Source organism: Tyto alba, unplaced genomic scaffold (assembly GCF_018691265.1).
Source record: "Tyto alba isolate M040663 unplaced genomic scaffold, T.alba_DEE_v4.0 Super-Scaffold_6, whole genome shotgun sequence".
In the NCBI taxonomy this organism is placed as follows: Eukaryota; Metazoa; Chordata; class Aves; order Strigiformes; family Tytonidae; genus Tyto; species Tyto alba.
In genome coordinates this window covers 31,904,406-31,976,494 of record NW_024881327.1, presented here as the reverse complement: position 1 = coordinate 31,976,494, position 72,089 = coordinate 31,904,406, and positions in this window count along the sequence as shown.

Genomic DNA, 72,089 nt, shown 5'->3' with positions numbered 1-72,089 from the left:
TCACTGAAAACAGTTGTCATTACATGAGCTACATAATGAAAAACTCTTGACAATTTTCTTCTTATTAAAGATAATAGACACAATGATTCTGGCTGCATGTGCAGACTTTTAGAGACAGACTTTGTAGATAGTATGTAGACAGCTTAAAAAAGGATTGGAGTCTATCACAATATCCTCTGAGCTTGCCAGTAATGTTAAGTGCATATATTGATGGCAGTACAAAGAACAACAGGTCCCCTGTTGCACAGCATATTGTGGAATGATCATGCCTTTGCTGTTAAACATGTGTTGCATATTGTTGTAACTAGATAGTTTAAAGGTGTGAGAAACTTGAAATGTCATGTTAGGTAAGTGTTGGGAGCTTTGCTGGTTCTTATTCTGGTCTATAAATTTTCTTGTGTCCCCCCAGATTTACCCATAACAGTTTGTCTAATAAATTACATTACCTATATAAATGCACATATAATCATAAAAGCCTCAGGTGAACTTCAGGATAGACATTCTCAGAGAGGTGAGCTCCTTGATGGCCATCTGAGAATATTTTCTATTGGTCATGCCACAACTTTATCAAGATGGGAGAACATTCCTAGTAGAAGATCAGATAATCAGGTAATTGAATTGTTGGGACCTGGAGGATGTGAATTTGATCCCATGGGTCTAAGAAGGGAAATAATTTGTAAATGTTTCAAGCCATTATACAAGTCTTTTCATGGCAGAGCAATTTCTGAAACTTCTATAGACTGGAACCTGTTCTGTGTTTTTATAGAAGAGCTGTACATACTAATGTTCAGAACACAGATTCTAAAAATTGGAACCCAAGTAAGTGAAGCTATTTCCTAACACAGATGCCTAAATAATCAACAGTAATTCTTATTCATACAGTGTTTCTTTTTGACTAAGTCATGTTTACCTGCTGCTTGTTCTGAAAACCTTTGTGGGACTTATATTTCTAGATACCTAAAAGAAGGATGTTTTATCACCTCTTTTAAAGGAGTACAAGTTCTTTACAACACACATGTTTTGTATTGTAATCAAATAATGAACAATTGAGAGCCCTGACATACAGCTATCTACCTTATTCATATAGTTGCATAGCTTTTATCAGGATTTTTCCTACAGTCCTTTCTGAAGCTAAACTATACTGGTTTGAAATACAGTTTTCCCCCAGGTTGGACAGAAAATTTGACAATGTAAATGTAATTACATGACCAAAAGCATTATCACACAGTATAAGGATACAGTGGTCATTAGTGACAGTTACCATCATTCAGTAAGTATTCATTTCTATGCTAGTGAACAACTTCAATCTCTTGAGCATTTTTGTACAGTAACTTAATAAGTGCTGATTTTCTAATGGTTCACATTGTGCTACTCATCACAATGAGTAGCATTCAAGCGAGATCCTTAGTATTCAATCACATTAATTCCTGCTCCCTCACTATTTTTATGTTAAGCTGATATAGAGTTGATATCCTCCCTGTATGTTAATACATCTCCTTCTCCTTGAAATCTTTTCACTTTTTTAATGCCTTCCCCCACTGTTTGAAGATAATTCATTAATTTGTGACTTTAAAAATCTAAGAAATGGAACAAGTTTATAGACTTTACCTTTGAGCTCTGATTTATTTCCTTTTTTATCCTTCTTTTTTTTTTTTTTTTTTTTTTTTTTTTAATGGACTTTTCAATATTTTGGTAATCTCCAGATGGATATTTTGGCTTTATAATTCTTTTTGTACACACATTCTTTTTGTAACTAGTGGACTACTTCAGGTAGAATATTTTTATTATTATTATTAAATTGTAGAATCAAAGTATTAAAATCCTTGCTATCTAAATTTATCTTCATCAAAACACATACACTTAACCTGGTCAAGAAGTCTTTTGGACTGCCTATGTTTTTATATTTACCAATTGCATAATTTATTGTCCTTCAATTACATCTCCCTCTGCCTGTTTTCATTAGTAGGGAAAGTATGAGCAGTTATAATTCAGTACAGCCCAAACCTTTAGGAACATGATGTCACATTTTACTTTGGACATGGGATTAGGGGTAGCAATCCCTAATCTGATATGCATTTTATATGTATTCCTGTTTTTACAGTTCTACCCACTATCCCTCCCACATTTGGAACAGAAATAGGACATGCAGAGGATTGTGTAACAAGTACACCAGAGGACTGTTTGAAACATTTTTCACCTAACACAGAGGCAAAAGGAAAGTCTCAATGACCTTCTGAAAATAGAAGATTATAATTTTTAGAACTGTTGTCTGTAACCATGCTGTTTATAAAATTCAGATTCAATATCTACTAACAGTTGCTACTGTTCAGCTTGTTTCTCACAAGTCTCATTATTACAAAATGTCTCAAGTTTATTTAATTATTCATTGAAAAATAAGGGTAATGTTTTTTATCAGAGCATGCCCTACAGTTCTTTGGAAGCAAGACAAAAGAGAAACATAATTCTGGGAGTATTTCTAAGAGTTATTCCCAATAAGGAACTTTATATCTCATCTGTTTACATATTTATTTTCTAAGTATCTTAATCTTATTAGTTACTACTTGAAAACATTATTTTCTGTATCAGACCACTTTTGAAAAATTACTTCAATACACATAGTCACATTATATTTTGTCACTAACCATGACTTTTGACAAATAGTTTAACTAACAAAAAAAAAAATCACATATTTTTCACAAATAAGCAAGATAGTGTCCTGTGTTTGAGTGAGTAGTGGGGTTTTTGGTAGCAGGGGAGGGGGCTACAGAAGTGGCCCCCTGTGAGAAGCTTCTCAAAGCTCGCCTGGATCCAAGTTGGGCCCACCTCTGCACCAAGGCCAATCCAATTAGCTGTGACTCTACAATAATGTATTTAAGGGACCTGGAAGGAAAAGTTGGACTTGTGAGGATGAGTTACAACATCTGTGTGAACACTGATGTCAGTGGAAGTATAGAGGAGAAAAGGAGGCAGAGGGATGTGCACCAGAGCAGAGGCACCTCTGTATCCTGTGGTGAGACACCAGGGCTGCACCCTCTTCCACTCATGGACGTCTATAGTGGAGCAGATGCCGACATGCAGTGTGTGGGGGGTCCCTTGCAAAAGCAGGTAATTGTGCCTGAAGGAGGCTGTGATCCTGTGGGAAGAAGCAGCCCCCCCTGTTGTAGTTTGGCATTGGGAGGATTGCAGCATGTGGGGATGTCCCACGCTGGAGCAGCTTGGGAAGTGCTGCAGCCTGTGGGAGGGACTCAAGTTGGAGAAAAGTTGTGGAGGACTGTCTCTTGTGAGAGGGGGACCATGATGGAGCAGGGGGAAGAAGTTCCAAAATTTCTTCCCCCCCTCCCCACCCTAAAGATGGAAGTGTCAGCATTGACTGTGCCCCCCATTCCCTGCCCCTCATGCTGATGAGGGAAGGAGGTAGAGATATCAGGAACAATGCTGAGCTTTTGTTTTCTTTCCCTAACATTCTTTTTTTCTTCCCCTAATGAGTCTGTCTTTTGCCCATTACTGTAATGGGTGAGACATCCCTCCCTGTCCTTATCTCAAATCCTGAGTATTTGATTATTTTCTTCTCCCCAGCGCAGGGGAGGAAGAGGGGAGTGAGCAGCTGCGTGGTGCTCAGTTACCCTCTGAGTTCAAACCACAACAGATAGCTATAAACATTTGGGATAATAATTCTGTATAGACAGGTGATTTTCTAGTATTATCCCCACCCCCACTAGTATTTCACTAGTATCAACCCCACCGTGACAGACACAGACTGATATGACTTAATAGATAAACTGGCTTTTAATTCCTTACCTAGATTCAGCTCCCAAAGTTCACAAGACGTTTGTTTCAGAAAAGGACAGAGTATCAGGGGAATATATGTGCACACTTTTTCTCATAGCGGTAAGATGAACTAACATATGTTGTGACTCATTCAGATTTTATTCTTCTGTTCTGTTTTGCACATTTCTCTTTATTTACTCTAAAGATCTCTGGAAAACTTGCCCTGAAAACAGTTATTTTTCTTGGCAAAGGTCACCATAGAAAGCAGCTCCCAAAGACAAGATCTAGGCTCTATGGATCGGTAATATCCTCTGAGCTCATTAGTCTATTACACAAATGGGAAAGATAATAGGTTGTAGTCTCTCTTTGTAGTCAGCTTTTCTGAGAGGAAGCAGAATAAGCTCTCACTTTTCATTGCTAGCCAATAACAACAAGTATTTTCACATGGACTCTACATTAGAAGTATAATTCAGCACATTAATTATATCACAACATATAAAATTAGCTTACAGCCAGAGTGCCTAAAATACCCAGAGTTCATATTATAATAAATAGCCCCTTTTTTATACTGTTACTGCTCTTTTCTGTAGCATGAGTTAATGTGCCACGAGTCAACAGTCATTGTGATATTTAAGGGAAGAAAATATGTTTATATTCATTCTGTCTTTCTCTCCAACCTATTTATTACACATCTGACCCTGAAGATATTTTTAATTAGTTGATAAGAATGGCAAATAATAAACTTCATGAACATTTTATTACAGTGTGTGTGAGTATTAATTGTTGCCAATTCATCAACCCTAAAGCATATTAGTTCTGGAAAGATTTATTTTATCTGTTCTATATTTATGAGTACAATCTCAACTTCAAAATATTAGTAAACAAAAATATCGTTTGAATATGAATTTTAGCACTGGTATTCTATCTCAAGCTGGCTTTGAATCCTATCCTAGGAGATATTTTGTTCATTAGTAATTGAGTTAAACTTATATGCACGTGATTTAGCTTGCTCTTGGCCTTCTTAATTACTATACTGGTAATTCCTTGGACTCTTATCTATATTTCACCTGAGATTCCATCAGTTAACATTTTCTTCCTTACCTGGTCCATTTACCAGTGCTATAGACACTAGCTTGTGTCCAGTTTCTGATGAAAATCTAGACATCTGCACCAGCCTGAAAAGTAAGTCTCAGTGACATTTACAGAAGGAATTAGAAATAGGTGTAAACGCACAGCAGGACTTAAACAATGTCTAGAACAGATTAATAAATATGTTAATTCAAAAGAAATAGATTGCTACAGTAAGGGACAATGCTGAAGGAAGCATTTTCTTTCCACTTGAATCTTTCAGTATACAAGGAAGTTTTATATATAGCAGAAACAATTTATAAAGTATAGTCCATTTTCCCTTGTGTTATGCCCCAAGCTGCAGATATCAGTATTATATCCCTCTTGACAGCACAGCACAGAGGACAAGTTCAACAGAGACAATAAAGTTCTCCAACTCTCGTTCATGTCATGCCAAGATAAAGGAGAGACTGCTTGCAGTCTTTATACATACACAGGATGTTACAAGGGAATTTTCCAGAAAATAAGTCAGTCTTCTCATTTTTTAGAGTTCTTAATTCTTCTATGGTGTATATTCTCGTGCAGCATATACAGAGTGCCAAGGTCAATTATTATCTATAATGATGACTTCTAGAAACTCTCCTTAGATAATAAAGCAAGACACTCAATTATATGCTAGTAGAAGTTGCAGGTACTATGCAATTTGCAATAATATTGCAAAGTAGGTAACAACAAACAAGGTAAAAGGTAAAACCAACCAAAAAAAAAAATAAAAAAAGGTAAGAAGTTCTATTAAAATAAGGAGTCTAAGCTGAACTTTCCTGGATGCACTGGCCCTTTAGTTTCACCCAGTTACCTCTCTAGTGAACCAAATAACTACTGTGACTGAGAAAACTTCTCTTTGTTCTGTTTTTGTTTTCCTGGAAATTAACATTTCTCAGCATTTTGGCTGTCATAAGCTTCTGACAGGACATCTACTGTCAAACAGGAACACAGTACTTCTCAGCAGTAGATTAGAAAGCAAGTGAATTTGCAACCTGGCATGTAAAATAGCATTTAACCCCTTTCTACAAAGCTATGAGAAAAACACTAGTCCTGCAAGTGCAATAAGATTGAAGTATCAAGGGCACAGATATCAACAAGCTAACTCTGACTGAACAAAATTTGAAGATCTTTTTTTAAAAGAGAAAGAAGTTGTCTGCTTTACAGAATGAAGAATGATATTCCAAAATACAGAAAAGTATAAGGGAAAAACAAAGTCCTTACAAATGGTGATTTTAAAACATAGAACAAGTTGAAAGGGTAAGGGATATTTTCTACAGGTCTAATAAGGCGAAACCTAGAACACATCAGTCACCCCAAATGCTCTACTTCCCAATGTAATCTATGTGGACCGCACAGAAGCCATGCTCTATTTTGTTTGTGTTCTGGATGGGGACTATGATTTTGTAGAATGTGCTTATCCCTATCTATAATTCTAGATACAACCAGAAATATTTGCTCTGGATAGAGCCAAGCCTCACAGAACAATGAGATGGCACTTGAAAAAAGCAGGCTGTACAAAGCAAGCTACACACCTGGAGAGGCAAGGAGTGAGAAGATTGCTATAGATCTGTGTATTCTTGAAATCTATGCATAGCAGTAATTAAACATGTCAGAAGTTTTCCTATTATTTTAATTTACTTTTTTCTAAAATATTCAAATAAGTTGTTGCTTGTACAATTACTTATGGGAATTTTCAGAACAATGGTGTTTGGGGCATTTTGGGCCTTGAGGCTTTACAGAAAAGAGAGAACATGGAAACCAACTCACAACATGATTTTATTTTCACTCTAGAGGATGTTGAATAACAGTCCCTAAAAAAAACAGACTGAATTTTTATTCTGCATGAACATTTAGGTGTACTTATACAAAACTCAGCTCTAAAGTATAGTTTTATTTTTCCTTGTAGTGTTTTCAAACCCTCCACACTGTGCACAGGCAGAACTCCAGAACAGATGCTTAGTCACCCCAGCCTAGATTATGCTGTGTTCTTCCCAGATGGTTTCTCAGCTCCGTTTTTATAATGACAAAGGCTTCTGACTTCTAACTAGATCTTTACAGTGCTTCTTCAAGCAGCAGGAAAAATTAACAACACAAATATTTGCTGTCCTGTTGTATGAAGAACATCACAGTATTTTTCCATAAGGCAGTTATCCTTCCACAATAAGGTAATTGTCTTCAAGTTTAGTCTCCAAGGAGCTGGGTTACTACCTGACAAAGCAATACTGTTTTATTGAATAAGCATGGTGTTTCCAAAATAACTTTCAGACATTCCCTGAAATAGCTTCATTAGAAATATAACCAATCCCTTTTTGATAGCCTTGCTGTTTTAACTGCTTATACAGCTGCTATTAATGCTTACATCTACCTTTGAAATACCTTTCTAATGTAATGCTATTTTTAAACATTTGCAGTCTCATGATCTTCCTTGAGTGAATGGTATTTACAAACCCATTTTATGCTTTAGTCCTTTTTGAAAGTCATGTGTTTTCCAGTTGCATCAGTGCAAGTGGCTGGGAGCAGAAAGGTCTGATGGCTCCTCAAGGCCCTTCTTTACTTTAGCCAGTGCAAGTAGAAACTCTGTGGAAGCTATTCTCCCTGTTGTGCTGTGACACAACTAAGCTACAAAGAGTAATAAAAGGTTATCATGGGTCCTTCCTTCTCTAATCTCATTCAAATGCCACTATAAGGGCAGGTTATGGTCTTTCCATTTACACCTTATACACAGTTCTGGAGAACACCTGACCATAATTTGTCACATCTGAAAGTACTGTTTCATACCAAAACCACTGAGGCTGTTCATAGGCTTCTCTATCACTACATATCAGTCCTAGAACTGGCTTTTGTTGCAGTTAGCAATTCCCCTGGTGAGGTATACTAAAAAATATTCTTCTACTTTCTTCTGAGTAATTCTAAGTAATATACAAAATGTCTAGTAACTAATGTTACAAACACATAGCAAGTATCTTTGCACATAGCTGTTTGGATTAAAAGATATTTCAAAGTCATCAGCAGTAGTGCCCAGTAAATGCTCTTTTATATTTGAATTAAAAAAATAGAACAATTAATGGTTAAGACAGCCATGATCCTTCTAACTTGTGCACAGGCCATTTAATGACTCCCATGTGTCTTCCTTTGTGCTAATAGCATATGAGTTCAATTATACCAACATATAAATATGTTTTTCACCAAAGTTTATAAACAGTTCTTATAATTAAAATCCATCACAAATCACAAGAGAGTGAACAATGTCTCAACGTGCACTACCTCATCTGCATAACTGTAGATAAGTTGCATATTAACAAGGCTATTTAAGGCTGGGATAATGATTTTTCATACTAAACAGCAATGCGTTAAGTACACTACTACCCCATTCTCATTAGTTATGTCATGAACTAGCTAAGTGTACTCTAAGGTAGGTGGAGTTTCTATAGCTTAAAAGACTTACCATCGAGAAAAGAAAAATAAATAAAATCTCTAGTTTGACTAATTCTTTTGCATCAAGGTCATCATACCACTGAGTACAGAAGCTCACAAAATCCCTTAGCCTCAGTACAATAAAAAGTACAAGTGAGATACGAATTCCTCCACACAAAGAGACTAGTAATCGCCTACAAATCTGTTTGGTTAATAAGCAGTCAGAATTTTGATTTTTAGGCAGACATAATATAATTTGTTGGACCAGTTGGTACAATTGGAAAAAAGGAAGGAACTCTTGGCACAGGTCTGAAATGCCCTCAAACAATTCCTACCGAAGTATATTGGAACAAACACTTTCAATTGTATTTGGATAAGTAACCAGACAATTTTAGAAAATAGGATAGTTGTTGGAGAAGAATAGTATCAAGAGAAGAGGTGATAAAAAGCTTGGCCTTGTGAGAAAGAGGCAGAAACAGGCATTTATTCACTCTGAGATCAAGCATTGTGTGGCTTTTTTCCCACAAAAAATCTATTTCCCCATCATTCTATTAAAGATATTATCTCCCTCTGGAAACTTATTTCACTTATATCCCTAGACTATTACAGCTTCAACAACACTACACTTCTGATTGATGGGTTAGTGCATGGAAGACACATCTGTCATTTGCTCTTTCGCAGATATTAAAAACTGATAAAGCTATAGAAATATCCTTCTGAAGATGGGCACCAGATAAAACCTAATATAAATCAGACCTCAGAACCTGAGATATCTCCAAGCATTGTGATCTCCTACTGGAATAATCCTACTCTTCTTCAGCTTCAGGGGAAATAAAACATGTCCAGATATAAAACATGGTCTTAGTATTATCTCAGAACAAAATACATTAAGTAACAGTTATAGCATACATTGTATGAGTATATGAAATTAGGTCCTAAAGAATTGAGCCAGTGAAGGAATTCATTACCCAAATTGGTGCTAGAGTAGAAAATAGATACATAAATCCAAAACTGAGATCTCAAATCCCTTCGCTTATGTTGTTTAACCCTGGAAGTCCTTCTTTTCCAATCACTTTATTAGTCAGGTTTTTTATCAAGAAAGCAGGGCTTGCTGGTTTTGAAACCCCTTTGGCTAGAATGGTAGCTGAACCTGGATTTTCTATTTCTAGGTGAGTGTTCCAGTCACTAGGACATTGCATAAAATAGAGTACCACTATTGTAGGCTTTATATCTCTACCTTCAGGATAAGTTCCCTACCGGTCATTGTCTCTGAATGTAATCTCCTACTAAAGGAAGAAGACAGCATTTTAGACACATCCCTGTACTTGATGCTTCTATATGCTTTGATCTAAAACACTGCTAATTAGTGCTATGAAATCTTGCCCTCTTACTGCCCCCTTATAAATTGACTTTCATTAGTACAATTTTCTGTTTGTCTGAAGACCTACAGAGAATTACCATTCTATAAAAAGTAGCATGCTTTATTCTTTCAGTACATATTTTTAAATGGAGCTTCTGTAATAAAGGTTAAATGTTTTTTTTTTAAGCCTTTAGAGATATTCATTGAAGACTTGATGCTTTGCTCATTCAAATCAGCAAGTTCCTATTGATTTTGGTACAGCCCAGGAACAATATGCTAACTTACTATCTACATTATGCTAACTCACTATCTACATCTTCAGTATTGGTATAGTTTTTGAATTTAATGTTAGCAGCGGAGAAGAAAGAACAATTCACTAATGTGAGAGGTTTAGGTTACTTCCCTATTAATTAGGCTTCCACTTGTCCCGTTGAAGACCACACCAAAAATCTATGCATGGGCTCAGGGGACTTAATTGTAAATTATGGCCACTTTTATTCACAGCCTTTGGACAGCGTGGAAACACAGAAGGACTCAGAGTTAGAACTATATAAATAAAATAAGGATTTAAGTAAACATCACAAATAAGTAAGCAGAAATACAACTATGATAATACATTTCAGGATCAGTTGAGATATTACATTATTTTGCTAGATGCAATTTTACAAGCCATATAAATCTCTCCAGTTTACCCCTGTAATGTGCCAAAAGCTTAAAAGATGTCTAGATTTGACTTACTGAGAATCTCCCCATCTCTTAATTCTTGGTTCTAAACGTAATTCATATTTCCCAGAAGAAAGCAAGCAAACAAGAACAGAAACAATAAAAACACATTAAAGGTTTAGGATTTTAATTTAATCTTAACATACCTATATACCCTCTCTCTACTTAAACTTTCAAAAGTTTCAGATTTTCAGTCATGAATCAGCTGAGCTCTATAGAAACCAAATGAATATTGGAATTCCTTTCAGCTGGTGTTGATTCTGTAGATTATTCCAAACTAGTGATATCTGATACAGGCAATCAGTCAAGCTGTTTGAGCAACATGCTCCACTCCGTCAGTGCCATATTTTGTCTATTCCACTGTCATCTCTGAAGACATTTGTCTTCTCAGTGCAGACCAAAATTATAATTACTATCATGATTCATTTTAAAAATACTCACCATATTTTTCACAGTTTGGGTACATATGTCAGTCCTGATTATTTAATAATGTGATAGACATCATATAATTGAAGGGTTTATGATAAGCTATAAGTGAGCTTTTCTTCTGCCACTGTCCATGCAGATCCATACAACAGACTTCAAACTATACACAAACATATATGGAAATTTGTAAATGAAAAACATTTAGTAAACTCAACAAAAAAGTCTGTTTGCTTAATTCCCTATATTCCTAGACATTTCTATACTGTGGTCAAATTCAGGATGAGAGATACATTAAGTTGTCTTCATCTATACAACATACACTGCAGAGAGGAATATAATCTTTCTTACATCCTGCCCCTATGATGGTACTCAGCTTTTTATTATAAATTCAGTGAAGGAATAGTTAGGAAATGAAGATTGGAAATCTGGTGAGTAACCTAGTTCAATAAGAAACTTTTTACGCTGAAGAAGTAAGAGCAGTTGAATCAAGCTTTTCATGTCAAAACATTATGTTCCCCAAATACTTTGACTTATGTGTCATAAAAAAATTATCCTCAAATAACCCAGGCAATCTGATAACATTGAAGAGCAGGTGACAGTGCATAGTTAAGTTCATATTCTTGTGACTGATTTCATGTAGCTTAAGGAATAAAATCAATGAGAATGCAGAAACCTTTCCAAAAAATAGTGAATTCAAAAAATATCTTCTATCTATACAACCATCACAGAAAAGTTGTGTAGTGTGAATAACAATGCTTTTTTTTTTTCTTGTCACTGGTATGATTAGAATTGATCATAATAAAGATCCAAAGCATAAGTAAAAAAAAAAAAAAAAAACCAGAGAATTTTCCTTTCCAATTACTCCATATAAGTAACTACTTTAAGTAAGTTCAATCTCAGTTCATATATTAAGAATTAAAATATTAAAATATAATACAAAGCATTCAGTTATTGAATGTTTTTTTGTTCAATAATTATTAGACCTACCTTATTAATAATTAATAAACAGAGTAAGATTTAAACCAATCTTTTAAATGTGTTACTGAATAGACTGAATGCTTTTCTAAAATAAGGTCTTACAGCTGTTGATAGGAGAAAATTTACTTGTTAATTCAATTTTTCATAAATCTGACATCAATTCTATCTGATACATTCCAGCATTATTAGCTTCAGATTTGCTGATTAGGAATTGCTATCTACTATTTCCATAAATTACACATCATTAACAGTGACAGGCAGGCACAAGGAGCTGCTCTGTTAAAGCACAGGTCTCACATAGGTCTTGTGCTATAAGCCAGTAAAGAATTTACTTTGTAAGAAGCTGTATGCCCTTCGATCCCTCTGACATCAAGAGTCCAAATAAATGATAATTCCTAATTGCCACATCCAAATTTACAGAAGGGGTGCTAAGGTGAGGATAATTTACAGATGCACTACACTTTTTTTTATAAAAAGACTTTTTGTAATAAATATATTCCTAAAAACTTCCTCATTTCACCCACCCAAGAAATCCTATCAATGACCTTGTATCCAGTGAGTATAACACAATCAAGTTCTATATTTTGCATCAAATAAACGATTTGTATTTATTTTAAAATGAAGCAGCCCAAGTAAGTAAAGAAGATGTGTCATAGCACATTAGAATTATCCACTTGTTCAGTATACCTTATCATCTATTACATGCTATAGACTTACAGTCCAAACTACCCAATTACAGCTCATCTTAAGTAAGCATAATAAAACCTCATATATATGAACCATCTCATATCTACCCCTTTCCCTAACATGTGTCACTCATGACAGAACTGGGCATAAGCACAGTCTGGAGTATCCTGCAAGTTTGCTCTACTGTCTAAAAGATTCCTCTGAAAGGAGGTGTGATGTCCTCCTACAGCTCTTTTTCTGAAACAGGAAGAAGATGTTGGTCTCTCGATCTTCTGTAACGCTCAGTTTTGTTATGGATATTGTGTGTTATTCTCACTCCTACCAAATCAAACTCATTAGAGAATTTCTATGAAAAGCACTTAGTTTAATGCAACTTATAATACATATCAAAGCCAAAATGGCTCTTGAGCTGAAACAGATCTTTGGTATCTGAAAGACTCATGGAATTAAAACAAAGTTTTAAATTACTTAGAAGTTCTTAGAAGAATAGATAGAAGTTATGGGAATTGCATTCTTGGATACTGCTGCCTAAATGAAGACTGTCACTTTGAGAATTCAGTCTTCTGTTTGGATTTTGTAACATTTTATGTTTATTTTCTACTCACTGTTGTAAAGGGGCAAATAACAATTCCCCTTGGACCATTTCACCAGTGTAATTTACTGCTCTTGTATTTTAATTAAAAATAAAATATAATTCCTTTCTATTTCTAACTAATTTTGCAAGAATGCCTCTACAATGATAAAATTAAGATTTGAAGGTCGTGTTCTTTTCTATGGTTCCAAATTATATCATCTTAATTTTAGAATTGTATTTTTGAACTGTATGTTCAAATAAATAAGCAAATCTGGAACCTGGAAGGATACTTCTGTACTTATAACGTTAAAGCTATGAGCTTTATCAATTATTTGTAGAGGTAAACAATCTAGTATGAACATAGTCTCTTACTGCTTCCAGTTTGGAACGGTCTGATAGTTTTCAACCTTAATTTATCAATTTATCCATGTAATAAACAGATAAATATATACTTAATTTTCTTACTTTCCATTTTACAAAATGAAAATATAAGAATAATATATAAAAAATATTTTAAAACACTACAATTTTAATTAATTGTGAGAGCTTAATAGAATAATAGTGGTTTATGGTCCTGAAAAGGTAAAGTATGTATGAGAACTAGCTGAATTGAAACTTATAATACAGATATACCTACTTAATAATATATTTATTTTTTGTATTCAATTCAGAAACAGCGTAGAAATTTGGGGAGTTTAATGTGGGAGGAAATAAAACTGCTTTCCCCATCAAAACACATTCAATGGCTTTATACCTCAGACTAAAATTTAGTTCATAAAGAAAAATTTGCATTTATTGAAACATTTTCTGTCTGGACTTCAATATTAAATGTAGTGGTTTGTTTTTTTCCTTTGTTGATTTGTCTCTAAGTTACACAAAAATGTCCTGAAAAAATTTGTATAATGCTTATATGTTGCATGCTCTTTCTGACCTTTGGCTAAAGCATGAATAGAATGTTACAGCATTCTACACCATCAGCCAATTTTCTGTATTACAAGTATTTTTTAAATTGAGTTATGGTTGTTGAGGGCCCAAGTACATTGTAATAAATGTTGAAAGGTGTTTCTTGTCAAGAAATTAATGTGTGTGGTCATTAGTCTCTCTGGGCTTTACTTCTTAATAGAAAGCAACTCACTTAAATTACTTGTCTGGCTACTTTTGTTAATATTGCAAAATTACAAGCAAGTAAAGGGAAAGTTTTTAACTCTGTTTTGCATAAAGTAGTATTAAATTTGTTCATTTATGATCTAGGGTAACTGATTGACCCATGTAAAATCTAACCAGACTAACTAACACAAAGGAGAGTTCACCAATTACAGTTTTGCACATTCTTCAAAGTTCTCATCTAAAACGTAAAGGGAGCTATATGTGATAACGAATCATTACAATACCATAGCAAATTAGATACAGATGATATATTATTATGCCCTGCCCTAGCAAAGAGATATCACTCTAACAATCACCATTTCCACATAGACATTACTTTATGAAAAAAGTTGTTCTCAAACAGGAACCAGATTTAATTTAAACATAATTCTCACTTCTCAAAGAACAGTGAAAGAATTTTATGGATTTGTGTGAAGGATTTTATCAGTGACTAAACATCCTGCAAATAGGTCTGTCCGAATCAATAATAATTCAAAGCTAGTCAGAATAACATGATGGTGTTTTTCATGTAAACAACTTTTACTTTGTTCTCTTCAAAACAAAGCACTCAGTTTTACTGTAAAAATAACTTTGTATTTTAAGATTTAAGCTGATTATATCTTAACAGTCAAATGTAAATAACTAAAACTGAAATAAAACTTTTAAGCAATATCTGAAGAAACACCTCAATGACTGGGGTTTTTTTTTAACTCTTAAATGACTTCTCATATAGACTTCACATGAGAAAAGTTTTCCTTAGCTTGAAAAATTTTGCCAGTTAGAAATAGTGTTTCCACCCTGACCATCTACTCTTTGCTCCATGCAATTATTCCATGCCAAGGTGACTGTCACAATCAGGAATAACACTCATGTATTCTACATACACTGTAAGAATACCGTTCTTCTAGAAAACTTCAATAGCACCCTAAATTAGAAAAAAGTAGTTTCACAATGTTTTATTCCAATGTAGCAATACAATGAAAGATTAGGTTTATTACAGATTTCTATATATATGTTCCCTGCAAGAGTTAGGATAAAAATAGATCTTCTTCCTTTATAATTAAAAAGTCTGCACAAAGACATCTCAGTCATAAGAAGCTCTACAGCTGAATACAGGAAAACCAGCAATGTGGGTAAGAAAATATTTTTCTTATAGCTTGTGTAAATACACTGTTATTGTTTAGAAGTATTCTGACTGGAAATATTATGTCATGAAAAACATTTGCCATTTTTCTAAGAGTTCAGTACATAAAGAAAGAAAAAATTCAGAAAGTTAAGATCATGATGCAACTGGATTTCTCTGAAGACACCACAAAAACATTTCCTATGACATGGTCAAATGTTGGGACATCATTATCCAGAAAAGGCCACAGGCAATTTTTCTGACTTCTAAAACATGAAAATACTCTGATGTCTGCAGAATACAATTTTCCTGCTGTAATTTTTGAATACTGGCTGTTAAAACCTATTTGGTTTGCAAACCACAATGTCTGCTTTCAATGCAGTACCACAAAACTGATCTTAACTATATAAGCTAGCATGAACACTGAAAATTTAGGTGTTTACTTGACTCTGGAGAGTGATAAACTAACAATTAAATGTTACTTTTCTCGTATCATACTGTGTGTGATCAAAATAATGCATATAGTGCACTAAATACGTTTTGTACAACTCTGTCTAGATCTGACCTTAACTTGTAATGAAATACTGATTAATATACAGCACTACAAGTATACCTGTGCAACAGAATATTCATCCATAATCTATTCAAATAACCTTTGAATTTCTTAATAGATCTTCTGAATGTGGAATCTTTCCAACTAAAAGACCTATTAACTTAGAGAATTGAAACAAGTGCTGTTAAAATAAGAATTTGGACATCCATGATTAATGGCATGGTCATGAAATGCAAGTCAGAAGAGATATATTAGTTAAACAATTATAGCCATTTTTTGTAACAAAGCTATACCTGTGAATGAATCAACAACGTAGCCTAATTTTCAATTACTTTGACTATTTATGCCTGCCACTGAAGACCCTTTTTATCTCTTTAGATGGATAGCAAAGGTACAAGTTAATTTTTATATGCTTGCACACCATTTTAAACCTCTGAACACTTTCTGCATAACTGCACCATGTTATCCTCAGTGGTGAGGAATCACCTCATAGAAGGTGAAATTAAGCAGATTCTGTAACACTGATGTAAAGCTCACTGAAATCAGTAAGTTCTTCCCATTAATGACAATGAGCTTAATCAGTTTCTATGACTCTCATTCTTTAACACCAGGCACTTTCTGTAGCTTTTAGTTTGCACTTGTCCAAAACTTGTACAAAGAAGAATGGTAGCTTTTCCTCTTTGGTTAGATAGTTTAAGGTCGAAGGAAATGTAGATCATTGATGCCCCAGTGCTTCTGATATATTATGATTCTCGTAGTCACAATAGAATTGTGTTCAGTTTTATCAAATTTCTTAATTTCCATCAAAAACATAGCCTATATATATATACTTTTAGTAAGAAATAATCAAGATAGAACATTTAGGCAGAACAATTAAGACAACATATGTGCGATTAGTTCCACAGTTCCAGTCAAGGACTAGTTGCTAGTACTCAGAAAACTTTATGTTAACCATTTTCTTGAAAAAGGGCCAGCATACCTAATGTTGAAAACATCTCTGTAACAAATATGTTAATAATACTAAAAATACTGAAACTAAAAATTTAATTTGTCTGTGAGGAATTTCAAAATTCCTACTGTTTTCTACCTGAGCCTTCAAAGATATATGTGCACATTCCTGACCTTTTACTTGACTGAGCACACGTATTTCAATTGTTTAATTAAGTTGTTCTACTTAATCTGATCAAAACTCCTGTGCAAAACTCCTATGTTACTTGTGTCTGGAGCAATTTAAGACATTCAGAGCAGTTCAAGAAGTTTTCAGATAGATTTTTGGTCTCCAACTAGAGTTTACCAGCTGTCAGATGACTGTAGACAGTGTGTGCATCCTCCTAGTTTCTTTTAATGTGAAGTAGAATAGGTTCCTTTAGAGTTGTCATGACTTAAAGAATGCTACTTCATCCATCATAAGACTGAAAAATAACATTATTAGGAAAACACACCTTAGCACAGGATCCAGAAATCTCCCACTAAAAGAGTTGACTTAGTCAAATCAAATACAATGAAAAATAACCATTTGAAAACATCCTTCTTCAATTTACCACAATATAATATACACATATTCCTAATGCATGTAACTGAATAAAAATACACATTCTCCAAGCTATATTGTTCAGCTGTTCGTTTGTTTGTTTGTTTTTTCTTTTCCTCCTCCGTTAATGAAATTTGTTTACAGGTAACACCCAAAGAGAAGTTAGACCATGGGGATACCAAATGCCCCCTTTCTCTGCTGTCAAGACACACTATATTTCATATGATCTAAAGGATTATGGCTAAAAAGTATAGCCCATCATAGTAGTGCTATCGTTTGAGCTCAGAGGGCTCCTGAGCACCATGCAGCTGATCACTTGCCCCCTTCCCCCGTCAGGACTGGGATGGAGAAAATAAAGCAAAAGGCTCAGTAATCAAGATAAGGACAGGGAGGGATGACTCACTCATTACAGTCACCAGCAAGATACAGACTCCTTAGGGGAAGAATAAAGAACATATATTTAATTCAGATGCTGACAACTACACGTAACAGACAGAGTAGGACAGTGAGAAGCATTACCACATCTTAAAACACCTTCCCTCTGCCTCTCCCTTCTTCTTGGGCTCAGCTTTGCTCCCAATATCTCTACCTCCTCCTCCCCAGCAGTGCAGGGGGCAGGCAATGGGGGGTGCAGTCAGTGCTGTCACTTCTTCCATCTTTGGGGAGCAAAGGGGGGAACTTCTTCGTATTCTTCCTCTGCTCCAGTGTGGTCTCCCTGTCATGGGAAACAGTCCTCCACGAACTTTCTCCGCCATGAATCCTTCCCATAGGCTGCAGTTCTCTCCAAGCTGCTCCAGTGTGGGACGCTCCGCATGTTGTGATCCTCCCAGTGCCAAACTACAACAGCAGGGGCTGCTTCTTCCTACAGGATCCCGGCCTTCTTTGGGTACAGTCACCTGTTCCAATGTGGGATCCTCCACAAGCTTCAGGTCAGCATCTGCTCTACCATGGACCTCCCTGGGTGTCAGGGAGGCGGCTCTGCCATCTCACTGTGGGCTGCAGGGGGTCTCTGCACCAGTGCACATCCCCACCTTCTCCACCTTTCTTCCACTGACCTTGGTGGCTGCATAGGTGTCCTTTTCGCAACTCCTTCTCCCAGGTTCCTCTTCTTAAATACATTATCACAGAGGCTCAGCCACCACCACTAATTGACTCAGCCTTGGTGCAGAGGTAGGTCCAACTTGAAGCCAGAAGAGCTTCAAGAAACTTCTCACAGGGGGCCACTGCTGTAGTCCCCTCTCCTGCTATAAAAAACCCTGCTATAAAAATCCACTCACACAAACCTGACACAAATAGTCATAAATAAAGCAAGATTTTTCTCAGTGTTTTTGTTTCATCACCTTCTTAATAGTCCAACATTTTCTCCTGATTTGAAGAAAAAAAAAAAATAGTCATGTAGAAATTCTAATTTCTACTCAGCTGCACTAAATTAACTTTGTTCCAGGTGATTGAAAGATTTTTTTTTTTTCTTGCAGATGTTCAATTCATCAGAATAGACTTAGATGAACTATCTTAAATATAACCATTTTGTTTATTCTGGGTTTCGGAAAAGAGTGAACAAAGGAGCTTTAAAGTAATGCTTACTATGCCTTGGGGAACAAGCGAGTTTCCTGTTTCAAGAAATGTATCTGCTTTACATATATTTCTTTTTCTTCTTTTTTGTTTTTTTTTTCTGCAAAGTTTCTGGTTTCTGTATTCTCAAAGAATTGTTTGTGAATTCATCCATACAGCTATGACTCAAATTGGGAGAAGATTTATTTAAAGCCTGAACAATGTTTTGCCAAGTTAAAGGTATGAATTTTGAGAAGATTCTCTTTAAAATACACTTTCAGGCAGAAATGTTTATTACTTTAGCTGATGGCAGTGAAACTCAGAATTACAGATGAGATAAAAACTAACTACAGGCTGTTTTTTGAAGACAAAATACAAAAAAAATTTTTTCTTATTCAAAGAAATACAGATTATCTGGAAAGAAGTTGTGCAGTACATGAATATTACATGCATATAAAATACACACTTTTCCTATCCTACTGTGATGGTTTTGGCTGGGATAGAGTAAATTTTCTTCATAGTAGCTAGGATGGGGCTATTTCTGGATTTGTGTTGAAAACAGTGTTGATAACAGTTTTAGTCATTGCTGAGCAGTGCTTACACAGCCAAGGCCTTTTCTGTTTCTCAACCCACACCACCAGTGAGCAGGCTGGGGGGGTACAGAAGGAGGAGGAGACACAGCTGGGACATCTGACCCCAACTGACTAAAGGGACATTCCATACTATATGACATCATGCTTAGCATGTAAAACTGGGGGAAGAAGGAGGAAGTGAGGGACGTTTGGAGTGATGGTGTTTGTCTTCCCAAGTAACTGCTGCGTGTGATGTAACCTGGCTTTCCTGGAGATGGCTGAGCACCTTCCTGCCCATGGGAGGTGGTGAACCAATTCCTTGATTTGCTTTGCTTGTGCACATGGCCTTTGTTTTATTTATTCAACTGTCTTTATCTCAACCCATGAATTTTCTCATTTTTACTCTTCCAATTCTCTCCCCCATCCCACCAAAGGGCAGGGTCAAACCACAACACCTACTCAGTGTCATTGCTGACACGTATTTTTCTAGTAATGCTGATTCCTTTGAAACTGATGAAGCCTACTGTTCTTATTTTTATGTATCACTTGGCGCAGTAATCACTGTGTTTCAGAGGGGGAATAATCTAATATGAAACTAGAAAACTCTCTTAGGAAATTCTTTATTTTGCTATAGTAATGAGATCCTTCATGCTGCTTCATTGGGCATACCTATGATAGAAAGTTAAATGTAAAGACTTTTTTTTCCCAACATTTCTCAATATAGGCTTTTTTTCTATGTATTCTGCATTCATGAAGTCTGATGACAAGTATTTATATAGGGAAAGCATTTTTAAAGTAGATTTCTTCTACATACTATATATATCCCAGAACTATTCTCAATTTAATTTAGATTATTAAAGATATAAAGTGTAAATATGACCCATGAGCTAATATGTTTTCTGAAGGAGCCTTAATAGTAAGAGATATGAAGGGGTCAGTAGCGATCTTGGAGAGAAAATGTAAGCATGGTTCCCATCCTTCCTAGCACAAAGATTGCAGGGAAAGATTGCATTTCCAAAAGCATTTTACATATTTTGCCTTGCAGCAGTGTTGATTAACCATATACATTTTCCACTGGTTATGCTAGACACCCTAGCTTTAACAATCAGATGGCTGATTTCATGGGGCTGGGGCCTTGCAGGAAAGATATTTGATTTAGAAATACCATGCCTACCACCTTTAATGCAAGTGCTCTGTGTAGAAGCTGTTTTCTCCATCCTGTGTGCATAGTACAGAAAGAGCACAAAGGATTCCAGGGCCAGGCAAAATTCAAGACGCTTTCTGCCTATAACTTTTCTCTGGAAGTTATTGAAATTGGCTTATTGCTTGGAGTGTTAACATTTAATATTCCCTAAGCACTGTGTTGTCAATGAATTCAGGGGTTATAGATTCTGCTTTATTCAGCTTTTATTGATTGACACTGAAACACTTTGCTTTTGATTGCAACATGAATTACAATGCTTAATTTATCCTAAGAATAGCCTTGTGATCTAAGCAGAGAAGTGTTACTTTCTTTTTTACAAATGGGAACTGAATTCGAGCTCTCCAAACATACTTGGGGGAAGTCATGCACTACATAGGTACTGAAGATCAGCCTGGGCTGCCACTTTAAGCCATAGGCATACTGGTCTCATGCAGCATTGAAAGTTTTGCTATTTGATATTTGCAGAAATCACTGGATAGCAAGCCACAAGCAATGGTACAGAAGTCTGACAGGATGTCTCCTGTATGGCAGTTGACAAAGAAATATTGAAAGTTCCTTCTCCAAATCAAGCAGAGATTGGCTTTGAAGGTAAATCCCATATATCATAGCCATTATAGTTGTTCAGGGAATAGCACACCTGCTCTGGCTTCACACATGGAAGAGATGAGTACCGACTCAGAAAACCAGGATGGTGCACAGATGGAAGATCCTGACTGGCTATAAGCAGATGCTTTCCTCTCTCCAGTCAGTCTCTTAAATCTGCCTGATTCTTTTATTTTTAATGAATGTGTAGCTAACTTACACCATTTCCTATCAGCCTGAAGGGTACACTTCCCTCTGGTGGCACATTAACTGTGAATTACATGGAACCTAGGCATTCAACTCAGGAAGGAGAATTCCAGTAGTTGGTTTTCCTTTCCCTTCTGCCATCACTCTCCCTTTAGTTCTCAGCAATAAAAACAGCAACAAATGCTTCCTGGATCTGAATCTTTTCTACTTTAGATACAAAGACCATCTCTATTTTTTACCACACAAAATGATAAGAAGTGAGAAAGAGAGGTAAAGGGAAATAATGGTCTTGTGCATGTATATTTTCTTCAAAAGTTTGTAAAATATTATTTAGGCTGTGAATTGTCAGAGATACTGGGATTTCTGTATGCATTTATAAAGATATCTAATAGCCAAAATGGGTACAAATAGAATTTTTTAATAAACAGTCCTCATTCTGATCCAAAAATCCTGATCTAATCATGGCATTCTCACTAATTTCAGAATCAGCTAGTCTATGTAAAATATATACTGAGACACATATAATACACGTTAGCAGGTTATAGAAAGTCTGGTTAGTTCTCTGTGATTTTAATATCTGTGTTTCCAGAGAAGCCCAAAAGGGAGATGCCAAAGCCCTTGTAAAATTTTTTGACCTTCTAAATAGCAAAAGTCCTGTAAAGCATACAAGACAAATTGATGTTACAAAACGACCAGAACCAAACTATTAGGTTAACTTAATGCAAATGCTTTAGAATTCACCAGTTAGATTCTGAATTTAGCCAAACAACAGTTCACAAAATAATATCTTTCCTGTCTCTTTTAATTTCAGGTATTGTTGTGGTGAATATAGTGAGTACAGTAACTGCAGTAAGCAGAACTTAAGATTTTCTGATCAGTTTTCTGTTAGTAATGTTTTAAAAACATAAAACTATTAACTCTACTTGATTTGAATTTAATATGGCACTCGAGAAAAAAACAACATGGTAACAAAGTAACTTATCTGAGGAACTGTACATTCAGACATAAAATTTAGTATTTTAACTGGTATGATTTAAAAGCAAAACAGTTTGTATGCATAATAGCGTAAATAGAACTTACTTGCTTCAAACAACATATTGACATCTTAGAATTTGTAGTTTAGTTCTAAAAGTAATACTGTTTCTAACACTTTCTCCAACACATTATTTCTGCAGTGAAAGCAATTTTCATAGTTTATTGTGCCTCTTAGATATATTCCATGAGCTTATTTGATCTAGAAGAAGCTATATTAATTTACATCTTGCAATCAGCACTGTGAAGTCCTGACTTTGAATGACATTTTCTTCAGCTCCTTTCAGAGATGACAAACACGGGCACTATTAGATGAAGCCTTAGTGTGTTGCCTAAGAGAAAGTCTTAGGTCCACAGGTCATTCAGCAATTCTGCTGTTGCAAATTATGATATCTCTTGTATTAGACAAATTCCTTGCTTGTCAGAAATTATTCTTGTCACTGGGCTAAGATGCAGTTTGGAATGAAAGTGATAGTGTAACATATGGCCTTTGCTGTAGGATGGCAGACACATATTCATTCACTCAGAGGCTATTAATCAGCTCTTGATGCAGTGCCCTTAACTTGCTAACCTCACTTCTGTATTTTGCAGTAGAAAAACCACTCAACCAAAGTCTTTAAAGAAATCTGAGCTTTGTATTTTACATTTCAGGGAAGCACACTATCCGACAGTTTCTAATTTCAGCTTCTTTTTGGGGACTAACCATCATCTGGTGATCACAACGATATATTACTACAGCAGAAGTTATGATATGGGTGGATAATTTGGTAATAATAACTGATTTTGTATAATAAACTTTAATAAAAACAATTTTGGTAGATATATTCTGCATAAGGAAAAGGAAACAACAATACACAGAACATATTTTTCCTTCCATCTCATTATTTTTCTTTTCAGTTATTTGTTCAGTATAGTTTATTAAAGGTCTTAGCAGGGCATTTCAGCAGATGGAGATATTACTTGGACACAGATATTCTATGTAGGCATACCAAAAAATGTATATTGCAAAAGTATTAAAATAAATATAAATTATTCCAAGCCAATATTTTTACTTCATTTGTCTAAGAAATAAATTCAGAGGTTGTTTAAATTATCAGGTAAAAAAAGAACTAGAGCTAACAATGAGATTTACAGTGTCCACAACAAAACAATAAAAACACACCGTCCAATTAGTACACAAATAAATTATGCCCACCTTTTTACAGCTTGATTAAAAGTTTAACCAAATCAAACTGAATCCTATGGAAGTATATACATTCAGAAAATCACAACATGATAGCCAGAGTTATGTAAGTTCATTACCTTACAAAACAACCTCAACTAACAACAGTCACCTTACAAAACTGGTCTGCTTACAGGAATGTACAAAATTCTTTATCCTCAGTCAGAGATTTTTGCTGAAGTTTTATAGTGTGTGCAAATGCTGGCTTTGATTCGGTACAGCACTGAAGTGTGTGTAGTAGTTGTACAATAAGTAAAATATGTAAGAGTAACAGCAAAGCATGTGCTCATATTCAGTTTCATTTTGGGCAGGTAGTAAACCTATGTGTATGCTGACATCTGGATAATTGACTGGCATGCAGAATTATAGTCTTGTTTTCTATTGGATAAGGTTCTTCAAGAATAAGAAGTACCCAGACTTTCTAATTTATTTGTTTGAGGAGATGTTTTAATTTTCATAGAAAAGCCAGTAGACTTATTTTTATGCTTCTGGTAAGAATACTCTTACCTGAAGATAATCATGCACATAATTCTTTACAAGACTGACACCTATGTAAAAAAAGATAATTTATGATTGCATGTGAGAAACCTAACTGCATTGTCCTACATCCATGTTCCTTATGGAATTCTCTCACAGTATTTTACACTATTCTACAGAAGATACTTGTAGTAACTTTGAGGACTACCCTGCGTAACATTTACTCATTTCCAAATAATTTTCCAGAAGCCAACCTCAACCTGGAAACATAAATTTATCTATGAAGTAATAATTATTTATTATTATTTCCAAGTAGTGATATAGTCCCTACATCACAGATTTATTATCGTTAGTGCTGAGAGACGATAGTTTGATATAAAGAAAATCTACCATAGAACTGGTTGAGGAAAATATTGGGGTTTTGGGATGTGCAACATGACCCAGGAAACCCCTGCTAAATTGTCTGTGATTTAGATAAAACTGTTGGCATCCCCTAAGGTTTAGTGAGAGCTAGTAACAGAGGCTGCAAGTCTGCAAGCGAAGTCTGTTGCGTCCAATGATATGTTGTGGTCTGTGAAGGCAGAGCAGGAAGGCTCCTGTACTGGCAGGCTCACTGAGGAGTGGCAGAAGTATAAAGGGAACTAACTGTTAGAGTGAAACGCAGCAGTGAAGGTTCAAATGTGGAAAAGTGGAATGGAGATCGTACACAGAGCAGGAGCAATGTATACCAGAAATCAGTGACTACACCTAGTTATTTTTTACTGGAGGTTCTAGAAAGAACTCCACACCATCCAGCAACCATGGGGTCCTTTTGTTTTGATTGTCCAGAAAGTGGATATTCTATAGCACTTTGCCTGCAAGCAGTTAATGTTTGCTTGAAGTCCTGTTAGCAGGATCCATAAGTGCACATCAGATGGCTGGATTCTTGGTATAATACATGGAATAAAGTCATGGCTTAATGAAATGGCCATGGGAGAAGGAAGGATTTACCTGTTGTTGAATTTATGCATAGCTGGGAACTGCCTAAATGATGCAGCTGGATACACTGAGGGGAGGATACCATTTAACATTCATCTCACAGAAATATGCTTAACTGTTATGAAGTAGTGGTCTGGAAGTAGCTGATGGTCTGAAACAGGCACCAGCAGAGTGATACCAAGATGCTTGCTTCTTCTGTCTGGGTATAAATGTGCTAGTAAGGGGCAGCAGTGCCCCACCACTTCCACCCCAGTTCTCCTGACCAAAAAAAGTAGGCTCAGCTTTTATGGTCTATTGACCTGTTCTAGCTGCAATAAATAAGCACAAGGTTGTTTGACTAATACTTCATGACAACCCTGCCCACAAGATTTCCGTCATCTGGCTGTCCTTCACATCCTTGTACCTTCCTTTCTTGGCCCCGGTATTCTCCCAAGTAAATAACCTATCTCTAATTACTTTTCCCCTATTGGTTCCAGATTTATGACATATATACTCACATATGGCATTATGATGTAATATCAGCCATATATGGGATAACTGCTATGGCTACATAGGTGTTGTTGGCCTTATAAGACTGTGCTCCCCTAAAGTTTCCCAGTACTCCCCTCTAACAGCCTGTGGAGTTTAGCTATTTCTCACATAACTCCTTCACTGTTTTTGAGATCCAGCCAGCCTTCCTCGAGTTATCTATAACTTTTTTCAGCAATTTCTCATGTCACATCTAGTAATTTTCCACAGTTAGTTTAACCTCAAGCCAGGGTAGAGTTAGTGGCCCACTCATTTGCCTGTGGCTCTAACATTAACCCTAGAGATCAGAAAGGTACTTTTCCCAGTGAGGATTCACTATCAAGATCTTTTTCTCATATGAGGTGCAATAGACAGCCCTTTTCCTTAAAAGAGTGCAATAGGTAAAGAAGAGGCAGCAGCACCCCAGTAACATAGTGATTGCTGTATCTTCGAAGTATACAGATGTTTCACCTGAAGATGCTTAATCATGCAAGATCCATCTTCCCCAATCATGCTTTCACTACAAAACTCTACAGAATTCTGCTGTCCTTAATCTTTTCTGTTGTGTCACATGACTTCTTAGAAATGGTACTTAAATTTTCATTGGAGCAATTACTGGAGCCCAAGTTTCCCTAGTGGATAAATGAGTTAACACTGGAGGTTTTTTCCTCTTTCTTTTCATGGTAAAATATAACTTGTGAAACTTCATGGGGTTTGTGATGTACAAAGCACCTCACCAGTCATTTTTTTCAGGTTTTTTAATGGACCTTCTAACAGAGCCTGTGATGCACTGATATAAGTACATTTAAGAACTATGACATGGTAGATACAGTATTTTAACAGCAAAAAAAATATTTTTCAATAAGAGTAAGCTATACTTCTCATTTTTGCATGGTTATATAGTTAAAAGATGCAGCACATAAAGGGTTTATGCTGAATTAAAGATGAAAAAAACATGTTGTTGAAGATATTCAGATATTTTCTAATTCAAACTTTTTTCACTCTTCCTCTTTCATATTTCACTTTAAGATCCTAAATTGACAGTAATTAGGCTTCTCAGGTTAATTAATCTCAGAAACTTCAGTAGTATAATCCAGATGACCATAGGAGTTGACCTAAACTTAATCAACTCCATTGTCAAGTTGCTCTAGCACAACACAAAATGAACTGTAAACACTACTTTCATTTTATGAATTATGATTTGATTCACAATTTACATGTATTAATATGTAAATCACATCTATGAACAGCATTTTATCTTTTTAATGGTATTATATTATGGAAGGGAGGTTTAGTATGCAGTAATCATTTGCACACCTTTTTGAAGAAAAGCACTACTAATGATTCTTACAGAAAACTTTAAAAATCAGTCTATTACATATTTCTTTTGTGTTTCTTTTTCCTTATTTTTTATTTCTAAACCAGTTATTCTTTGGTTCCTACACTGTTCATAGCTTTTGGAAATCTCAATTCTTTACTACTCTATTCTGCCCACAAGATACCACTTATGATGAAATAATAAACAGTTTCTCTTAAAATTAAATTAAATATTGACATTAATGAAATCATACATCACTGACGAATCCAGCTACTAGGGATAAAGGACCAGGCAATATTCCTTAAATAACTTGATTGATTCCTCATCACCTCTGCTACTTCATTTCTGGCTGTATGTATTTGTATATATTTTACTATATAAACATAAATATCTATATATATCCAGTATGCTTCACAAGATGAGAATTCCCTTCTCATCCTGAAGATAAAAGATGAACATTGGTCTAGAGAAGATGAGAGTTGACTGTATTAGCTCACCAGCATTGCAAGGAAAAACAATTGCAGGTACAGACTTATGAACAAAATGTATCAAAATGGAAGAAAATAAGATCCTGATTTCAAAAGCATCTATAGTGATAAAGACTAGGCAAAGAGAAATACAGGTATGTTGTATAGCAGCTCACATGATGTTTTAGTTGTTATACAACAGCCCAAACTTCTGTAGTAAAAAAGTCTGAAGACTATATATTAGAAAGCCCTTAATTTTGCTAGGTGCATGACACAAAAGTAAATTTCAAGTTTTTCCTTGGATGTCACTATTTTTTTAGCTATCTGTACTTGAATAACTGAAACAAGACAGAGAATATAACTTAATGATAGGGATGGTCTACATTTATTATAGATTTCTAAAGTCCATACCAGAAAGTAAAGAGCATGGTATGATAAAAGGTTTAGATAACCACTAAGAGTTAGATGAAAATACCTGGCTGAATTCACACACAATTAACTGAGGTTAATATTGTCTCGCTTTTCATGACAGATGTTCCTCCTGAATATTCAAATACCGGAGAGGCAACAGAAAATAAATAATGAGCTCGAGATGAGTGAAGAGATAAAAATCTTTCCATGTCACTGACCTTTGTTTCTGGAAAAAATTATACTGAACACAGTCCTTTGCACTAGTTCTCCCACTTAGTTTGTCACCAGCTGAAAAAGAAATTGAAATAATTTCTGTTCAAATGCATCTTGAGCTTCTTCCTGCAAGAAAAAAAAAAAAAAAAATTCTAAGCCATTATAAACTTATGCTAACCTGAAGTTTACGAACAAGTAAAATAAAAAAAATTAAGTGAGAATAATGTGACTGTGTTATTCACCAAGTTCAATTAATTCATTGAAAAATTCTATTGAGTAGTTGGCTGAAAAACAATTAATGATTTAGATTCTTGAAGTGCAAAGCATGCAGGTGATCTTATATTTTGGTTTCTATGGAAATCTGATAATTTCTATAGACCACTATTACACACATTCTCTAATACATGTCATATGAGAAATGTGTTATCCAATTTAAAAACAACTGTGCACATGTTTACAAAGGGAACATAAAAATTAAAATAGATTATTCGAAAATAATAATTCTGATTTTAGTAATGAGGGCCATTTTTGCAAATTTTCAGCAGTGCCAATATGAAGCATTAATCAAAACTAATCTTATTATATTTTAGTGTCTTGCATATATCAAGATTGTATAAAAAAAGGGTACAGTAGCCTTACTGATTGAAAGAAGCCTTCTTCACAGTTCATGATCGTGTTTAGGCTTCTGAACTGCATTGAGCTATGGCACTTTGAAGACTATAAATTTATTTGAAATAATTTAATGCACTTCAGTAGTCACTCTCATAAATTCCATGGAGGAGAAAAGCTACAAAAGGCAGATCGCAGAACTGGCATAAATAGTTGAATAATGATACAAATAATGTCACACCTTAGTGATCTATTTTGCTTAGATGTAGAGGCAATCTGTGGTTCAACAGAGCTGTTTTAAAGATTGGCTTACTAAGAATGAACAGTTACAAGACTAATTTGAAAGAATCAGTAAACTGTGATGTAAAGGTTAAGGAGTAAGTTGATTCGGTTTTGTTCAAATGAGGAAAGACAACTTTAAAAGTCAGTCCCACTAAATTCACACATTTCAGAAGATGCAAACGAGATGCTGAATCAAGACTGAGAACCTCAGACTGCATACAAGGATTGTCTGTTACAGCTAGTGCTCACTATGTGAGAAAACAACTAATACACTGACGTATTAATGCCTTTTGTGTGGTTAGGCTACACAGAGCCGTAACCTAAAATCCCAGAGGAGAAGTGTGCCATGGACTGCCTGTAGTGCAAGAACACCTCCCACCAGCAGGCCGCGGCCCAGCCAGGCTCCAAACAAAGGCTACTTTGGAAAAACTTGCCCTTACCATTGTCCTGGTTCAGGCTGGAATGGTGTTCTTGTTGGTTTTAGTAGCTGGAGGAGTGCTGCAGCACCCTGAGACCCCAGGGGCTCCCCAGGTCCCAGTGCCCTCACCTGTGTGTGGGGGCGGGGGGAGCACAGCTGGAGGGCTGGGCCCCGATTGGCCGATAGTCCGTGTCATGTGACATTTGCTCACTATATAAAGGCAGGAGTGGGCAGGGAGGGGCTGCCACTTCTGGGGGTGTTGCTGTGGTGCCTTTGTGTTTGGGATCACCAGCTGGGAGCAGGTGGGTGTGGGTGGTGAGCAGCTGTATTGTACATTACCTGCTGATACTGCTGTCAGCGTGTTGTTCTGTTACTGTTATTAAACTGCTTTTATCTCAACCCGTGAGTCTCCCTTTGCCCCTCAGATTCCTTCCCCATTCCCAAGTGGGGGGAGGGTGGGTGAGCGACTGCGGGGTGTTTAGCTGCTGAGTAGGCTCAAACCACAACAACCATGTTTATGGCTGAGCAGATATCCTACGTCACAGAATACCCCTTTGATCAGTCTGGGTCAGCTGTCCCGCCTCTGTCCCCTGACAGCCTCTTGCCCACTCCCACCCATGCCAGTCTCTTGCCCCCTCCCAGCTACTCGCTGAGGGGGCAGCGGGATTAGCAGAAGCAGCTCTGACTCTGTGTAAGCACTGCTCAGCAGCAGCTACACCACCGGTGTGCTACCGACAGTTCTCTGTCAAGGATATAAAACATTGCACCATACAGGCTGCTACAGAGAAAAATAACATCCCAGCTAGACCTAGTACACCGGGATATGTTCTGTTATATGGGTGTAGTGGAACCTGCTGCTGCTTTTGTGTGCTATGGTGATCAGTGGTAAGATAAAATCAAAAGATTAATGTTCGATTACAGATTGCTAAGTTCAGTAACTGTGGTAGGCAAAATAATGTCAATGTTTCAAAAAATAAAAAAACAAAATCATTTTACATTGCAGGAGAACAATTTTATGCCTATATTATTCAATGATAAAAACTAAGATTTTTTTTTTCTTCCAGTATATTGCGTGAAAATTAAATATTTCTGAAGTGAAGCAATTTTATATAGAAACTATGGTGTCTGATGTATGTTCAAGTAATAAAAAAAAATTTACAGGAACATCTGAGCTGCTGTAAAAATAAAAAAATGCATTTTCAATGTTCTAATGAGTTGGAGCTTGTATTTCAGGTGCTCAAAACCACAGCTCTTTTGCATCTGCTGTGCTTTCCTTGTAAAGTTATACTTCTATCTGATGAACTTGCTCTGTATTTTGGATGCCTGTTATGTATCACCTTTTCTTGGTTGATTTTAAAAGCAAATCTATATCTCTGACAAAATCAGAACATTCATCATATATATATATAAACAATGCTTTATTTCAGTAATGATAAAAAATTTCAATGAACAATTTCAATAAAATATTTCAACAATGTTACACAATTTGCTATGTTTTATTTTTAAATACAAAATAATAATCCTATGCTATATCGCAAGAGTTTGGTTTGGGGTTTCTTTGGTCTCATAAAAATCAGATACTGTCTCTTTAAAGGATAATGAAAAATCTGAGTGTTTGACTTTCCAAGGTACATAATGATGAAAACAAGTGTGCATCTGAAGAGAGAGCTAAAATACAGTTGATATTTTTTGGTCTTATTTGTACAGTAAAGTTTAACTCCTGACTAACCTATGAGGAAAAAAAACCTTCACAATACCAGTACAGATGAAAAGAAACGATTTATCTTCCAACTTATATTTATACAGTAAAGGTATTTTTACAGAAGGTTGTATGAAAAAGACGGCACCTCAGGAAAATCAATCACATTACTACAAGAAATATGATTTCTCAAATATTTGCAATAAAACCTCATTGTGAGACACTTCTTTCACATTACAAACTTTCAGTTCTAGGTAGTGATTGATACTAAAGTGATCAATTGCAGTTGAGAAGATGACATTTTCTGTTGTAGACTGAAATTAGAAATAGTGAAATGAATTCACTGTTATGTGTGCTAATTTGTAAAAAAAAAAAAAATAAATAAAATAAATAAATGCATTCCCCTGTGATGCCCGAAATTAGAAAAAAAAAATCTCTTCAATGAAAAATGTGAAGGTAGATTGGCCATTTTGAATATGAATTTACTGAATTTGTTGTGGTTTAAACCCAACCAGCAGCCAAATATCATGCAGCTGCTTTCTCATCCTCCCTTTACCTGGAGGGTGGGGGGCAGAAATTGGAGGGGTAAAGGTAAGGAGACTCATAGGTTGAGATAAAACCAATTTAATAATGACAATAAAATAAAATAAAGTTTAAATGATGATGATAGAATAATAATAATGATGATAATGATGATAATAACAATAGTAATAATAGTAATAATAATAACTACAATAAACCACAAATGAGTTATGAATAATGCAATTGCTCACCACCTGTTAACTGATGCCCAGCCCATTGCACACTAGTGATCCCAGAGAAAAGAAAATCCCGAAACTGCAATCCCAGAAGAGACAGAGCTTCCCGGCCAACCCTCATGTATATACTGAGCATGTTGTTTCATGAGATGGAATATTCTATTGGTCAATTTGGATCTATTGCTCTGGCTGTGCTCCCTCCCAGCTTCTTGTGCACAAAGGTGGGACATGGGAAGTTGAAAAGTCCTTGATTTCTTAGCAACAACTAAAAACATTGGTCTATTATCAACATTCTTCTCATACCAAATCCCATACTGAATCCAAAACACAGCACTATTCCAGCTACTAAGACAAAAGACTAGCTCTACTCCAGCTGAAACCAGGACAAAATTGAAAAATTAAATTCTGGTTAGAAGTATTCGCATTCCTGTACATGTGTATGATGTTTAAATACACATGTGCATGCGAAGTACACACAGAGCTCAGCTAGTAGAGAATAGAAGATTGGAATACAGCTGGATTTGAATGTCATTCACAGAAGAGAGATGGACATTCTGAAATGCTGCATAACATTGACTCTATTGTCTTTTGATCTTGCTGGGGTGCATAAGAGACAGTATTTCCTTTCTCTGTAACACCCTGTCAAAGTTAGAAAAGACAAGATAAAAGATGAAATTCAGAAAAACAACAGTAACAAATTACTTACATGGATGGTACACAAATGATTCCGTAACTCTGCACAAGAGTAGTTATCATTAGCTTACTGCCAACAGTAAGGGATATTTTGAGATATGTCTTCAGAAATATTTCCAGAGTCTACTTCTAATCAGTATTTTCATTAGTGACCTGGGTGATAAAACAGGCTAATTTGATTTGTGCATAACAAAATGATAAACAGGCATGCCAGAACACTAAAGGAAAAGAATTCAAAAGTTTTCTTTTCTGTTAGCTTGAAGAAATGGTCTGAAAAAATAACGATGTTGAATTTCAAAACAGAGTAACTACTATGCATAAGTGGAAATAATCATTTTTGCAACAGAGGATAAAAAAGCTGAACTGGTTACAGTTTTTAGAAAAGGACAGGGAGATTAGACTGTTCCAGTGTTTGTCAATCCACATAGTAAGTAAGTTTTTCTTATGTTCAGACAGAATTTCCTGTATTCAACTTGACTGAGCATGAAGTTTGTGTAGTTGAAACCCCCCTGTTCAAGCAGTCATCTACAGTGGGTTGACCAGGGCCATGCCAAGTTGGGTTTTGAACATCTCCAAGGACAAAGACAACACAGCCTCTCTGGGCAACTTGTGCCAGTGTTCAAACACTGTTATAATAAATAAGTTTTTCTTACATTCAGATGGAACTTCCTGTATTTCAACTTGTACCAAATTCCTCATATACCACTGAGCACCACTGAGGAGAGCCTAGCTCCATCCATCTTCTTTGTACCTTCTCAGCAGGCATTTATGCACATTATAAGATCGCCCCTGATCATTCTCTTCTCCAGTCTGAACAGTCTCACTTTTCTCAGCCTCTCCTCCTATAAAAAATAATCCAGTTCCTTGATCATCTTTGTGTTTCTTCACTGGACTTGTTCCACTATGTCCATGTTTCTCTTGTACTGGGGAGCCCAGAAGTAGACACAGAACTCCAGGTGTGTCCCACCATGGCTGAGTAGAGGCAAAGGATCACCTCCTTTGATGTGCTGGCAACATTCCTCCTAATGCAGCTCAGGAGCCTGTTGGCCTTCTTTGTGATAATGGCATTTTGCTGACCTATGTTTAACTTGCTGTTTGCCAGAACCTCAGGTCCTTTTCTGCCAAGCTGCTTTCCATCCAGTCGGCCCCCAGCATGGGTTTATTCCTCTGCAAGTGTAGGACTTGGCATTTCCCTTTTTTCAACTTCATGATTTTCATGTCAGATCATTTTTCCAGCCAGAATAGCATCAAAACCATCTGATGCATCAAACACTTCTCCCAATTTTGTATCATCAGCAAATTTGCTGAGGGTGCACTTATTCCCTTAACCCAGGTCATTAATGAAGAGGTTAAACAGTAGCGGACCCAGTGTCCACCCTTGGGGTATACCACTGGTGACTGGCCTCCAGGTGGACCTTGTCCTGTTGATCACAGCATTTGAGTCTGGCAATTCTTTCAGTATTTGATCCACCTAACCATCCACTAGCCCATTTTTAATCTGCTTGTCTAGGAGGAAGTTATGGGAGACATCATCAAAAGCTGTAGTCAGGATAAGCAGCATCTACTGCTTTCCCCTCATTCACCAAGCCAATCGTCTCATCAGAGAAGGTTGTATCCTTGTATTCCAATCTTTTTTATTCATTTATGATAAACATCTAGGGGATAAAAGCAGTAATAAATCTAATAAATGGTAGCAGACTTAGCCTAAAAACATGACTACCAAATCATGCAACATCTGGTATTTTTTTCATCTCTTCCCTGAATCTCGTATTCTGAGTCTTCAGGTTTCAGAGACAAATCATAACATCCTGAGTTAAAACAAATCAAATAAACCAGAGTTATTGTTGGGTCATGCTGTCTTGGATACATGAAAATGAGATGAGCTCACCATCTAAATAGGTGACTCTTTGTGTACTTCTGACCACTCAGCAGACCCACAGACAAATAACAGAAATGGGAGTTATTGCCTCAGTCCTGTTCTTATAGTACCAGGTGCTCTAACAAGAGATAATACTTTACTACACGAAAATCTAGATCATTAATAATTATTTTCAAATTTGTAATATTAAGATGCTGAGTTTAACACATACTTTGATAATTGCTTCCTCCTTTACACATTTGGAAACAGATATGCAAATAATTTTTGTTTGTTTTCTTTGGGAAAAAATACAGCATGTCAAATTGAAATGCTATTTCATAGTTATTTATCTTTAAGAAAGGAGATACATTTTTTAAATTACTAAACTAAGAATAGGACTTACCTGCCATTGATAAAATAGAAATTTCTCTGTATATCTTAGAGTTTAATGATTATGCACTTTGCTGGGCTACAGGAACCTCAGATTTAAATTTTACTATTATCTTGTTCAGAACTGTGACTGAGCTGGAGACTTTTAGCTTCATAAAGAGTAGTCTAATCAGTAGCTGTTACACCTATCCTAAACTAGGGCTCTTCCTTTCTTGTAAGGCCTACATCCCAGGTGTGTTTCTCAAAAGCCATACCACCAACCCACCTAAGGTTATTCTTACATACTATGTAAGCCAATGAGTAGTCACTTACAGAAAAATGGAACAGCTACACTGGGAGAGACAGTTTTCCCTTAAATTTAGAAGCCACAGCATGACTGCAGAGCCAAATGCATTTGGATGATGGGAGGTATTTTCATGGAAGGTGATGGAATGCGGATGGGAATACCTTTCGGAAAGAAAAGGGACACATTTTAAGATATCCATCTTTTCTCCCGTTATCTCCAGCACCCAGCATTCAGTTACAAGATGCTAACCTGGTTTATATTATGCCAGTATTTAGCTTCTACTTAGCTGCAAGCGGCTCATATGATCTGAAGTTTCTTTTAACGTAGACTGTTCTGTGGCAGGAACAGAGGCCTGTGACACCTATATGGTTAACACTGGCTGGGCTCTAACCCGAGTACCAGCGTGCTAGATCGTGTGTGCCCTCTGCAGCAGGACGATGGCCAAGCCAGCCGCGGTTCTGCAGGAGCGTGGGGGCAACGTGGGGGCCGAGGGGCGCGGTGGGGCGGGGGGCGGCTGCCCGCGGTGGGGGCGAGGGGCACGGCCGCAGGGGGGGCGGCACCGCACCGGGGCCCGGGCAGCGGGCAGGGGGGCGGGGGGCGGCAGGGGGACAAGCCGGTGGTGGCGGGAGCAGGGGAGGGGGCAACATCCTAGAAAGATCGGGCATAAGCGAGGAAGTTCGGAAGTTGTCAGTCTGCTAAACACTCCTGTCATGTCAACCCCTAATTACCTGATACGCATATGCGTGTGTGTGTGTATATTTATGCACATACACATTCCCCTCCAACAATTTTAAAAAGTTTCAGATTCATTCACCCTGCTGTATTTGGTTTCCCCCTGCTTTATAAAAAAATTTTCATCCCTCCCATTCCTCGTAAAATACATGATAATCCAAGTATACACTTGATATATTGTGTGTGAGATTATATCCTAGACAAAGAAGACAATTTTCTATTAAAAATGTTAGCATTTTGGAGCTACACTCAGCAAATATCCAGAATGAGCATAAACTTTAATATTCTTTAACTTCTTCCTTTTATAATATCTCCTTTGAAGAGTCACTGTAAAATCAATACAAATGAGGAATGTGAATTGAGTATCTTACATACCATTATGAAATTGTTCACATTGATCTCTCTGTTAAAAATGAAACTAGTGCCATCATCAAAACAGCAAACTTTAATATGTTAAAATATAATTGTCAGCTTGGAGTAACTGCAGTTTTATACTGTGTTGCTATATAATGAATTTGTTCCCTCTAGGTAGGGTATACCCAAGAGCATTTTCCATTGCAATAACTGAAGAACATCCCTTCTATCTTGGTGTGAAGAAAACTGGGAATATTGAATCACTAGCTAATGAAAAATTACAGATCCATGCCAGCAACATAATGTATCAGTAGTTAGAAAGCTATGCTGCAAATTGTGCCAACAGAAGCTTTATAGAAGAAAATTAAGTTCACAGAATCCATCTGAGGACTTTTAAAGTTGCAAATATTGATTGATATGCTTTAGATTGTCTCCAAGGTCCTGATTTTTCTTCCAGTGTACACCAGGAGAACACAAATTTAGTTACAGTGAATTAAATCTGAGTGCTAGGAAGTGATATTCGAGTGCAGAATATCTGAAGAATTGCTGTCAGACTACTTTTTTTCCCCTGCTATATTGTTCATTTTCATTTCATTTTTCCCTTTACCATCTGTATAGGCCTAATTTCAAATAAAAAATCAGACAAACAAAAAAGTGTTCACGGTTCTATCAGGAAAAAAGCGAATAAAAAATAATTGAATGACTGTGACACAAAGAATAAATGCAGTGTAGCATGCAGTCTTTGACTGCAATTTTGTGGAGAAGCTTTTCAAAGTGCAAATTATATGGTTACAATGGTGTCAGTGAGTGTGGGTGTTAGCTTGTGTAACTCCATATCTAGAGTGCACAAAGACAATTCAGTATCAGGAAAAGCAATCTATAAAAAGGTGGCATTATCCAGACAGTGTCTTTTGCCAGGGCTGAACTCAACCATTAATATCCGATATTGCTGTGTAATCCACCTTCTTCAGCCTTCTGTGTTTAGAGTTCATCTGCTAATTCAAAGGAATAAGTCTGGATGAAAGGAATCTGCTTTTCCTTAGATTTCATAGCTTTTCTCAGTCATTTTGAGTTTTAAAGGTGTAGATAGCAAGTGCTTAGTTTCCAAGGCTGTATTTGTCATTAGTAATTGTTACAATGCCAGCATACAGCAGTCAGAACCTGTCTGCGAAAGTTTCACTATTTATATAAAAACACACACTTATATCATGGACATATATTTTCAAACAGTAGAGCATCACAAGACACCAGTAAGTTAATGGCAGGTAAAAGCAAGGATTTTGATGATACTGAGTATCTGTACACAAAACTCTGTAAAAGGACTGTTAAAAAAAAAAATAATCTTATTCTGTCATCTTTATCCTCCTGTTTGTTCTTAGAGAATTTATTTCTTCCAAATAGATAATAAGGCTCCTGCACTGAATTTATCCAATGTTTGATGTAATTTGTGGGATTTTTATGGCAGCTGAACCTAGCTTAGGGGTTTATCTTCATGCCTTGGAATCCAGCGTAATGTTTTTTTGCACTTCTAAAGAGGTCCCCTCACCCCCAATATTTTGCTACTTGCTGAAATTTGATATTAACAATGTATATTGGCTTGACCCACACTCCTCTGTGAATGAAAAGTTATCTATAACCTGCAACGGATGTTACTACCACAAGACTCACAACTGTGATATTTTGGAAAAGCCTAAATTGTTGAAAAGTAATTCAGTATGGTCTCTTTAAAGACATACACGTGTCCTGAGAGAGATCTTGCAGAATTCTTTTTCTCTAGAAGTTATCTTCTGCACAGGTGTTAAAATGTACCAACCTAGGTGTTCTATTTACACTTATTAAATTGATGAATATTGAGATTTTATGATGTAATTTTTTCCCACGTACCATTCTGAGTTGTTTTTCTGTGGAAGGTTTACTAGATTTCTTATTTTTTTCTCTACCCAGTCTCATGGCTCAGAAACCTAGTCTGCCATTTAACCTAACCAGGAAGTGGGAGGTTCAGGTATTGGACTGAATCACAGAGTAGAAAATACTTCAATGTATTAGCCTTTCTGAATTTCTTCCTTCATGCCTTTAGTTAGGTAACTGGCTAAAGGCTTTTTACATACAGTATACAGGTTCATTGAACTGGTTGATCCCATTAAAATGTGTTAAGCACAGATGGCTCAGTGATCTTTAGTTACCTATAACCCTGTAAAATATTGGTAAACCCCAACTTGCTACATGAGTCATAAAAACATCTGTTGTTCAAATAGGTGGACCCAGCTGGAAGTCTATGCTTTTAAAATACAACTTGTTTTCTACAAAGCAACACAGTCAAAACACCTTTCTCATCTGATACGTCAAACTCCTCTGTGCCCACTCAGCAGTACAGACCTCTCTGGATGGACTGACACCTTGGGCAGCTTCACCATTATACTTTTATGACTTACCAAGCCAAGCATAGGTTTCCAGCAGCCCACACAGTTACAGGTAACTTATGCTCACTGAACCAGTTCATTCTATCTATGCTTAAAAAAGGTCAAACCAAGAAGAGCAATCCGTGTCAAATTCATTTAAACACCTAAGAATCATGATGATACCATCTGCAGCAGTGTCAGGGATGACCTCCCACACTTTGAAAGGACAGTGAAATTCTATGGCAGTGCAGCATTCAAACTCTGTTTGTTGCTATTATGTCTGATGGAAACAATAATCTTCTGTTATTAAAGGTCAGCTCATAATATGATGCCAAATAGTATTATCATGCTGTACCTGGAAAATGCAAGTGGAGTGTAGGATGTAAAAATTCAAATCTAAAGAAATTATCAACATAGTACAAGACAAGAAGAAGTTATATTTATGCTGGTACCTTGGTTACTTCCTTTGGGAATTTGTATGAAAGGAATCCCTGGCAAGGATTGTGCTAGGTAGAAGCTGGATCCTGATAAATTCTCTGCTGCATTCTTTTAGTTGTACTCCACAGAACATGTCAGATGTGTACAGGAAGACATAATAAGCCTGTCCCTTCGGGGTCAGTAAATCAGCATCTATATTCAGGAAGGCAGGGAATAATAAGAAATTGCAAGGAAAAAAAAATATTTTCTGTTATCTACATTTTCTCTCAAGCTAGGCCCAATCTGACCTCCAGCAGAAATATTACCCTAAAACATATAGGAACACAAAGAAATCATACAAATTTATGCATACATGAGCTGACATTTCTTGAATCAACTTTAACTAAACTTTAATTATTTTAATCATAATTTTATTTTCCATATTTTAAACACTTCTGTATGTTTTTATCTGTCTATCAATCTTTGTAATTTCTTGGAAATATTTCTGAATCTTCCCCTGCTGCAAATGTCCATTCTTACAGCTTTTTGTTGCATAGTATGCGACCGTCTATTTCACATAAATAGAATGACAGAATGATGTACTGAATCAGCATGCAAGTGTGTTATGAAGCAATTATGTTTGATGGTGCAGATGTGTTCAAATTAACGTTCTTCCCTGACTTCAGAAAATCTGCATCAGAGACTTAAGGGAGCATTTCTTGTATTATTAAAAATAAATTACTAGGAAAACAGGGCAGAGATTGATCCCACTCTAATGGTTTAGAGCAGTGAAAGGGAAAACAAGCCTACTTGGCACAGTTAACAATTTATTACACCCTAGTTTTGGCCCTGGATTGCATTTCATAAGCAGAAGTATTTTAAAGTAATACATGTCAGTCCCTTAAAGGTTCACTATTTTGAGAAATAATTAGATGAGACTTTTTTTTTTTGCCTCCCAAATGTCTGTAATGATTAGTTTGAAAACCTTGAGCCATGTTCAATAAGGCATCATGTGCTGAAGTGATCATCTTAAAAAAGAATGTTGACTGATAAGTACTGGCAAAAAATTGTCATGACTGCTTTTTTAAAAAGACTAGTATTAAAACCTGCTCTAAAGAAGAAAAGAAACATTAAAGATAGTTTGACTCTTAGAATACATCCATATAGTCTTTGATAATCCTTTAACAGGACCAATAGTCTTGCTAGACCTGCAATTATTTATTTTTGCTGTGACAGCAATCAGAGTAAATTTAGCTCTTCAATATATTTCCCTTCAAACAGAATAAGTGGTATAAAGACCTTTTGCATAGTTTGTTGAAGCAGACTCAAACCAATACATGTAAGGTCATAAGCAGAGTCACCTCAATCCAAACGGCTTAGTCTTCAAACATACATAGAAATAATAACTCCCCATTTGAGTTTGGAATATATTCCCTCTGAGATGTACTGATCACAATGCACCTAAGTTTACTTCCAATGAAATCAATGAGAAATCTTCCGCACTCACTGCAATCAGAAATGCTACATTTTCTTTGGGTAATTTTTTTTTTTTTTTAAAGTTTGAGTTGGCTGTTAGGTCACTTGATTTTGGTGCCTAAAGCAAAAGTTTTCATAAGTGAATGGAGATTAATTTTGTAAGTAAGATCCTTAAGGAAGGATAATTCAAATATATTAAATTCACCGCTTACCTGAAAGTAAGTACCCTACATTAACTTCCTGAAGGATATATATGTGCATGCCATCAAAGACAAGTTGTCAACACAAGATCAAGTGCTGCTTAAGTTCACTTAAAAGTCAACTTTCATTCCAAGGTGGTGTGCTTCTTCAAGGTGAAGTGTGGAACTACATACATCCTTGTTGCAGTTCTGATTTTGCTTGTTAGTAAATGTCATGAATGTTCTTATAATTTGCTAAGGCTAGCTAGACTTCACAGACCGAAAGTACATCTTAAAGGAAGCCTTGAGGATCGTATATTCTTCAAGGGTTAATTAGGTATGGTCACATATAAAACAGACAAACAAACAAGTGTGTAAAACAAATCATTAAGTCTTGTGTGAGAATAATAACAGTGCTCTAGGTGAAAATACATCATTATCACCATAGTGCTCTTATCTTTTAAATCTTTATATTAAATATATTCTCTATATTCAGACAAAATCTTGGATGTATAGACAATTAAAAGTGATGCTATGAAAAAAGTCAAGGAGAGAATCAGATACATCATTAAACGTACTTAAAAGATAGATTCTCTTTATCAGCATCACTTTTTTGAAGCAGCATATTCTGTGGATAGTGCCAGTGAAATTAGTGGAACATTTATATTCAATTAATGTAAATACTTGTTTTCCAGAATCTGTGTCATAATGGAATCATACTTTTGAAGTGAGAAATGTGCCATTTTTTAATGAGGAAAAAAAAAAAAAAAAAAAAAAAAAAAAAAGGAGTAGTTTTTAACAAGAAGTTTATGTTTGAATTCTGGAACTGAGATTTTTTTGTATGCCTTCATGTGATGGCAGATCTTGTTCCAGAGAGCATTTATTGTGAATATAAGTCTTTGGCTGGGTAATGAATAATTTATATTCCCTTATTCTTCCTTTTCTTACATATATTTGTTACATGTGATTAGCCCATGATTACCTGTAGATAATTTTGTCAGTAAATTGTGTATCTGCTTCAATGTACTTATCACTTGCTTTGTACAGTCTGTTTTTCATATAATCACTGGGAAATACTGGGAAATATTGAAACCAACACAGTCAAGATGAGTTTTGACTTCTTTTTGCTCTTTTTTTATATGTCAGTTTGGTAATGCAGAATTGCATATATTTCTGATAGGATGCCTGAAATTTAATCTTTAAAGTTTAAAAGATCTCATATATTTATTCTCAAACTTCTGCAATTAATTTTCAGTTAGAATTTTGTGGACTCATGCATGTTTTCACAAATATCCGTTACATGCAAGGACATCTATGAACAATGAGCTATTTAGTTCTTTATGAATGAAAGCAGTCATGCATTTGTCACAATTTTGGACAGTGGCTGGTTTTCAAACTATGTAAACTGGACTGATGTCCTCCTGCGGGTATTTAAGCATGGCGTCAACTTTACCTACACAAACTTAAGCAAAGTCTTAATCCTTAGTTACATAGGGATCTGTTTTCTTACAGTCTATTTTCTCTCCTCCCCCTACAGATTACATCATTTTACAGTGTTACTATACTCCACATCTTTCTTGTTGAGGGTATTTTAAGGGCATTCTTAACTTGGTGGCCAAAATGTTGCTCTTTTTTTTATTATTATTTATTTTACTTTTCATATATTAAAGCCTATATGTGTTTGCCAGTGCCATTAGAATTGTATTCATCACTCTTCTAAAAACTGTGAAACAAGTATCAGTATACTGAAGTTCTACGTTCCCTTTAAAAGGGGATATGTCAGGCATTTGCTCAGTGTCTGACTTGAAACCCAGTGCTATCCATATTAAAGAAAAACAATTATGCAATGGTATGATTACCTTCCCTCTTCAGCACCTCATGTATAATCATGCTAATAAGTCTGACACCAGCTAGTACATTTTCTAAGTGATAAATGGGGATTTAGCCATGCAGTTGCAATGACATTACTGGAGGCAGGATAGCCAAATCCTAGGACTTTTTTTTGAAAACCCTCACCCTGTTGCAGGTTTAATGAATTTCATTTGGTTACTTACCTAGTTATGATGAATGGGAAGAGAAAGACAGATTTTTAGACAATAGCAATATAACAGTAGTGTCATCTGTGAAAACAGTAATTTGCACCTAATGCAATTTACACTAGTGAGGCACTTTTACTAAAATAGCAGCATCTCGGTCTCATTAACAGCTGCAGCATAATTTATTTTAAACTCTAAATAAAAGTGGTACCTGTGCTCAATTCATATGCTCCTGAAAATAATATCTGTTGCTTACTCTGTATCCTTCATTTAACCTGCAGTTAAGACTATGAAAAATTGGTCTGCAGTTCCCTTTTTTCAACTGCAGGGGACAAAGCAGGGGAAACTGCATTATAGATTTGTTTTGTTTTACTATTCACTATTGCTTCTCTTGCTGGACTGTATGGCTAGTGCTAGTCTGTGACTTGCCCCTTCTCCACCACTGAAGAAGAATCAAACTGACTCACCAAAAGAACTACATTTCACAACAACAACAAAAAAAATTACCTTGAGGGAGAAGAAACTGAAGTATGTATTTAATAGAAGAAGGAAAATGCAGCAGGGAAATGCTATGTGAAAATAAATGAGAAAAAGACAAAAAAAGGAAGTCAGTCTAACCCAAAAAAAAATATGGTCAGAGGTGATAGAGAGCCAGTCACAATACTTCCATTCTCAATTTGATGAGGCAACATCAGAGTACTATGAATGCTGCACTTAAAGTCAAAAGCAGTTGAGAATAGAATGTAGTCACCTCCCATTGCATCCCTCACCACCTGCTATATCTTGACATATATCACAGAATGAAGCGTAAACTGCAAGGTTGAGAGACAAGATATTTCTCTCATCAGGGAACTCCAGATAGAAAGTCTTCATTGATCAGTAACAGCTACCTAACAGCACCTCTGCAACTCTGTAATTGGTGCTGAATGATTTTATGCTTTTATAACATTAAGATTGCAATGCTATCTGGCACGGCAAGGACATGCAAACGGTATAGGGGCTGATTTAATATCAGAAGGCAAGGTACAGATCAAGAAAAGGAGTTAGGTGATACCTCAGCATGATTTAATCTTTAACCTGGAAGATGAGATGGCTGGGCAGGTAGAAAATGGTATCAGTTATGAGATTGATAATAAGGAAGCGAATGTGTTGAAAAATAATTTGCTTCATAAAAACGGCTTTTCAAATCACGGCGATTATACCAAACACAAATTGCTTCCTTGGGTGTCATACTTGCAGACAGAATTAATGAGTGACTTAATAACTCCTGTATTAACATAATAGGCTAGTTAGACTAATTCACTGGAAAAGTAGAAGTATCATTATATGTTTTAACATAGCATTGTTATTGATGAAGGTATTTTATTAAGTAAAAGGGAAATGAGTTAAATCACAGGTAAAAAGGATAAATCATGTAATCCACCTCTAGAGAAGTGGATTTAGCCGGTATCAATACAAAGGGATATGAATGATTAATAACTAAATATGGATCTTCCATCACAAAATCATGCAATTTAGCAAATATAATGACACATTTTGCCTTAAGTGTATATACCAATTTGCAATGAAGCATAAAGTTTTATAACAGCAGCAGCAGTCACTCCACCATCATTAAGATTCTCTCCTTATTTTTATAAAGGGATTTATTACTTGGCCATTTCACCTTAAAGTAAGATTTACCATGCATGTTCTTAGTGACTAATCCAAATTGGTGCTGAGCACCAGCTTCTATTGAATTCTTCAGTGAAAGTTACAGGTGCTATCACCAGCCCAGAAGTTAATTTTATTGTCTCTCACTGAGTCTTTGAAATCATTTCCACTGTGCTTTTTGGAACACAATAGACCAAACAAGAAAACATAGAATTAAAATGCTCCCTAAACTCCAAGTAAATGAATATTAATTTACACATTTAAATTCTTTTAGTCTGCTGAAAATAAGGTCTACTTGAAAAGAAACATAGGTTTTTCAAAAATGCAGAAAGTAGTACACACATTAGATATACATTAGTACACATTAGATATGTCAGCGAAGATTTCCATGTCAAAATAGGTTCGTTTTTCATCTCCTTGTAGTCACTGGTTCTGAATGGAGTGTGTTATTTGTTGCTTCTATCACAGATGGTACCTTTAGGCCCAGGTGAGGATAAAATCCTATCACCACAAGATAGTTCTTGCTATCAAAAGTTAACAGTCTAAATAAAAAAGATCACTAAAAATATTGCAAAGATGAGTCAAAATTGTTACTTTTGTGCAAATTGCATCCCATTTAGGAGTGGGACCCAAATGGCTTGTGTACTTGTATAGGGATTTTGCAGATAAGATTGTGTATTCATACCTATAATGGAAGGACAAAGCAAATGTGTACTGAAGTCTACTGTAAACTGCTGCTTTTCTCAAATGTCTCCAATGATTAATAGCTCAAGGTTGATATTACTACATTTATGTCTTCTGTCAGATTGAACAAGACATTTTTTCCTGTATTTCAATCTTTTTTTCTTTAACTGCATGAGAATAATACAGGTCCTGCCTCACAGCATCATAATTCTTTCTAACGACTTAGGCACAAGTCATTGGATTGCTCAATTATGATGGACTTAGTGAAATCTAGATTTACTTCAGTGGGTGCAAAAAAGAATTTCTCCCTTACCATGGCAATATGAAAGGGATATAACCTGATCTGAAACAGAAGTCTAAAATTATAAAGGATCTGGTTCAATCTTGGGTTATAGCCCAGAGGATAATGCTGTGACCTGTGGAAAGTCCATCTGAGGATGAAGCTGGAGCACATGTTGTAGGACTGTATGTAAAATGTGTTAAAAAATTCTTCCCCGAAGATAAACAAATTCAAAGATACATGCAGTTACAACTGAAACCTTCATTTACGATGCTTTTCATAGCGAAGGAGAATTGTGACATTGTAGCAAGTTAAGGTGATCTTTTCTCATCCCACAAAAAACCAAACAGATCTGATTTCTTTTGCCAAAAAAAATGTAACTACTATTTGCAGTTGTCCTGTCCCTGCATTCTGCATTTCTCATGAGAACAAAAAACTGGGATAACACATTTATGAAGGGGGAAAAAAACCTGCGCAACAGCAACTGCAGCCAGAGAGAGGAGTGAGAATATGTGAAAGACACAACTCTGCAGACACCAAGACCAGTGAAGAAGAAGGGGGACGATGCACTCCAGGAACTGGTGCAGAGATTCCCCTGCAGCCCACGGTGAAGACCATGGTGAGGCAAGCTGTCCCCTGCAGCCCAGGGAGGTCCACGGTGGAGCAGATATCCACCTGCAGCCCGTGGAGGACCCCATGACGGAGCAGATAATGCCCAAAGGAGGCTGTGACCCCATGGGAAGCCTGCACTGGAGCAGGCTCCTGGCAGGACCTGTGGAGAGAGAAGCCCACACTGGAGCAGGTTTCCTGTCAGGACTTAAGACCTGTGGGAGACTCAGGCTGGGAGACCATGCTGGAACAGTCTGTTCCTGGAGGACTGCACCCTATGGAAGGGACCCACGCTGAAGCAGTGTGTGAAGAACTGTAGCCTGTGGGAAGGATTCACATTGGAGAAGTTCGAGGAGGACTGTCTCCTGTGGGAGGGACCCTATGGTGGAGCAGAGAAAGAGTGTGAGGAGTCCTTCCCCTGAGGAGGAAGGAGCAGCAGAAACAACATGTGATGGACTGACCACAACCCTCATTCCTCATCACCCGGCACTGCTCAGGATTAGGAGGTAGAGAAAATGGGGAGTGAAGTTAACTGGGAAGAAGGGAAGGGTGGGGGGGAAGGTGTTTTAAGGATTTGAGTTTATTTCTCATTATCTTGCTCTGATTTGATTGGTAAAAAATTCAATCTCCCCAATTTGAGTCTGTTTTGTACATGACGGTAATTGGTGAATGATCTCTCCCTGTCCTTATCTCGATGCACAAGCCTTTTGTTATATTTTCTCTCCCCTGTCCAGCTGAGGAAGCGAAGGGAAAGATTGCCTTTGGTTGAGGTCCTGGCATCCAGCCAAGGTCAACCCACCATAGACTTCTAAGATTGTATGACTGGAAACTAGTCCAGTTAATTTTACTGCAGCTGATATCACCAACTATATGAATAATTTCAGTCTCTTAATTTGCACCCAAACCAGGACTTTAACTAATGTAGATAGTTTGCCAATGCAGCTATATAATTTACTTTAAAATCATAGCATGTGGCTCAAGTTAATAGACTTAGAATTATATTGCCAATGTTTTTCTTGGCCAGCCCTCCCAGCATCCTGTAGTAAGATATCCATTCCCAATCAGAATTTATATAAAAGAAAATGGTCCAGATTAATTTCCCATAGAACATTAATAAAGCTAATGGAAATTCACAGGGGGCAGCTTGGCCCAATAGCACAAATGTAACTGCAATTCAAATATTACTCCAGTTTATGCTCCAGGATAAGATAATCTGCAGACTTTTTTCTCTGTAACTATTACTGAAATCAACAATAAAACTAGATACAGCATTTTTTTTTCTGTACAGAATCAGAGATATCTGATATAAGAACACTTATGCTGCTAGCAATCTAAATAGAGTTGAAGAGCTTTAAAAGCTGTCATGTGATTTCCTTAAAAGAAAAAAAAAATTCTTCATAACAAATGTTTTTGTACCCCTTCTGTGGCAGTGTAAGGCATTCTGTGTCTTCTAGAGACTTCTACACTCTAAGAGTATTATAACAAACCTGGATTGTGTGTTTCAAACTATGTGTGTAGCTTAAAAACAACAGTCCTTATACAGAATCATAGAATGGTTTGGGTTGGAAGGGATCTTTAAAGATATCTGGCCCAACCACCCTAGGGACCTGCCACCCTGGGCAGGGACACTTTCCACTAGATCAGGTTGCTCAAAGCCCCATCCAGTCTGACCTTGAACAGAGTTCATGGCTTAGCTACTTAAATGATTTATCACATACCGGTTTATAAATGGTTGTCGTGGTTTGAACCCCATCTGCAGTCAAACACCACACAGCCTCTCACCCACTCTCCCTCACCTGGGAATGGGGGAGGGAATTGGAGGGGTAAAGGGAGACTCGCAGGTTGATATAAAAACAGTTTAATAATGGTAATAAAATAAAACAGTGACAATAATAGAAAGTATGAACAGGCAATGCACAATGCAATTGCTCACCACTCACCAACCAATACCCAGTCCGTTCCCGGCTAACGATCCTGAAATATCAAGATCCTGCAATAACAATCCTGGAAGCAAGAGAGAGCCCCTTCCCATCTTCTCCTCCTCTATATAGTGAGCATGACATTACATGATATGGAATAATTTATTGGCCACTTTGGGTCTGGTGCTCTGGCCATGCTCCCTCCCTGCTTCTTGTGCACTTGTGCACGGGTAGGACATGGGGAGTTGGAGAGTCCTTGAAATCTCAGCAACATCTGAAAACATGAGTGTGCTGTCAGAATTCTTCTCATACCAAACCCCATGCTGAATCCAAAACACAGCACTGTTCTAGATACTAAGAAGAAACATTAGCTCTATTCTTACCCAACCCAGGACAATGGTAAATGTTAATATATGTAGTATCATTCCATCATGGAAAACAAAGTAATTGGAGCTACTTCAGTCAATAGTGAAAGATTAAAAGAAACTTTAATTGTTTGCACTTACCATTATACACTAGCAAATCGATATTATCATGGCCCAGATGCTGTGCAGCAGCCTTTTATCCACAATAACTTAATTGTTTTTCCACTGTTTCAAAAACTTAGAAACATTGGAAAACATATCTGTTTATTCAGTTGACAAACTATGAAAAAGCATGTTCATACTTTTTTGTACTGTTTATTAGGTACTGAACGGGGTCTCTCCTATAACTTTATAGTGTTTCAGAAACAACAAAACTATGTCTTTATCTAATGGTCAGCAAGAAAGAAGGCATCAGATTGACACATTTAAAAGCTTTTATTAAAGATATGCTAGCAATACCATATTTTAATAAGTTGGTGTTTCTTTTTAAAATATTAATATAGACTGCTCATAGTGTAGGTATAATTAGCTTTACTGTATCCATTCCTACTAAGAAATATTAAAAAAAATATATATACTTTGAGAAGTTTCTGAGTATTTGCAACATGGAATTAACTCATAGAGTGAAGTATTCATCATCTGGGGGGTTTTGATTGGAGTTTCTAGTTGCCAGTGCATAGAGCATCAACTTTCCACAAGATCCAGGTATAAAATTTTAAATCATCCTCAAACCTAGAGACACAGTTCCTCCACAACTATGATTTCGTTTTCTATCAAGTTGTTTTATCACTACATAATCTCTGTATTGCAAATTTGTACTATATTGTGAAGGTGCCCTTGGTCATCCTGATCCACTTACACCTAACTAAGACAGACCAGCTATAAAAATATGAGGGAACTCTGGAGGAATTTATTAGAAGTCAATAAGCAAATGAAAAAGCTGGTGATAGTCACAGTCATGGAATCAATAATAACATATATTGGGTGATTTTTAAGCCACTTAAACAATGAAGTTCATATTTTAAAGAGCTTTTTTCCAGACATTGTTATGTGAGATACGGTAATTATTATAAATTTTGAGCCATTTTTGCTAACTAAGAACAGCTAAAAACCTTACTTTGCTTGTTTAGGAATAAATGGCAAGAGTCTTATTAGTGGGATGAGGCTTCAAGCGGGAAAACAAAATGCAATTCGATCCTTTCCTTCATTTCTAATATATTTGACATGTAGATAACAAAGGTATATGTAACATTCAGATAAGTGCATTACAAATTCAGAAACATCATAACACTATAGTTAGCAACTCAACTTTTGTTTTTTGCTTTGAATTCCCTGTTGTCCTTCAACATATGGGGCATCTCTTTTTCCCTCTCTCTACACTCCCTACCCTCCTTAAAGTATATATACAGTATAAATAAAATATAGAAATATAATAATACAATATATGCATATTATATATATAGTAAAATAATAAGTCTCAGTGGAGATAGTATAATCACTAACCTTACAAGCACTTGGAGACGGCTGTAATTTAAAAAGTCCACAATCAACCCACTGATAATATTTTGTCCCCACAAATAATAATAAGATGTCATGGATCAGTTAGTACCAATGGACAAAAATTTTGTATAAAACAGATAGCATCTTCCATTTCTTGCTTCTTAAATCACATTATTTCCTCATGGAGTGATGCCTTTCATCACATACACAATGGACTTTGTGCATAACATGGGTTAATTTCCTTGGTGATTTGTTCCAACTTGTGGGGATAATTAAACATGGAATCAAATTACTTTGGGATATGATAGTTGCCCTTTCAGTTTTAAGTCTGCAAAACCAAAGTTGTTGTCTTTTTAAAGGGTGTACCTTAACACAGTGTGTCAAGTAATGAATTTCAATGAAATGTCATAGTCCAGGATATGCAGAAAGGAATCGGGCTAGATCAGTAAAACTTTCTGAAACAATGACAGGCATCAATTGCAGCATTCAAATTTCTTGAAGACTAGCATACACAGAATAAATACAGACCATTTCTTATGGCCTTGCAGACTATTCACCAGCAGACAGACCATATTTTCAGAGTCATCAATAAAGGTGACTTTAGCCCTCTCCACCACAAAATCTGTCTATGCCAATGGCAACAGACAGACCAAGACAAATGCCCTGCCTATTTGCCAAATTAAATTGTATACTTCTGTGCAAATAATTTTTAGCTGTATTTGCAGTATGTATCAGCACAGTTATTATAGAATTAGCTATTTAATGCTCAACACCTGGTCTTTCTTGTTAATTTATATTGCTTAAGATTTTTTTCCCCCTAATTTTCATAAAAACATAAAGATTAAAGTATATATAATAATTGACTTTTCCTCTGCACATGCATTTTTTTTAAAAAAAATACACATTTGATTGTCTTTTATCTTTCCTCTTATTTAAATCTCCTGATTGTTCTGTTTATTAAGATAGTTTTTCTGATATTAATGAAGATATAATTAGCTTTGGATCCTCTACAGTGATTTTGCTTCACACATAAAAATGAAACAAGACAGGAAAGGAAGACATGCTATGAAAGCAAAGAAAAAGAAAGGCAGCCCACAATAAAGGTGAAACAATATCTCCCCTCAAGCTAATATTTGACAATGACAGAACATGACTCACCATTATTTAAATCATATTAAAAATTAATAGGTTTATATGGTACAGAATGTTCTCCCATCATTTTTCCCTCAGCATCACTCTTTGGATTCTGAAGAGTTTCTACTTTTTTTTCAATTGACACAAAATATAGCAGATTAAGGCCAGCATTATTTTATCTAGAATCTGCTTGCTGTTTTCTTATATTTATCTTTGAAAACATAGTACTGCTTTTTGTGGATGTAGTACTTTACAGATTAGAAAAAAAATGAAGGAGAAATTTTCTGTGCAGCATATATGATGATCTACTGTAGCTCAGAACCACATCTCTTCCTGATAGTAATGGAGGTTGCAAGTTTTGTCTGCCACCAAACAGTCTGGTAAGTTGATCTTGGTTGCTAGGTTATTGTGAATATATGCATGTTAAAAACAAACAAAAGAAAAGCCTCCAGCATTTGATGTCCCACTGGGGTAAATCAGTACAACTTCACCATTGGAAATTCTAATCTGAAGCTTTTTCTATGCTTTAACATTAAATATATGTTCAGAAGAATGCATCTTCAAAACAATTTTTCATGGACAGCAATGCTGCTCAACAGCTTGCAGTGCTCCATATGGCAAAAAATATTGCCGAGCTATTACATCACACAAGCAGTTGTGGAGTATAGGAAACAACACCTACCATAGGCTATATTTAAGAGCATGAGTCTGTGAAAGCAGCAGTCGAAGGAGTATAACAGCTGCAAGAGAATCAGGATACCTTGTGGAACTGTTAATAGCGGAATATCAGTATTCTGCAAACTGCCAGGAGAAAGAAGTTATGAGCAACAGCAAGCAATACAGAGATGAAAAGTCTAGCCAGCTGCACCAGGTGAGAGTATGTTACTGGCACATGTGGCTGCTTTGGTGAAAGAGAAAAAGAAACAAGGATAGAAATGGGAGATCATTTTCAAATTAATAATTTTTAAAGAAGTTTTGTGGAAACAGGAAAAGGAACTATTTACCAAATAGCATTTTTTTCCCTTTTTGTCTATGAGAAGGCAGAATTGTAAAAACTACTTTTTATTAAAATCATGACAGAAGTTTTCCCATCTGCTTTTAACACGTGGAATACTAGCTTCACATGTTCCCAGCATTCATCACTGTCACATAGAGGCATACAAACACTTTCCATGGGAATTGCTAGCGGAGGCGTACCCTTTACATAAATAAAAGTCATCTGATCTAAAAGCAGTAGCATCAAGGAAAACCTCTGCATACCCCATTACAAAGTATAGTCAGTTGTAAGTTGTTAATGGTGCAAGAGAGATTAAGCTGAAAGACCTTGATCCACAGCCAGCACCTAGTTAATGTCAGGAAAGATCTCTACCCTGCAGTCTTCATTTATCCACAGATTGCAACTATGACATCTCTCCTGAGATGTGAAGATGACTAGTCACCTTTGTCTGGCAGAAAAATCCTGAAATCATCATGTGGTGGAATCAAGGTAAAGTTGAAGTTTCACGGAGTAATTTTACTGTCTTTGACCAGAGTACTTGGTCAAAGCTCAGGGCGCTGTGTATTGATTCTGTTAGGAGGAAGGTGGTGATGGAGTCAGATGCCTTTGATGTAATCTATTTACTTACAAAGAATGAGCAAGCTTCTGAACTACTGCAGAAAGCAAACAACAGTTCCCTTGATCATTCCTCCAAAAATCTTTCAAGCTGGCACCCAGAGCAAGTTTTCTTTCTTAGATGTTAGACAAACATTTATCAGGTGGAAAATGATAAACAACTCAAGATCCTTTCTGGCTCTAATTCCTGTGATTTTTACAACTCTGAGAGACAGTCTTCTGTACTCCAGTACCTTACTAACTGCATATCATATTTCCTATCTTAGGCACTTGTTTTTCCCAGGCATACATTTCTACATTCAAAGCTTCATATAAATGAATGAATATGAATTCACTAGCCCATGAATGTCCAGTTGAACACAGAAGGTGGAAGCCAGTATAGTTTCGTCTGAGTAGCTTGGCAAATAAGCTTGAATAATTTCTCATAACTAGTGTAAATGAAGGATGGTGGTTATATCTCCTGGTTTCTGAAAGACTGCATTGAACTTCTGTTGTCTGTTACTAGTGCTAGCACACAGAAAATGACTGCTTAAATGCTAAGGGAGTACATGCATAAATCAATATCAATTTTCAGTTCTGATGTTGAATCAAAAACCTGGAGCATTGTAATTAGTTTGGGATCAGAGATGGCACTCACCTCCATTTGTTATTATCTAGCATCCAGTAAGCACTCATGCTCTCTGCTGTAAGTGTAGGTGAATGCCAGTAGACACTCTAAGATTGATCTTTCTGATTTGTGCATGGTGAGATGGTATAACTATGGAACCAGGGTTATACATCTCTGTATTCTTGACACTACCTTGATGGGGAACAGTGTTTCTCATAGAAGATTAGCCTTCACTAGGCAGTGAAGCTGCAAAATTAAATCAGACAATCCAAAACCTGACATACTGTGCAAGTGCATTTGGGTAGCAGAAGACAAGTGAAGGAAAGGCAAGTTGGATGAAATTTATGTTTTCATTTTAATCTGTATTGTTAAATGTCAGTAATAGTACACATTTTAAGCCCATTTTAGTTTACTAGTTTGAGTAAAGAAGTTTATACAGAGCTGCTTTGAGAGCCATGGGTGTTTAACATCCATTCCTTTCAACACAGTGTGTTTGGACAAACCATGAAAATACCTGAATTAGATCAAATCCAGACTGCAATATGTGGCATTGTAAGTCCACAGCATATGTTACATCCTACAGCTGTGAGAAAAACTTAGAAGAAAATGAAGACAGCTTTATTAAGGAAAAATGGTAAAATAAAAAAAAAAAAATAGCATCTCCAGAAATTCTGTATCCTTGTCATTGCTTACTTCTTTCGTGGTCACGAGGAAACATGCAACACTATTTGTCAAATGTATAAACACACTATGGTATTTGAAAGGACAGAATATCTGGAACAGCAGTTTATTTTCAGGGGTGTGATCAAAAGTGGTTTGCAAGTACACCAACCATTTATGAAGCAGAAATTCAACAAATAATTAAAAAAAAAAAAACAAAAACAAAAACAAAACTTTATACTATATCAACTTGTCATTTGTACTAATTCAGATGCTGAATGGTATTTTCTGTTTACAGTAACGACATGTTAAGATAGAAACAAGCACAAATGGTGGACTCAGTCAAATGGCATTGTATGAAAAGATACCATTTTGTGCTCTCTTCAGGAAAGAATGCATGCCATGCCACAATGAAACACCACAACCATTTATTTATTTATTTATTTATTAATCAAGATATAAATAAATCAACAGACAAAGCTAATTTTAGTCTTCGTCCTATGGTTCTAGGAAAGCTTGCCCTATTTAGTGGAAGCCATGGCAGTAACTACAGTAAAAGTCTTGAACATAATTCTACCTCTTAAATTAGAGTGAGCATCAGTGAGGACAAGAAAGCTATAATAAGCTAGAAAGCTGATTCTTGAAAAAGACAGATTACTGAGTGCTTTTTTTTTTTTTTTTTTTTTTTTTTTTTTTTTCCCCAGCCTCCTGGCATTACGGTGTAAGAAATCAAATGAGTTGGGGGCCTGTATCTGATAGCGCCGAGGCGGCCAGCAGCGGCTGACGGCTGCAGCCCCTCAGGCGCGGCAGCACAGCCGGCTCACCGGGGCGCTCGCCCGGCGGCCACGGACACTGCCCAGAGAGCACGGCGGTTGCCCGGCGGTTGCCCCGCGAGCGCGGCGGTTGCCCCGCGAGCTCGGCGGTTGCCGGACGGTTGCCCGGCGGTTGCCCCGCGAGCGCGGCGGTTGCCCGGCGGTTGCCCCGCGAGCGCGGCGGTTGCCCGGCCGTCGTGACGGCGCATTTGCGGTGCTGCAGCGCCGCCTATGGCCCCCATACGGCCTGAGAGGACTTTCCCGCTCGGGTTTTCTTCGGGGAAAAAGGAGGGGGATGTTATTTTTTCAGGGTTATTTTTTTCACCCTCAAGCAGAGTCTAAAGCCTTTTGAAACGGATAAAGTTAAACTGCTCAGATAATTTTAATTGCTGTTTTTATTATTTTAAAAAAGGAGCTGGATTTCTTAAATGTATGCTTTTGAACCATGAACTTGCCTCCCTGATCTTCATCTGCATGGATTTTCGTGATAGCTGATTAGCTCCTGTGGATGGTCCAATTATAAGCTTTAGAAAGTCACCCAAAGCAGCAAATTAATGCTTTAGGGGGCACTGAGGAAAAGTAAAACTTTTAATCTTTTAGAAGTTGTGAATGAACAAACTGCTGCCGATTTTGCAGGCAGGATGTTAACAAAATTATTTTAATATCCTGACCCTTTCTCAGAGTCCACCAAATCTGTAAATACATTAAATATATATCAGACATTTGGAGAGTAAAATTGTTTGATTGCTGTCCCTGGCATAACAAACAATTTCTTAGAAATTTCAAATGTTAAACTGTCATGTACTATTTATTCAATATGTGTAAACCATCCTGTTTCTGCAAGAAAATTATTTGCTCTAGTTCTTAGTTTAAATCTAAAATGACACTGCAGCCACTTCACTTTAAGATACCACTTTTGAAAATTCAAAGGAATATTTCATCTGTCTTGAAAAGTACTGTCCAGACACTTAAAAATCTTTTTGTCTTAAACATGAGATAAAAGATACAAAGTATTTTTTTCCTCCACCTGGGATTTTGAATGTATACTTCTCTGGTTTGTCATTTGATCTCCTTCCTGCCCACTCTCTGTTCCAGTGTTAGGCTAATAAGCTCAAACTAACAGTGGTGGGTTCTGTCTAAAATGAAATGTTCCACTGATGCTTATATCAATTTCATTGATTTATATGAGCCATATTGTTATGGAGAGTATATTATGAAACATATTATTGCCAGCTATAATATTATTACTGCATTAGATGAGAAGTGAAGTGTGACCAAAGCAGCATCCAGGCTGGACGGGGCCCCAGGAGGTCGCTAGTCCAATCTCCTGCTCACAGCATGGCCAGCTCTGAGGTCAGACCAGATTGCTCAGGGCAATCTCAAAAACTGCCAAGGACAGAGAGTGTGCAACCTCTCCAGGCAGCCTGTTCCATAGCTTGGCTGTCCTCATGGAGGACGAGGCTTTCCTTGCATCTGACCTGAATATCTCTCATTTCAATTTGTGCCTGTTGTCTTTCAACCTTCCACTATGCAATTCTGTGAAGAATCTCTTTGTCTTCTTGATGACCACCTGTAATGCTGGAGGGCTGCTATTAGGTCCCCCTGAAACTCTTCCAGGCTGAACAAGCCCAGCTCCCTGTCCTGGACACTCCCTCAGCCACTGATGGTAGGACAACACTCCAGTCCCTGGCCAGCTTGGGGTCCTTCTGCTGAAAGTACTTCAGTGAGTATTAACCCTGTATTGGAGGCCTCAAGATGGGATGCAGTATTTCCAGAATCCCTAACAGTTCAGGTGGCCACTGCCCCCTCAACCAATATGTCCACTCCCCACCCCACACCCTTTTATTTTTTTCTTTCTTTAAAGAAGAAGCCTCTCAGGTCTTAGAAAATCAGAATGTTATAACACAGCAGCTTTCCTAGACCGGAGTTTTGCATCAAGTATTCACATCATATAGTGATATATCGCAACATGAACTCAGACACTGTTCTGTGGTTCCTGAAGGTACTCTCAAGAAGATTTTATTTGCCTTGTTAAAGAATGATTACAGTTCTACTGGAAAAATCAGCATCTTTTCTTTAAATTTCACTATTTGGAAACTTCTTGGACGTCTGCATCTTGTATAAATTTGTGTGTGGGACATCCAATTCAAAATTAACTGTATCTACCTCTTGAAAAAGTGCTGTCTCACAAAATCCAGGGAATCCCACAAGTTACTACTGTGTTTAATTCCAGATAGCTACAAAAGGCACTAAAAGATGAGAATATAGCAGATATTTTATTTAGTCTTTTCTGATATTAAAAACATCCTCTACTTAACTTGCACTGAAATGAGATAAATTCATCAGCACAGGACAGCATAGCATCAGACTATTGCTTTTCAAATAGCTCACTGTCATGTCAAAAATTTTGCCAGGGAGCATCAGGAGTGGGACTGCTCCATAAGGGAGGACAAACCAGGAGCCAAAGGTAGAGCAGGCAGAGGCAGTGCTCCCCCAAACAGAGCAGAGCCTCACGGTGTGGGGGGTGAGCAGGGTGGGCAGGGCGGGGTGCTGACAGCAAAGGGCTGCTGACAGTCCCAGACTGTCCCAGGCAAAATAGAGTCAGGTCCAGCATCCTTCCAGGGACTCCAGTCCAGGCCCAGCAGGAGACAGGACTACAACAGGGGTCTGAGGCCAGGCCAGGGGCAGAGGCAGGGCTGGAGACCGAGCAAGGCACAGGAATAGGAATGCCCATGGCAGTGCCCAGGGGTGTGGATGGGCATCCCAGGTGGGGTTGGCCATGGTAAAACGTCTTAGTGGACTCAAGGCCCCAGCAGTTTTTTTCATAACTATACAAGTTAACTGCTGTCTTATTTTTGAATTGAGAAAAATTAGATAGAAATGGTGGCCAAGGGGAATATGATGCAGTTGAAGGAAAAAAAGTATAATATGTGTTGACTTGCAACTCTTTTCACAAATACGGTAATTGAAAGATTTTTCATTTTTCTACATACGAATAAATGTGTATTAAAACATTTTAAAAATATATTGCAAAGATACAAGTATTTTTATTAAGGTAACCTTGATGTGTTATGACAAGAACCTGGAAAACTTAAATAAAAACTTCTCTTTCTCTAGGCTGCTGCAAAAATTCCCAGTGTTCATTAAAGATTGATGTTTCAAATAAGTTCTTCAACTACCTCCAGAGTCATACTCAGGGATGTATCAAAAACCACATACCTGTCAAGTCATTGAGATACTGAGAGTGATGCAAGCTCTGGGACCTCTTTACATAGACCCGTGGCCATTGTCATCATCACTGATCAACCTGACAGCTATCAGTTTCTGCCACAAAGAACTAGAATTCACCAGTATAATTCCTTCTTTACTGCCCATTTTTCATTGCTGCATCTTTCTGTTGAGTTAACCATTTTCATATAGAGCCCTCTACCCTCCCAAAGGACATGTACTCCTTCCTAATAGTACAGAAGAAAGTCAGGGTTTTGACAGGACTGTAAATATCTTAGTCATAAAGTCAAATCCTATTCTTCCAGCTAATGCATCCAGAGTATACCGGGATGTCTGCAGTAAGTGTACTGAATCACAGAGAGCGGTGGCTGGGGAGAGCTGCGTTCCTGCTGCCGGGCCTGTCTTTGTGCAACCAGCTGCAAAGGGTTGCTGATAAAACCAGTTCATACAGTGCTGGTGCCTTCCCTTTGTGTACCTGCTGGCTACAGCCAAAACACAGGTTTTCCTGCAGGTGCTCACTCAGCCAGGCTCTGATCTACCTCACGCTGCTGCATTTCAGACATTTCATATCCTTGTAAATGGTATTATGATTGAAACCACTCTATAAAAATGACATTTCTTTTTGTACTCTCCACCTTTTATTCCTTAGTTAGCCATTTGATTATTTTTAAGCATTTAGCTGGTTACAACTTATCTGGTCATATATTTGAAAATGTGCAAATATGTTTGCCTAGTTGCAGCGAGGTATGCACTCTTTGTGTTTATGTCTGAGTCCTCATTCTGGAATAGACAGATGCCTGACAATATCCTTCTCTCTGCTGTGTCCTGAGGTGTTTTTCTTCTGCTATCTACTCTCTTTTTATCTCATGCTATGCTGTTTTGCACAGATTTTCTGTCAAGACAGAAAGAAAAGGTAGGATTTTGTATTTTATCCAACTCTGCTCTTTATCTCTCCTTGCAACTCTTTTTTTTTTTTTTTTTTCCCTAGCAACTCACTCATTCAAAATCTGCATATGATCCAAGTGTGGGAATGGAAGCTACCAGTACAGAACTTGGAGGTAAGCAGTTCTGCCTATGACCTCTTCAGGGTTAGTCCCAGCAGGTGTGTATCTTCATGTCCAGATATAAATATTTTAAAAACCTAAAAGACCTAATGCCATGGTAGCAGAAAGGGGAAGCTAGTCAAATTGCTCAATCAACTCATAGCCTTCTACATCTGTGGCTGATTGTAGGAAAAGGAAGTAAGTACTCCTGAGACAACAACCTAGCACTTAAGCTGTACCTTTTTGGGAATATTACCCGTGAATGTATTATGATGTCCCATCTCCTCACGTTTTCCACCAGTTGATCTGCTACTATAACATTACTTCATTCACAGAAGATCTGTAATCACACCTGGAAGAGGCTACTACTAAACCTGAAAAATACCATAACGTTTAATGAGGTTTTTTCCATAGTCATTGTCCCTAAAATGTCAGAATTTATGCACAGTTAAATCATACTGATTTGACATACCATCCATGCAGAATAAAGAATAAATGAAACATTTCAGATTCAATTATGTGTTGAATATCAAAATATATGGAATTTTAAGAGTTGACCAATGTGCCTAGTTACTCAGCTTTCCAAAACTGAGTTAATGTTAGTGTTACCAGAATAATAATTGCATTTGTTGAAATTTATGGCCTAAGGCTCAAAATCTCTACCACATCCTGTTATAGTTTATTCTAAATGTAGCCAATACATATTATATTTTTGTACAGAATTTTCTACATAATGACCTCGGCTGCTTGTAGAAATAGACTGTCAATGAGATGCAGCATCATAGTTATGAATTTTCTGGGTAAAATATATTTAATAAATATGCAAATGGTTCTGTCTTCTCCAGTGGAAAATGATATTTAAAAATAACAAAGATTGGCTTTAAGATTATGTTTTCTACAAAAAAAAAAAAAGTGCTTGTATTATGTACATATGCACATATACAAAATAAAGATGAGTTATAAAATTTTTATATTTATTAAATACATTTCTATATCACTGGCATGATATAATTTCCTTCTGAAATTCACACACGCAGATTTTCATAAAGATGTATGTTTTTATCAGGAAAGATATATATATATATTTGTGTATACATAGAGATATATAAACATATGTAGATATGCACATAATTTGCAGTGTAGCCTAGTTAACCTCTGAAGAAAAAAGGGATTCAAACTCTGCCCGTCATACTGTATTTTAAGACACTCGATGTATCTCAGTACATTTCAGTTCAGACCTTAGTTAAGAATCTAAAAGAGCACACGATATTCAAATGAAGGGCAAGACATTACCTCTATTATTGCACTGAATGTATCAAATGCAAAGGCTCTGGCTCTCCATACTTCAGTGACAATCTCCTCAAAGTCCTCCCCATCTCCTCTTTAAATGTTTCATTCCCGATTACACCATCTGTATAACATGAAGCAGAAAGAAACATCCATGTTTTGGCACTGGGCTGAGAGCTAGGGATCAGGAATTGGTACTTGCTTTGCCAAATAACTTTAGGTGAGTAACTTTGTGTTTTCTTAAGGTGGTATATACTATGTATTTATAGGTATTCAATTATAAGCGTAATTTCTGCAATTTATAAGAAGTAAGCACCAGTATTTTTTTGTTTGAACTGTGTTTTGGTTATACAATAATCAGTGACAAAGAATGATTAGCTGCCTGAACGTTATCACAAAAAGTTACTATTTCATAATACATTTTAAGCATTCTTATTTTTTCTGATGAAAATAAGTCCAATGCTATTAAATATTTAGGGTCAAGACCTGTTGGAGAATGGCTCAGAGACAAGGGTCCTGTGCCTTTAGCCAGTAGATTGTAAGCCTGCATGCCTAAGTTGTGCCTTGTCATGTATTAAGAAAATCTTTGAACGAACGTTAGTGCAGGCTCTGCTCGTACAAAAAGAAAAAGGGGGAATTGTTGGAGAATGGCTCAGAGACAAGGGTCCTGAGCCCACCGAGCAATTGTATGATCAGAGCCTGCTCTAGCTGCTGATGCTGGGCCTCACTAGGGTTTGCCTCCAGCTGCTCGCAGCTGCTGATACAGGAGGAATGTCAAGGACGCTTCAGCCTTGTGTACCGTGGTGTGTCGAAAACAGGTTAAGGGGAATTAGGAATAGTGGTCTGAGAAACCTAGTGTTATGGTAACGGTGGTCTGAGAAACATTGTGTTACGGTACTGTTGTGTATTGAAAACAAGTCAACAGGAATCAGAAATAGTAGCATGAGAAACTTAGTGTTATGAGAAGCTTGTGCTGTAAGCTAACTGCAAGTAGGTGGACCGTGCGAATACGACCTTTAGAGCTTCAGCCAATCAGCTAGTGACTAGTAGGCATAATAATTATCATTGTCTGTATAAATATATGCACCCTGGACCAATAAAGACACACATTGATTGATACTCTATCTCCCACACTGAACCCATCTCGGCGTGTCGTTCGTCTGCGGCTCCGCAAAGACCAACACATGCAGAAGCAAAGGGAAAGGTTAGTTATCTGATACATGGTGGAGAAGAGTAAGAGTCTCTTACCATGACGTGAAGAACAGAAAGGGACTTACCTAAATATCAAATCCTTTATGTACTGACAGTCCTAAGAAGCCATGTGGCTTTTTATTTTTGAAGGATTTTCCAGGAAAACCCTTTGATTAGTTGGTTAGTAGCTTAATACCAGTTTATGTTGTCTGAAGTGCCTATTTTATGCATGGGATTTTATGCATATTTTATGTATTTTTGCAGGAAAAACTACTATCTTATTCATTTTATCAAATAGTTTTTAGGACTATCTATCTATATGCTGCGTTCCTAATAACAGCTTTACATTTTTTCTATAGCCTGAAGTTAGAACCCAGAATTTCAGATCACTATGAGCTACTGATAACTAATAAACGGTTGTATAACCTGGTGAATATGTATGTCAAGACCACCACTATGTGACCCAGAAGAGATCTAATAATTGGTCTTGCCTTTCATGCCAAAAGAATGCCAAAAACTTACAATGACATATCATTGTGCATTATGGAAATACGGTATGACTATATGCAATTCAGATAGTGCAAAGTTATATTTAAATATATGTTCTGTTAAAATGACAATCCTCTTTAAACTTCAACCTGTATAAGTAAAATATATATATTTTTGCAACACTGTGTTAGTATAACTCACTGACTAAAGTGTGTGTGTGTGTGTGAGAGAGAGAGACATGTCCCATTGTCCATTTAACACACAGAGAATTGATTCACTTGCCAGAGAGTCTAATCTGATTTTGTCAGTTTTAAGGCAGAAATAGTTTTCCAAAAGTATGGAATGGTGACAGATATGCTGATGTAATAGTGTAACTGATAACAAAGCATAAAGTGACTACAGGGTTGATAAAGTATGAAATGCTTTTTATTATCCACTTCTGATATTCTCACATAGTCTGAGTTTAAAGCCTATGATGTGTGGGAATATCAACAGTAAGCAATACATCAGCTGAGAGGAATATATAAATCTCATTCTTTAACACCTTATGCTCTATAGTTTTTGGGTGCTCCATATCTTTATTTGCTATTACCAATAGTTTCTCACACTTCTCTCTTGTTTCATTTCAGCTTCAGAGGTCCTCTCTCCTATTCTGTGACACACACATCTGACAAATGGTTATCAAAAATAAAAATAAATAGCATACCAATTCAAAGAGTCTTCCCCATCATACACCTTGATATGGGAGGTCATTCTTCCTAAGTGACTATAAGCATTACACACTGGAACACAAGGAAGTCTGTAATATCAGTGAAATAATCTGTGCTTTAGGAGGTAAATTAGGCACATACAGAATGGAGGGTTTTTTAAATTTAGAATCTGGAAGAAATAAAATAAAGTCCTTTTTTTACAGAGGCAGATTCTATCCCAAGTGGTTGATGTGATGTGTCATTGTGTCCTGATTCAGGCTGGACTAGAGCTCCGGTTGGTCTGGCAGCAGGAGGAGTGCTGCAGCACCCTGAGACCCCAGGGGCTCCCCAGGTCCCAGTGCCCTCACCTGTGTGCGGGGGCGGGGGGAGCACAGCTGGAGGGCTGGGCCCGGATTGGCCGATAGTCTGTGTCATGTGACATTGTGCTCACGATATAAAGGCAGGAGTGGGCTGGGAGGGGCTCTCACTTCTGGGAGTGTTGTTGTGGTGCCTTTGTGTTTGGGATTGCCAGCTGGGAGCAGGTGGGTGTGGGTGGTGAGCAGCTGTATTGTACATTACCTGTTGATACTGCTGTCAGAGTATTGTTCTGTTACTGTTATTAAACTGTTTTTATCTCAACCCGTGAGTCTTCCTTTGCCCCTCTGATTCCCTCCCCATTCCCAAGTGGGGGGAGGGTGGGTTGAGCGACTGCGGGATGTTTAGCTGCTGAGCAGGCTTAAATGATGACACATTGTTATGGCACATTAGAAGCAAGCTCTTCTAGCAGCTTTTCCTGATTTTACAAGCTTGCGTGGACAGGTTTGCCACTGAAGCAACTACATTGTCTAATGAAGTTCCTCATGCCATAAACTGTACCTATGAAATCACTGTGCTACCTGTCATAACCTGAGAGATAAAGAATTTGTGGTTTTAATTTCTGTACATTTTGAAATTCAAGAGGAGGATTTATAGTTCTTATTTTTTTGATCTGTTATTTTTTCTGAATGAATTATATTGCCCTGAGCATGAATATGAGCTAGGAAAATGCTTTCAAAGCAAAATTAATAAGGTCAATCTTCTATTTTATTTAAAAAATAAGTTCACTTATGGTCTTTTCTCAAAGTTACAACTTTTCACAAAATGTCATTGCATCTGCTTTTTATTATCACCCATGTTTTTATTTTGTAATTGATACCATATTTTTGAAAACAAAACAAAACCAAACAACAACAGCCAAAACAAAATTGAAACTCTGAAACTAAACTAAAAACAAAAGCAGAAAATCAAGAAATAATGTGACAATACTTTAAATAAAAAGAGCTTAAAAAAATGTGAAAAATGCATAGGTCAGAATCTCATGCTTAACCACACAGTGTAAGTGGCAAAGGCAGAGTTGGGGAAACATCATAATTACACTCCTGTGATCCTGACAGGCAACAAGAGGCACACCGGTATGTGCTGGATAAGGGCAGTTAAGCATGTCTAACCTCTTCCAATGCTGCTAGACCTCCTGCATGAAAAACATTTTTTTTTTTTACAACTTGAAGATAGTATTTGCTGTTATGGTAACCATTGCTTGTTTAAGGGTCCTTCCTGAAAGTACTGAAGTAGTTAAAAGAATTTTATTCCAAGGTAATGTGCAAGGAATTCATCTTTACTGTAACCCCATTCTGGTCCATCATATTGTCCAAGTGCCTAAAGTTTTTTTCACATGTTTAAGTAGCACATCATGAGACTAAAATAACAACATGAAGTGGAGATAGTTTCAGCAGCTTGTCAAGATTTGTGTGCAGATATTATAAAGGATTACCTGGTTTGAGACTCAGAGGAGTTATTGGTTTCAAAAACTGTAAGATACAAGATAATGACAAAGTGCAAAAAAAAAGAAAAAGCAAAGGAGCAAGATGAAGCTGAGAATAGAAACAATATTTTGTTAAGCTTGCTTTGGAGAATTTTTACTTTCAATTTATCCAATTAATAGTTGAATTGGAGTATAAAAAATTTATTGCATTGAAAACATTTGTTTTGGAAGAAAAATCAAAGATTGAGAGTGCTAGCAGAGGACCCTAAACCTAGGAGAAACAGATAACAAATTGGTGACAGCATGTTACAAATTGGTGACAGCATGTATGCTATCCTAACACTGTAGATTTAACAAATCTCATTTTATGTTCACTTTTCTGAAGTGCTACCACCATAAAAGAAATAAGCGAACCTTGCTCTAGTCCCATAGATTTTAAATTGTGTTGTGTAACTTGGAAATAATCCACTCCTAGTGTGTATTTTCTTCTGGTCAGTGGCACTCAAATCATGTTTTATCTTGACTCTTACAATTCTAGCATGAATACCAGAGTGTAACTGTACAAGTTATTTGTCTTATAAAATTTATTAATATCAAAACACGATTACCTCATTTACTAGGAAGTAAGCTTTAAACAAATTTGGCTTTGAAAAATCATTTAAATTAAGAACACAAGCATTACCTGATACATATCTTAAATCATAGTTACTATAAGGGTTGGTTTAATGCGTGTAAAGATAAACAGGCTAGAAGCAGTTGAAAATTAAATCTCATCTACAGACCATATATATAGCTCAATTCCCTTAAAATTACTCTGCAAACTATAGAGCTAGAAACAAAGAACTTTAGTAAGCTGACATGTAATTTAGTCTTGTTTATGTAAAAAGATTTTTTGTTTCAATATGCATTATCCCTTGCAAAAATTAAGGAGAAATACTGCACATTGTACTAAGTGATTAATCTTAATACACCTAATGAGTTATACTCCTGATTGTAAAATGACTAGTATAATCGTATTGATGAGTCATCCCCCGTTTTTACCCTTTATATATATATATATATATTTCATAAATAAAATCTTCAATAAGTTTTTGGGTTTTTTTTTAGCAGATGGTATAGTAAAATACTAGATGCTAGATCATCTATTGTCTCTGGAAATAGAACAATGCATTCAGAAAAAACAAACAATCAAGTCAATGCAGGATTCATCTCTGCGCAAAAAAAAAAAATCTGTCTGATGTGCCACTTTACAAAAGGTGGCTTCTGTAACAGCTCATTGGGTCAACCTAATGGTTTATTACTGTTGTTCCAGATTACAGAACAGCCTTTGTTCAGGCCATTTTTTCTCTCACCTTTTTCTTAGGATAAGATGCAGAGTATTCCTCAGATGAGATCTCTGTGAGGGTTATTCTAGTGAGGGTTATTCTAGCAGGCACAACGTGAGGTCAGCATGCCAATGGAGCCTCTGGTTCAGTGGAGTGTCTTGCTGTTAGAACAGCGCTCAAACAGGCTTTTGTTTACAAAGAGCTATGCAGACTTTCCTGTAAAATGCCAGTTATCTAGGGACAGGGCCATTTATTTTCCTCTCCTTGTGTATTTGCAATGAGCACAGCAAGGTCTTGATATTATTTGGGACCACAGTGAGGTAGAGCTGATGAATATTTGTAGATGAGCTGATGCATTTGATATAGGGAATTAACTGCTTTGCAATTTCTTAACAATCCCATTTACCTTTGAATGTTATTTTGACACCTTGGATGTTATTTTGACACCTTGAATGTTCTTTTGAAACTTTTTAATTAGAGACTGGTGCCTAAGCTTATCAGGCACTGGTATTCACCAACAACTGTGTGTCAGACACAGGGGAGATAACAAGAATAACGGTGTCAGTCTGACCATAAAACCTGTCAAGAAGCTGCTGAGATCACCAAGTACGAAGAGATCATGTGTGAATGACTAAAGTTCATCTAAAGGACAGAAGAGGAAGAGGAAGATTAGACCCCTGAAGAAGTAAACAACTACCAGAGACAGATCTGAGTCTGCATGAACTAACCCCGCCTCGCTTATGCATACATATGTTTCTGTTGCATAATCCCATGAATATGTTTACCTGCACTACATATATTTCTGGCAAAATGTGCTGTTGGTGTGCAAGTTAGGAGGAGCGATCCCCCTTGCACCCAGTGCTGCAATAAACATACCTGCTTTACAACTCTTTGTTAGTTGTAAAATTTGTTTCCATGCTTCACATTTACCTTCTGTTTCAGATTTGTCTTCACATTGGTCTCGAAGATAAAGGGAAATTATATGTAACTTTCCCCCCTATTACATCATGACTGCCAGACCCATCAAACTTTTGGAGATTTCAAGATTTACAAAAGGATCTTCTAGTGCAGGCAGAAGTTATGATATCAACTGCCGTTTGTAGGGATTGCTGAGATTCTTTACTCTCTATGCATTTTCCAGGAGAATTACAAGCTGGTTTAATTTTAGCTGTTTGTTGCAATGCATTTAATCAGTTAACTATTACTAGCCTTGGGAACATAATGGTCTTAAGAACAAGTACAATGGAGAATTGCATTGTTATTCTGTGACTGTTCTGATCTCAGTTTCCATAATAATTTAAAACTTTTAATCTGCCTTTCAAATAGTATACATGGTAGTTCTTAAATTATAATCTAGGGGGTTTTTTGTTTATCATTTTTCAAGATATTCAGCAAATGGATTCAAAAGGCAAAAGTGCTAATTTTTGTACATATTATACACCTACTATTCACTGTATTTGGCACCAATCTACTTGGCAGGCCAAACAAATCTTATTCCCTAATGCATATGTGAAAAGCTATTTAAGTGCTTTGTAATATTTTTAAAAGCATCATTAAAGTTAATCTACATCTGCACTCCTGCTGTCACATGAATCATACTAAAAATGGACTTCTTATTCTGCAATTTCATAACGTATGCTAAAGTCTGTGTAAGACTAGTTGTAAGAGATGTCAAAACTTCTAGTAAAAACACTTCCATATAGCATTGAATTTAGCCTCCCCTTTGACATTCCCAAGAGTTGTTCTCAGAGGCACGATATAACCATATTTTGTATTCTTACTATGTGTTAACATCTTGAATGCTAATGTCAAAAAATATACCTTCAAAATATTTCTAAGAATTTGTGCTGAAGGAAAACTGTCATCATGTAGTCAAGCCCTCTGTGCATAGTTTCATATGTATTTACGAACATAACTTGGGCATCTTCTACAGAAGGCTTCTGAATCAATCACATGGAGGCAGAAAGATCTGAGTCCCTAGCTGCATGATCACCCAGAGTGCAATCATTTCTTGAAGCACCATAGCTGTATTTGAAAAAGTAAGTTTGACTTTGTTCTGACGGTTAAAATGATTGTAAAGAGTGCATGAAGTAACTAGCAGTGAAACAGAAACAGCAAGAAGTTGTCAATATGTAAGTTTTCTGAGTTTATGAATCCAATAACTGCATTCCTGAAAGGTTCCTATACATATACTGTATAATAAGATAACATAGAGGTAATTTCTGTTCTTCCTTAAAAAAAAAAATAAAAAAAATATTCCACAATCTGGTGTAGTTCTTGTCAATTAAACGAGGGATCAGGGGATTAGAAAAATGTAACATATCTTAAATTCAAAACAGATTCACTTACTCTTTCTTATTTACAGATTTGTTTAGCAGTGCCTGTCACACAAAGGGAAGAGGAAGAGATGAGTTTTCAACCGTTCAAAGAGATCTAACACTAAGGAAACATTAAGATAGTGAAATGTGACACAGCAAAGTCATAAAATAATACATAATATTTTTCAGTATTGACAATGAGAAAATCCAACCAGTGATTATAAAAATAGGTAACTGAAGAGCAAGATGACAGATTTAAGTTAATGTAGACAACTGCACTGCAAAACACATTTGAAAGATGCTGCCCTTCAAAACATGTCTTTCTGAAGACATGTCTTATTCCATTCAGGAGAAAAATTCCATACAGAGGTGGCTTACACCACCTTGAAAAAATACTGAAAATATTATGCTAAATATGAAAACCATGATATTCTAAAGTTCTTTTGTTTGTCTTTGTTAAATCCACATACACCTGCATAATGGTGGCCACCATATGAAAAAAAAAAAAAAAAAAACAAAAAAAAAAAAACAAACCAAAGAATAAAACAGAGAAATATGTACATTTTGGCGACAAGTAAGAAAATTGTTACAAGCATGGAGTATCAGAATCTTTAGAAGACATAACTAAAATGTCATTTGTTTAGTTTGTGTTATTTTCATATGTTCTTAAACTAATAATTACTATGAAGAATACTGTTTACTTTTTTTCTCTAATGAATATAGTTAGTAAAAACAAGATTTAATTACAACTGATGAAAATAAGCCATCTTTTACATACAAGACCACATTGAGGACGCTGTTGCTACGGGGTATCAGGAAAATTAAATGCTCAGTATGATTCTCAGGAAAAAAGCACTTCTATACAGGTAATTGAGAGGACTATGGAAAGGCTCCAGGAGTTCAGAGTGAAAGTTGAGACTGTGAAGGCATTAGGACACAATTATAATACAGTGAATCTATGGCCTTACCTATCTTAAACTGAAAAAGGGGAGAGGGGCCAAGCAAAATTGATAGTGACTTTGCTACTGTTGGCCTTGGTAATATCAGTACATTCACACATTTATAAACTGGAATTAAACTAATGACTTTCTTCTCTGAGCTAGAAACTATTTTAGACCTCTAACTCAGGAGTTTGAACAGGAAAAGTGATGATGCAGTATGATACATAGGACAAATCTGAGCAAAATGGGCTGAAGTTACCCCACCCCACACTTACTCATACCTCTCAGATGAAGGGAAAAAAAAAAACAAACAAACAAACAAAAACACATCTACTGTCCAGTTGCCTGTGAGCTCATATGATCATCAGGTAAGTTTTCGTTTATTTCTGTTTCAGCATGTCTCTTTCCTCACCACTTCTCTCCATCACCTGTTTTCTCTAAAGATTTGGGACTCCTCACTATGCAGCTTCTGTAAAAGAAATGATACAATGTCTAGATCAGAGGTACCTGCTGAGAGCCAAAACCAGGAGCTATTTCACCTCTACAAGAATTCACCTGACCCTGGTCTAATGGTTTGTTCGAAAATAATATTTTTCAGAATAATTTTGTGCACAAAATATATTCAGAGGAAGACTGTATTAATTCATTTTGAATAACAACAATACAAAGCTTATTTAAATACTACATGAAAGATAAACCCGGATGTTTTTAACTGAAACCAGGATTTCCAGTACATCCTTATTGGATTCTGTAAGATTTATTGCAATATTCTTCCTGTACAGAGGTTACCTGTGATTTATTCAATAATGTTCCATCCAGCAAGAGATGACTTCAGATGGTGGCTGTTTGAGTATCTGACTTTTTTGAGACATTGTTCAAGGTCTTATCAACTCAGTTTGAGGTAGTAGGGTACCCTTAAACCTTCAGTGATGGCATTCTTATTTTCCACCATCCTCTATCTAAACAGTAGAAAAAACAATGGATATCTGGGATATTAAAAAGTATGTTTTCAAAATTGTATTGGACAAAAACATTTAAGTGTTGTGGGACTATTCCACTTTATAGAATTTGGCCTTTTCCCTGGCATAATTCAGATAAATCTTTGTTCCCATCCTCATATTCCAGTAATAACATTGTGGTATCTCATCATCCCTTTGTCAAGCTTGCCAAATTAAAAAAGCTCTATTTAATCTTTGTCCTAATGGATTATTTTACTATTCCAATTAGACAATTAACTTCTCCATGCTAAAACATCATCTCTGCATGGATCTGATTTTAGTCAAGCCTTATATTTCCCCACTCATCAAGCTCTACTTTCATTTAAATCATTATTTACTTGTCCAGCAGTCAAAACCACTTCCATAATGGATTCATATGATGAAACACATATTTGTTTTCATGTCATACCTCCTCTTGCATGCCCTGCTTCACTAATGACTGGAAACTGCAGTGCCATCATAACATTTACACACTATAGACAACCAACATAAAATTTTCATATATCTTACAGACAAAAATTAAACTTTTGGAAAATGACTCTAACTGTATTTTAAGACCACCATAGAAAATCTATTATATTGTGGGAAATACAAGACCTACAGCAGAATTTCACCATGTTTTGGATGTACGTTGTTTGTTAATTAAAAGCCATATTCATCTTACTGGTGCAGTTACCAACAGATTTTAGAACAACTCACTGGGAAAAAGACAGTTATTTTTTATGAGATTCCAAAATTGGAGGGGGAAAAAAACAAAACAAAACAAAACAACCTTGCAGAGCTGCAAACTTGTTCCATATATATCAGGGGAAAAAAATCCAAACCTTCAGTTTAGTTTTTCAGTTCCACTAATGGTCTATAAAACAAGAAAGGAGTATGTTTTGTTACTATATTTTATGTCATTTAATGTAAATTTATTGATGTTCTCATTTATTCTACTTCAACTCTAATTTTGCAATGAGGAACAAAAATAACACCTAGTTAAAAAAATATCATAATGTACTGAAGTTACACTAAAGAGATACTGAAGATGGACACATCTGATGATGTGTCTTTATTTTTCCCCTTCAGCTGGTGAACTAATAGCCAAATGTCTGTCACCTTTTGTTGTGAGGATGAACAAAACATACAGTAAAACTGCAGAGGGAATATTATGATAACCATCTTATGTTGTTTTGCCCTGGCTGCTTTTATAGTGGTATAGCTATAGCTGCACTGTTCATTGTCACCACAGCTGCATCTAGGTGTCTAAACACTCTGCATGCCTTCTGAATCATACTTTGTGAAGTGCAAGGATCAAATGTTATTCAATACATTTTTCCATTTTGACAGTGACCTCCTTGGTAGCTAATCAATGATTGTTCGTATCCAACCAGTTTTACACTCTTGACAGTTACTGTGTTGTCCTGGATTGCTAATGAAGATAGCATTGTGATTGTGACAAAGCCTCAGTTAAGTCATGATATATGCCATTTTATTCTTCCCCTCTATCATAAAAGCCATAATTAGCCACTATGCATGTGCAGAGTCAGTATCTAGCCTATGTTTTGCACAGTTCTACTAACACAAAGGTAGGACTCAGTGAAGGTTTATACATATTAAAATTCATTCTATGGAAATATGCATGTAATTATATAGCTGCTATGCCACTTCTGTAAACATCAGTATCCCACATCTCTGCATCCCACTGCCATCTCTACCTGAATGCTCCACATTCTCTACCTGGATTTTCCTGATAGGTACGATTTTACTGCTCTTTCAGACTTTCAAGTGAACCTTTCTCTGATTCACACTACTGGAAAAATGCTTTTTCTTTCACCACTCATACATGCTTTATGCCGAGTATCAATATTTTGCCCTGTACATCAGCATCCTAGTTAGCATTCCAAGTAGCTCTGCTGTTACATTCAGATATTAAGTGGTTACCATACTTTCCTCATATATCTTAATCTCTTTAGAATGTGATTCCTAAAGGGAATGGTGTATGCTCTGCAACCTCTACCAAGCTGGTCTGTTATTCTGGCCAACAAACAACAGGAAAAGTCAGGAGTCCACCTGATGCTGAATCTATTCATGTGACTAGTAACTCTTGTCAGATACGGTCACTGTCCTCAACTGAGGTAAAGAGCAAGCACAGGTGAGATACAGGGCAAATGGCTCAGAAAGAACAGCTGCAGGCATTATTAACTGTGAGCAAGGAGGGCTGCTTCAGGAGGAGGGATTC